Source organism: Anoplopoma fimbria, chromosome 19 (assembly GCF_027596085.1).
Source record: "Anoplopoma fimbria isolate UVic2021 breed Golden Eagle Sablefish chromosome 19, Afim_UVic_2022, whole genome shotgun sequence".
NCBI classification, from domain to species: Eukaryota; Metazoa; Chordata; class Actinopteri; order Perciformes; family Anoplopomatidae; genus Anoplopoma; species Anoplopoma fimbria.
The window spans coordinates 11,245,661-11,314,180 of record NC_072467.1 but is presented as its reverse complement, the minus strand read 5'-3'; the positions used below and the strand labels follow the sequence as shown (position 1 = coordinate 11,314,180).

At 40.3% G+C, this 68,520-nt stretch overlaps 2 protein-coding genes across 3 annotated transcripts in view; one reads left to right on the top strand and one right to left on the bottom strand.

The window, feature by feature from the left end:
• Window positions 1-9,072: 9,072 nt before the first annotated feature.
• On the bottom strand, window positions 9,073-33,937 carry sf3b3 (splicing factor 3b, subunit 3). 2 transcript variants are annotated; one of them, XM_054620294.1, is made up of 27 exons: window positions 33,779-33,937; window positions 32,965-33,105; window positions 31,984-32,139; window positions 31,539-31,709; window positions 31,114-31,286; window positions 29,868-30,009; window positions 29,201-29,313; window positions 28,465-28,602; window positions 28,228-28,331; window positions 27,846-28,011; window positions 27,623-27,718; window positions 26,926-26,998; window positions 25,936-26,087; window positions 25,392-25,547; window positions 24,661-24,816; window positions 23,878-24,021; window positions 23,049-23,171; window positions 22,713-22,867; window positions 21,976-22,150; window positions 20,884-21,089; window positions 19,639-19,795; window positions 17,390-17,515; window positions 14,348-14,560; window positions 14,110-14,208; window positions 11,178-11,321; window positions 10,634-10,738; window positions 9,073-10,497 (listed from the first exon to the last, which is right to left on the bottom strand). In XM_054620294.1, the coding sequence occupies exons 2-27, from the start codon at window positions 33,032-33,034 to the stop codon at window positions 10,357-10,359; spliced, it is 3,654 nt and encodes a 1,217-aa protein (XP_054476269.1). In that variant the 5' UTR covers window positions 33,035-33,105; window positions 33,779-33,937; the 3' UTR covers window positions 9,073-10,356. The 2 variants fall into 2 exon arrangements, with proteins under 2 accessions (XP_054476269.1, XP_054476270.1); XM_054620295.1 differs by lacking the exon at window positions 33,779-33,937 and adding an exon at window positions 33,551-33,693.
• Window positions 33,938-64,679: 30,742 nt separating this feature from the next.
• The window catches only part of st3gal2 (ST3 beta-galactoside alpha-2,3-sialyltransferase 2), a 10,685-nt gene continuing 6,844 nt past the window's right edge, over window positions 64,680-68,520 (top strand). The window contains exon 1 of the mRNA XM_054619538.1: window positions 64,680-65,228. Coding sequence (XP_054475513.1) covers window positions 64,680-65,228 — 549 coding nt within the window. The remainder of the gene's footprint in view (window positions 65,229-68,520) is intronic.

Genomic DNA, 68,520 nt, shown 5'->3' with positions numbered 1-68,520 from the left:
CTATTTGAAGCGGTCACTTAGCAGCTCTGCAAAGCTTCTGGAAACAGATCTGATTCAGGTCTAGTCATTAATGACTGCACTTACTACTAGTGTTGTATATAGTTTTGAGTGTGGCTGGGCATTCTCTCTTATTTTTGCACTATCCCCTTTGCTGCTATAGTGCTGCAAATCTTCCTGCTGTGGGACGAATAAAGAAGGACCTCTCTCATCTTAATGTGTGACCGCTGGAGGTCTCAACTTTGCTGTCTTCAAACAGAAGGAGACAGAAAGAGTTCAGACAATTCATGACATTCACTGTCATACTGAGAGAGGTCTTGTTCACCACTTGCATGACACAAAATCTAATCTTTTCATTGCCATCTAAGCAGGGCAACATTTCACACTAAGCTGCTTTCAGTGTGTATGTGACTATATCTGCTTACATAACCTGAAGAAGATCCTGTAGATGTACTTTTAGTTTAATTCTGGCTAGATTCATCAGAATTGATAAGGGTAAATGGACTTGCATATATATAGCGCCTTTCTAGTCTTCCGACCACCCAAAGCTGTATATTCACACCCACACACACACACACACACACACACACACACACACACACACACACACACACACACACACACACACACACACACACACACACACACACACACACACACACACACACACACACACACACACGTTCATATACTGATGGCAGGGGCTGCCATTAAAGGTGCCAACATGCCCATCAGGATCTAATCAGGACACTGAACTTGCCCAGAGTTGGGCAAGTTCAGTGTCTTGCCTAACTCTGACTAAGGGAACCGGGGATTGAACCGGCAATCTTCTTAGTAGGGGAGGACCCGTTATATCTCCTGAACTACTGGATGTTTATTTAAATGTGCTGATGTTAGATGTCAGCTTTTTTTTTTTTTCACTTGGTGGATAGTTCAAAATGTAGTTAAGATAAATTCAAATTGCTTTTACCAAAATAGGTGTTAAATAGTTAGTTTACCAAATTACACAAATATACTTCCTAATAAAGGCAGCAGTAGACCAGTAACTTCCGTGTTCTGTGAGGTAAAATTGACCGTTTTTGTCAAAGTATCTGTTACAGGTACCGGCTGGTACCAAATAAAAAGTTTCTGCAAACAGGACAAAGAAATGAGACAGGGAAACTTCACTCCTGTTCGTTTAGCCTTGCTCAGCAGAATGAGGAAAACAACGGCATTGCGACGTTAAGGCCGTAAATCAATTTTTCTGTCGTAAAGCCTTCTGCTGGCTACAGGTGTAAATGTACATAACATACATAGTGAAGGCTTGTGAGTCATTTATAAAACTATTGCTAGAATGTACAAGTGTGCTCACTGTAAAAACATGTTGGTTGCACATAGAACAAAAAACATTAACACACATGTGACAAGACATTGGTGGGTGTCACAGAGTCTTGCAGCTTTGAAAGGAGCATAGATGGATGTAACGGCTTTAGTTTGCTGACGAAGCCATAGTAAAGTGGTAAAAATATTCAAAACATAGCGTACACTTAAACCGATACAGATTTTTTTTTGCTGCTGCCTCCATCCACAGCAGTACATTGCTTTGCCTCTGTGCTGGTTCTAATGTCTGTTTCTCCACCGTCATCTACTGTTGGTAATAAACTGACTTATGGAACCCCACCTCAAAAAATATGAGCTGGTCCTTGGTTATCTAACACAACTCAATCTCAAACATAAATCACAGAATACACAGCTGCAAATTCCCAGTGAAAACTTAATGAATATGATTTATTTATGGTCCGTAGGCTGAAATTAAAGAGTTTAAATAAATAAAATGAAGATTTTGGAGAACCTGTGACAGTAACATGCTCACAGGTTAATCCTCTCACTGACAGGTATTATATATCTTCAATTAAATAAATCCCTACAGGACATAAATTAAGTTTTATATGAGCTGAAGCACTCTTGGCTTCCTGGATCTGCTGTAATTCAATGAATGTTCAGTTTAATGAGGAGAAAATCCCCTCCGACTTGAACCTTCCTCTACCTCGTTCTCTGCTTACTGGACGGGCAGAGCCATATCTTTGATTATCCTATGGAACTATTCTTCACTCGAATTTATGAAAAAGCTATGAGGTGAGCACTCTGGTGGCTCAGTTGGTATGCATTCATGGTATGTATCTTTGATGTCCTGAGTTCGAATGCATTCTTGGTTCTCTGTAAAACATTTAATGTCTCTTCAGTATATCTTTCTACTCTGGAAAGCTGTCAAAAAATAACAAAGATATGACATTTAGCTTGAATCAGGACAGGGTTTCTTTTCTTGGAGAGAATCCATCTTACAGTATTTATTTTCTGTACACATTGGTTGGTGCTGACATACACATTGTAGGGAGCAAAGCAACATTGTGGTCAGTTTACTCGTCCATCCCACAATGGTTAAACCAGTTGAACTATGATTTATTAAAAGATTGTACTGGATCTCCTGCCTTTGCTCATCTGTCTTAACAGACAAGCCATAGAGCCGTTAACAGTCCTGGAACCAGACTACCCTAAGGCGACATCAGTATTCACACCAAATGATCTTTATGGTCCCTTGAGCCGGATGAGACAAGTTCAATGGACAGGGCACAACCATAAAGATAACAACAAGCACATTCTCAAGCCACCCAAGCATCTGGCAGAATATCAGATGCCATTCATAAGTGCCTCAATAAACTATTCCCACCATCCCTTAACCCTCAGGATCTCCTGATGAAGCCAACAAGGCCTTTCGCTGGGAAGAGCTTAGCTAAAAGAGAGCAACTTGCCACATCTCTCAAACATTTCACAATAGTAAAGGAAGCACCTAGCACTCTTTGCTCCCTTCCACCTCCTCCTGTCTCTCTAATGCCTAACCCACAGTCCGTATGGTCCTAGTCAACGCATCAAAATGGATGTCTGTTTGGATCCATGTTCAGGAACCTCATCAGACACTTTTCCTTTTGGATTTCTCAAACAGGCTCTGTGACTAGTGAAAAATCAACCTAATCTGCCCTTTCCTGTTCACAGAAGTTTGAACCTTCCCAGGGGACGCGGTGTTCAGCTTTCATGTATTGATATCTGCTCCACATTTGCTCAAAGCTTTTATGTTCCCTAAAAACTGCCAGGAATCACCACAAGCCTCCTTCCATGCAGCCTCACGCTCCTTTGAACAGTCACCAGCTGTCTTCATTTGCTGCAGAGCATCCTCCTTTCTCTGAGGTTTAGGAAAAGAGCGCGGTTGACAATAACTTGACTACATACGTGACTGCGGCACATGGGTCACTTGACTAATGACACTAAAAACTCACGTGACTTATGACTGAAGGGACAAAATGTCAAAGTTTACTTTGAGTTTAGCACGGGAAACAAACTGCAATGACTGTCCTGTTTTGTTGTTTTTCTGCTTTGGCCTACTACGCCCATCATCAACTGCCTTACACCAGAGCTTACCAAAGATATGGCCAGCCACAGCAGCCAGTATTGAGGGAAATAACAGTCATCCAGAATCTTCCTTTTATTTGTCCTGGTCATTCCAGAAGATTCAGTGACTTTGCCATTCAAGTAAGAGCTCTTGTAGTCTTTGGAAAATGGTAAGGAAGACACCTTGAAACATATGTGGTATTGCATGATATACACACGTGGACAAAATTGTTGGTACCCTTCCGTTAAAGAAAGAAAAACCCACAATGGTCACTGAAATAACTTGAAACTGACAAAAGTAATAATAAATAAAAAATTTAGTGAAAATTAACTAATGAAAATCAGACATTGCTTTTGAATTGTGGTTCAACAGAATCATTTTAAAAAACAAACTAATGAAAATGGCCTGGACAAAAATGATGGTACCCCTAACTTAATATTTTGTTGCACAACCTTTTGAGGCAATCACTGCAATCAAGCGATTTCTGTAACTCTCAATGAGACTTCTGCACCTGTCAGCAGGTATTTTGGCCCACTCCTCGTGAGCAAACTGCTCCAGCTGTCTCAGGTTTGAAGGGTTCCTTCTCCAGACTGCATGTTTCAGCTCCTTCCACAGATGTTCAATAGGATTTAGATCAGGGCTCATAGAAGGCCACTTCAGAATAGTCCAATGTTTTGCTCTTAGCCATTCTTGGGTGTTTTTAGCTGTGTGTTTTGGGTCATTATCCTGTTGGAGGACCCATGACCTGCGACTGAGACCAAGCTTTCTGACACTGGGCAGCACATTTCGCTCCAGAATGCCTTGATAGTCTTGAGATTTCATTGTACCCTGCACAGATTCAAGACACCCTGTGCCAGATGTAGCAAAGCAGCCCCAGAACATAACCGAGCCTCCTCCATGTTTCACAGTAGGTACAGTGTTCTTTTCTTTGTATGCTTCATTTTTGCATCTGTGAACATAGAGCTGATGTGACTTGCCAAAAAGCTCCAGTTTTGTCTCATCTGTCCAAAGGACATTGTCCCAGAAGCTTTGTGGCTTGTCAATATGCAAGAACAAAGACCTTTTGCTTAAAAGCTGAATCAGGATGGGGGTTCATTTTATTTGGGGGGGGGGGGGGTCCACTTTTAAGTATTTATCTTCCTTACACAGGGGTTGGTGCCTACCCAGCATTCACATGGCAGCGATCAGGCAACCTCCTGGTCAGTTTACCCACGCATCCTACAATGACTTGCTTTGACATGAGCTTCTAAGAGTCAATGATTTACCCAACTTCATTTCCTTTGTGCTATTTGAGGAAGACCCAGCAGGCAAACACAGGAAGAACATGCAAATAGCACACAGAAATGACCAAGGCAAACAGATGACCAGGTTTCTTCTGTGTGGCAGCAACTCTGTTTTCTAAAATATTAAAATCTCTTATGATCTCTCAAAAGTAGATTCTAACAGTGCAAACCATTTATAGGATAAATGATGGGGCCCCAAGTGTTAATAATTATATAGATTATAACAAGACCTTATGAAATAGATAGTACATTTTGTCAAATTCCAGTCTCGCTTTTTTATGATTTGCTTTCAACAGTGGTGTCCTCCTCGGTCGTCTTCCATGAAGTCCACTTTGGCTCAAACAGCGACGGATGGTGCGATCTGACACTGATGGACCTTGACCTTGGAGTTCACCTCTAATCTCTTTGGAAGTTGTTCTGGGCTCTTTGGTTACCATTCGTATTATCCGTCTCTTCATTTTGTCATCAATTTTCCTCTTGCGGCCACGTCCAGGGAGGTTGGCTACAGTCCCGTGGACCTTAAACTTCTGAATAATATGTGAAACTGTAGTCACAGGAACATCAAGCTGCTTGGAGATGGTCTTATAGCCTTTACCTTTAACATGCTTGTCTATAATTTTCTTTCTAATCTCCTGAGACAACTCTCTCCTTAGCTTTCTGTGGTCCATGTTCAGTGTGGTACAAACCATGATACCAAACAGCACAGTGACTACTTTTCACCCTTTAAACAGGCAGACTGACTGATTACAAGTTTGAAGACACCTGTGATGCTAATTAGAGGACACACCTTAGTTTAACATGTACCTATGGTCTAATTATTTTCAATCTTTTCTAGGGGTACCATCATTTTTGTCCAGGCCATTTTCATTAGTTTGTTTTTTAAAATGATTCTGTTGAACCACAATTCAAAAGCAATGTCTGATTTTTATTAGTTAATTTTCAATATTTTTTTATTTATTATTACTTTAGTCAGTTTCAAGTTATTTCAGTGACCATTGTGGGTTTTTCTTTCTTTAACGGAAGGGTACCAACAATTTTGTCCACGTGTGTATATGCTGTTGACAACTGCAGCCAGCTGTCTTGGTCTTGATGGGGCAGTTAAGTATCTTATGGTGAAAACTGCCCGCCAAGGGACTGAGATTAAAGCTGTTACTACTGTCATGTTCAACATTTCCCCAGCATCAAAAGCAGCCAAGAAGTTCATTAAACGGCACTGTTTTTATATGTGTTTTATTTTATTTTATCTTAGTTTGTCTTGCTTTTGTTTGGGCTTTCTCTAGTTTTTATATTGCCCTGTATTTGCTTTGTCTGTCGAAGCCCTTTGTAAACTCTGTTTTTAAAGGTGCTACCAATAAAGTTATTATCATAAGAGATCCTTTCACTGCTGAAAAATTGGGCCTTGCATCACAGTTGCATCCGGTTCAGGTTCTCAGAAGATTCAATCATCTCCACTCCAGGCTTTTCAGAAGGTTCAACCCTGACTTCTTATTGGATCGGATCACCCTCACTTTGTATGTCCTTTGGAACTATTTTGTTTGGATTACCATCGGCTGTTCATAGGTTCAATCTTCACTAGCATATATGAAAAAGATAAGAGGTGAGCACCATGGTGGCTCAATTGGTATGCATGCATGGTATGTGTCTTTGATGTCCTGAGTGTTGATGCATTCTTGGTTCTTTGTAACACGTTGACTGTCTCTTCACTGGATCTTTCTACTGTGGAAAGCTGTCAAAAAGAACAAAGACCTTTTGCTTAAAAGCTGAATCAGGATGGGGATTCATTTTTTTTTTTTGGGGGGGGGGGTCCACTTTTAAGTATTTATCTTCCTTACACAGGGGTTGGTGCCTACCCAGCATTCACATGGCAGCGATCAGGCAACCTCCTGGTCAGTTTACCCACGCATCCTACAATGACTTGCTTTGACATGAGCTTCTAAGAGTCAATGATTTACCCAACTTCATTTCCTTTGTGCTATTTGAGGAAGACCCAGCAGGCAAACACAGGAAGAACATGCAAATAGCACACAGAAATGACCAAGGCAAACAGATGACCAGGTTTCTTCTGTGTGGCAGCAACTCTGTTTTCTAAAATATTAAAATCTCTTATGATCTCTCAAAAGTAGATTCTAACAGTGCAAACCATTTATAGGATAAATGATGGGGCCCCAAGTGTTAATAATTATATAGATTATAACAAGACCTTATGAAATAGATAGTACAATTCATAAATTGTGTGAAATATAATAAGACATTTTTGAAAACAGTTTTAATATGAATAAGTTAAAAAACATCTTGTCTCCGTTGTTTTCAGGTAACGTTCACTACAATTGTAAGTTGCAAAACCAGTAACACAATAGCTCGTCATAACTTACAACCAGAGGGCCAACTATTATAATGACTGTGTCACTTTGTCAACTTTAAAGCCACAGTCAAATTTCGAGGTGGCAGAGGAATGCAGTGTTGCTTTAAAACAACCAATGTTTTGACAAGGAATTGCTTACCAACTTCATCTATTCGTGAGACTTCTACATCTCTGACAAATCAGCTTGTCAGATCAACAAGCAGAGTTTGTTATTCTACTGTGTGACAAAAATAAACGAGTTAAGTGTGTTGTATCTGTTTAGTCAGAACAGAGGCAGCACACAGCTGCTAGCCCTTAATTGGATGACTACTGTTAAATGATTATTGATGGTCAGATAGGCAATAAAGTATAAACTGCTCTTTATACTGTGAAAGTTTTATAGGCTGTCTTTTTTAGGTATGTTGTATTTGTGTTTTTCTATTATTTCAAATGTACTTTTACTGTCATTCTAATGGTTCCAGGTATGCTATTCTGTCTAACCACCCCAGCCACAGGTCTGTTTCCCTCACGGTTTTAGACACATGTGAAAGACCCATTACATTAACATTGTGGCTTTGTAAAAGCGATATACACTCTAAGATATGTTATCTGCAGACGAGCGAAACGCACAGTACATCATGCGTCAGAACTACAACTTCCTGCTTTCCGTTATATTCAAACGGCATTCAATCAGATGGTCATGCTTTGAGTAGCCTGATGAAGAAAAACAGAAGAAGTAGAAACCAACTCGATGTGTCAACTACAGATGGTGTTCCTCTGGTAGAAGTGAAGAAGTGAACACACCTGTATTTAATAGGCTATGGTGAAACATCATAGCATATTCTCCCAATTAGACTGAATATGATATGAGACGTGTTCAGAGAGACAAGGGACTGATTTGTCCACTACTCTAATTGCATTGTCTTCATGTGATGGGAACTTTTTGACATAACAAACATGGGGGACGGTAGGATGGATGGACACTCTCATAGATCCAGATGTTGCTTTCCTGTGACCTGCAAACTTAAATGAGGGGCAGATCCTCTGGATTAAAGTCACTGCTGGGTGCTGTTCTGTTGGCCATATTTAAAAAAAGCTGCTCATGTGATTATAGTTCTATAAAAGTCTACAATGCTATTTTTCTAAGTGGGAAGGTTTAGTCTGGCCAAGTTCTTAGCTATTTTCACAGCGGTGAAACTCCTCTCATGAGATGGGAGGACTTTGTGTTTGAAGAGTATTTCATTATCCTGGGACAAATCATTACTTTCTTTTCAATTCCCACTCTGAAATGGACATAAATAGTTGTCTTTTCCACGCCACCAAATGTGGGAAATTCCTTGCTCTGAGTTAGATCAGCCACTCTCATGGTTAGTTTAGCTTAGCATAAGGTAATGTTTGTCTGAAGGTGAATTAATAGCATAGTCATATCCATTGTACACTTCTAATATAAAATATTTGGCGAGAAAGTGATGAGGCACATTTCCCAAATTATTCAACTATTCTTTCAATAAAAAAGTGGTGAAAAGTTGGGGGCAAAGAATCAGTAAAGTTCTCGGTTCTCATCGAACGACACTTGAGATCCCATCGTCTGCGATCTACTTGAAACCCAACCCTTTTATTTTTCATTATAACCTATTACTCAAAAGTACACATCCCAACTTGACCTGATTGGCGAAACTCCCTGAAGCGCCTGTCCACTTCAGCACATTTAAACTGTTGAGCCTGTATTTAACAGATTTACCACCTGAATTTGAGGTGGAGTTTGGTGTTTTCAGCCAGTTAGTGCACAAATGACATGGTCATTCTGCCTATAAAGACAACAATCAAGTCCATCAAATTTAAGCAATTTAACCTGTAACCCAAAGAAGATAAAAACTGTCCCAATGCTGACACCATGCCAAATCCCAAAACTTAATATTGAACCTCTAATGTGTTCATTTGATTTAGACAAATGCAGTCATGGATCCTTTGGCTAAGTGGTGGTTCTCCTCACACACAGTGGCAGGAAATGACACAAACACATGGTATTATAACGCACAAAGAAACAACTTTATTTACAAAAACAGACCACTGCCCCCATCCCACAAACCCCTAAATTCAGTGACTACTCAGGAATGCTATGTCTGTGCCTGTGGCTGAGGTTGGGAATTTACAGGACAGAGAAGAACAACACCCAGTGCAAACCTTCAGTGTTCTTCCACCCACTTATTTAGTCTGAGTTCAGCAGTCGTCTAATGCCACAGTATGGCAACACTTGTTGAACTGGGCCGCCTGTTTTAGAAGTGGGACAGACGTTGGCTCCTGTTTGGTTCCCAGTTGCAAGTAAGCAATATGCTTTAAAGAGCCTGGAGCCAACATTTTAGACAGGTCGGACAACAGCCAAGAACGATTTAATAATACCATCTCCGTCTGTGGTATATGCATCATAACATAATTCTAATCAATACAGAATGAAAAAAAAAAAAATTATACCATACAAAAACACATTTGTTTAATTTAGCCAAGATCAAAGATGGAGGACACAAACTGAAATACCACCTTCTTGCTAAATAACAGACACTAAAAATATTCTCAGCATTCAATGGTCTCCTGTCAAGTCAGTGTGACATCAATCGCTACAGATTGTGTCAATAACCACGTTTTGCTGCTTGGCATGAGCTAAAAAGCTTTAAAATAAAAAGTATTCACACAGATGCGCCTTTAGGGTATGTACTCTTGAGGGTGCAGATGAAAGTGCGACAGTTGCTCATCGCGCAATCGGGAGCGTGTGAATGCAGATCATGACGGCTGTGTCTGAGAACACTGTTCACGCAGCTGTTCTTGTGAGTGGACGCAATTGTGGTAACACAATTTAGCAACATTAAGAGAATTAAGTTGGACGTCACTTTCTGCCTTGTTTCCATGTTGTCGCTGCATGTGTGTGTTTCTTACAACAGCGCAGGGGAGTTGTGAAAGAACTCTAAGGATCTCTGTAATCAAGTCAGCAAGTATGCAATTGGAGGGATGGTGTTACAGCTATGTGGGTTTATGTTTGCGCCCTTTCTGGCTTGATTGCAAGTATTTCGCGGCAAAGAAGAAGAGGTGAATGTGACTTGCATCGTTACTGAGCGATGTGCGGTAATTACAAGCATGTGACATCATGTTGTACGTTTCCATGTAATTGAGTGTACACAGTCAACAATCTATAAATGTCCGTCAATATGTGTCCTGAACAGAGGGCACGCTGTGGCATAGAAGGATTTGTGTGTTTGTGTTTGCAATGGTCCTAATGAGTGCATCTCGGTCCACACCTGCTGCACGAAGGTGTACTATTAGAAGGCGTAACGAGTGCGAATGTCCTCCAGTTTCTTAGAGACCTCGGGCGGCGTTCTGTCCAGCTCTTCTGCCACACTTTTCTGCTTGTGAGGGTCCATACTGTTGAACTGCTCACATAGATCTCCGTCAATCACATTCTGGAGAGAAATACCAAGACGACAAAAAAATGACTCAGGGCATATTGGTTTCTCGTAGTCCATGATGCCGAAATGCACATCTGAAGGAGACATGACATCTTTAAAAAAACAAAAAACATGTAAAAACGATACCAACCTTGACTGGGAAGTAGTAGGATCTAAAGCTGAGATGGTCTCTGCCACACAGAGGAGGAAACTCAGAGCGCATATGCATCTCTAAATGCTGGAAGAAGTCATGGTCCTGGACAAAAAGACAAAGAAGAACGGGAAACATGAGAAAAGGAAAAATAGGGTGGCCAGAAAAAAATGGCTAAAAAACTTGCATGAGGAAAAAAAAGTATGAGTATTTATTTGCAACTCAACTTTGCAACTGCCTATTTCCTTTCAAATGATAAGTTATCTAGGATCTTTCTTTGGACTGAATCCTGTTATATGTGCACAAAAGGCTTTTATTCCGATCTATTTGCTGGACAGTGCTGTGGAAAATACAGTAAATCACAAGCTCCTTAAATTAAGAGAACCAGTTTTAATTGTCAATTGTTATCATTTCCAAATTTGGACACGCTTAACTTTTTTCTCTCTCTAAATTATGATAAATTACATTTATAATGTAATAAATCAGGAAGTGTGGCACGGATGTTAGCCTCTTATGACACGATGTGCGTCTGTCAGAGTTATACCTCATGTGATGTGAATGGGACCAGTATGCCGATGCCTCCAGACAGAGTGGTGTAGACCATGGACTCCGAACCTCCAGGGATCAGAGTGGTTTTCTGGAGGGATAACACTGTCTCACCAACATGGTAGTTCACTATCACCTCAGCCTGGAGAGAAAATGAGGGGGAAAGAATTTCAGCCATGTGTTTTTGCCGTCTGGTAGAACTCAACCATATGATCACTTTAGCCAGAGACACAAACAGATCAGAAAGAAGTACCTTATCGCAGACATGTCGGTATCGGCTAATATAATGTCTGATTTGTACAGATATGTACATATATTTTGACGGAATCTAATATAGGAAGGGCTGCTTGAGTAATTCAGTTTCATCACATAGTTTCTAAAGCAGAGTGCGAGTGAAGAGTGTAACAATCACTTTTTTTAATGGATAAAACTATTTACCAGCACAAAACATGACATTGCAAAGATGCAAGACACCTAGCTCTGAACAGACATATTACAAACAACTATTTCATGTACTTCTGTGCTAGATTTAAATCATGTTTAGACATAGATGCTCATTTTTTGTTTTTATTCATATGAAGCACACTGAATTGTCTCTTTGTATGAAATGTGCTATTTAAATAAATTACATAAATACATCTGTATTTGTTTATCACATTGTGCTTTTGCGTCTAAAGGCTGCTTGAAAGCAGCTGGGATAAGGAGTTGGGCTCTGGTTTGATTTTCCCAGAGCATACTTATCCCCCTCCCGTCTCCTGACATCTGGGTGATGCCCCTCAATTGGAATGCGCATTAACGTGTTTTCTTATCTATGCCATGTTTTTGCTCTTCTCCCAACTTCCCTTGGTAAGAGTTTGATTGACAATTCATCAAATGCCACATGTTTTTTGGAAAGTGCGTTCCCATTTCCAATTCGTTTTCAAGGACGGCTTCTCAGATGGTTCTGTGCAACAAAACATGTGGCAGGTCAGGTTAGAGAAAGCCTCTGGACTTCCTGTCAGTGACTACAACTGGTAGATTCTATCTGTCCACATTCTTATTAAGACATAAGAAATTAGGTCATATTAAATCACGTCAGCTATGTCATTGAAGCAATTTCATGTCCCAAGATCATCCGTCCTGACAGGCTGTATGTGCAAATAAGGTACACGAACTCGGTGCCAAGCTCACAAAGAAGACATACGTTGTCATCTTCTGCTTAGAGGAAATTGGTCCAGATGGTCAGATCTAATCCAATAACCATCAAAAACCTGCTTTGTCAATAATTAGAGATAATGATCAGGATGTACCCAGGATACATAGGCAGCATTCGGGAGCAATAAAACCTCAATTCTAGTCAGAATAAACCGCATACAGCACATATATATATATATATATATATATATAACGCTGATGCCATGAGACCAAAAAAGCACACCACTCAAGAAAGACACAACTGGGGCAGAAGTGAGCAGAACTCTGCCTGCCTTTGGTGGGAAAACAACTAGAGCATGACTGACTTTTGGGGCCGATGCCCATATTGGGGAGTAAAATTTTTTTGATATATCGATACGAGCCAACACATACACCCCCTGATGATGAAACTTACATCACATGAACCTAGGCAGATGAGGAAAACAATACTTTTGCTTAAAGTCAACAGCCATGCACTTTGAGGTTGTAGTTAGGCACAGTGTCTCAGCTAGTGCTGGTCACAATCTGCAGCTTCAAGCCACTCTCCATCATGTTGACAGTAAATGGAGGCCCATCTTTGCCGCTGTGGGGGGATTCTAACTCAGTGGAGATGTCTCCACTGACGAATAAAGGCTTAGCATGGACTCAAAAGATCTTTTTGTTTCTAAAGCGTTGAGGAGCGGAGGGAAAGTAAGTTAGCAAAGGCCTCGGGGGAAGAGAAGGCCTCCCTAGGAGACAGTTTTTAACTACATGACCAAAATCACCCTCACACACTAAATTACTTTTAGGGTTAAAACAGTCCGTACTTTCATCTTGCTCAAAGGACCGCTTTGTCTCCCTAACTTTGATCTTTTGAAATACATTAATCAAATAAAAGTGGAATGCATATAATCTAATGCAAGACAGCATTTAGCCAATCCATGTATGGATAATTAAGTTCCTCCAGGCTCACCCACATTTAAATGTAGACATGGTACATTTCCAAACTTAAATTAAATTCTCAATCAATGTGCACAGAGGCAAAAATAGCTGCCAAACACTGTGTCACAAAGACAACTGGAACCAACTCATAATGTCTAAATTTGAGGGACTTTCCCAGTCAATCTGCTACCTAAACAGTTTTGACCAGCATTTAAATGTGGGATGAGTTATTCTGTGTGTGTGTTTCTACAATCTATGAGAGGGTGTGTGTGTGCATGTTTACACGCTTGCAGTTGTGAGTAGGTTAAACTTGTGGTTGACAATGTTATGCAGTTTGTGTATGTGCATGTGTGCTGTGTCTCTGTGTATTGGTGGTCGGAGGTCAAAACAGCAGAGGAGGCAGATTGGTAGACAGGCCTGACATTTTGGCAGTAGCAGGAGCCGACCTGAATTGTTCAAACTTGTGCGGCTTGGGCTCAACAAAAAACACAAAACTCAAAGCCTGAAGTGAGCGTTTCAACATCAAAACTAACTCTCTACATTCCTGTCCAACACTAAAATGCTGAGGAATAGTCTGGTCAGACTAAAAAATGCACACATAAAAGTTCAACTGTGCTATAAAGACTGGCCTAGTTTCATGCTTTATTGGCTTTTCTGTGAAGCATTGTGCTTGTTTGTCATAAATGCAAACTAACAGAAAGATTACAAAAAATGTATGGTAATTTATCTTTTTCAGGCACTAACCCTAAGTGCTGGCCTACAAACAGGCCTGAACCTGGGCAAAGCTTGTGAAGTCTGCCTTACTGGGAGGATGGTTTAGAGAATAATTGTTTTACCTTCTGTGATGCTCCATTAAGGAGGCCTCTGTCCCATAGAGCTTTGTTTCCTGTGGGGTCTTCATCCACATCATCGCTGGTGTTGGGGGGTAGACGCACCTGAGAAAATGAAATCGAAAATGAAGACATGCATGTGTGTCATATACTATATAGTAAATTCCAGTGTGCTCTTTCTCTGCAATTCAATAGAAGTCAGAAGAATTTACACGCCTACGAGTCTCCCCGTCCCCAAACTTACAATGCTGATGTTCCCAAACTTGTCAGCAGAAGCCATGGTGTCGTAATCAAGCAGACAGGCTGTGGTCACCCAGCGGGGATACGTGTCGTCAGCAAAGATGATGAGCTGGTTCTCGTTGCGTCTGTAACGGACCCAGAACAGGCTCTCCTGAACGTCAGTCACGATCACACGCTGGCCGATGGTGTGGATGCTAGTCACCAGGTTGGGAACGTGCTAAACAGGAGAGCAATAAAGCACACCCAATAAAGCACACTCAAACGGAACAACACACGTACTTTTTAAACATATATAATCACAAAAATAAATTCAAGGACTTTCAAGCCATTTTTCAAGCATGTTTTTTCATTTTCAAGGACTTCACTCAAAGCAAATATTTCATTTCATAATTTCTTATCTTTTGGGAGGACATATCCAATAAGGGAGAAACCAACCAGGTAAGAAAAACAAGAATTTACAAGTACAATCCATGTACATCTCCCAACAATCTGGGTCCACATTGGTCCAACTGCAGCAAAGCCTGTTCTTTTCCCCAAATAGGCTATGAAACGTCTATTAAACAGCACATTTTCACCATCGGCTGTTAATTTGCATTACCACACTCTGCAATTGGCCAAATTGTGTACACACTAGGGGTGGGTGGTATGACCTCAAATTTATATCACAGTATTAGTGTATTGCTGAGCCCCCCCATCTCTAAGCAATAAAGAATATTACGGAAAAACCTCCACATATTCACTGTTCTTTTCCTTTCTTTGCTACCACCAAACTGGGAATTAATTTACACAAAAATAAAGTACATATATGAAGAAACCGAAAGCGGATATATCCTTTCACATCTTAACCCACATGAAGAGCTTGAAACTATAAATAAAAAACGGAAAATCTGTTGAGGGCTGGCAGTAGCTGTGCTGGAGCAGCAATGTTTTCTGCGTTGACACCACATGCGTGCGAGCTGCAGCGGTTTAGCGTCGGTTTAGCGTTCTATCCTTAATTTTGTATTTTAGACAGACAACACCATAGTAAAGACAGAAACATGGGAGCAGATAAACACTGAATGTTGCTGGTCAGTGTTGTGCTTTTATTAATGGACGCTTCGTCTCGCCATGGTCTAATGTTACGGTTGTCAGAGTGGAGACGAGCTCATCCACACAAAGAATAAAGCAGACATCCTCTGTTTGGCGCTCATGGTCAAAAAAAATAATAATGTAAAAAAAACATTGTTAATATAAAAATGAGCAATGCTAGTCAATCAAACAACAGTGGTAGAGTTGTAATAAAGTTGTCATAGAGATATTAAAGAAAGCGCTGGGAGCACTTTTTCTATGAAACGCTCCCCAGCACACTTTGTCCTGCCAGACAGAGAGGCTTTGTGAGCAGGTTGAGAACAGTGAGTTGTCACACTGTTACTTGGAAAGATACTCTGGCTGAAGGTTGTTATTTATTAGTAGAAAAGGAAACACTTTCACAGACGGATCCTAATCTTATAATTTCTGTCCTTATAAAGACAGTGCGCCTTTACTGTTTTTAATTTTAAATTGACATGCTTTAGAATTATATCTAATCCACAAAAGGAAGAGCAGGAGACTCATTATTAAATTAAACAAACTCATTTAAATCAGTGCCGTCATGCACGGTCCGATAGAAATTACTTTGCAAGAGGGAAAAGCCAGCATTCCTCTCTATTGAAATCCATCAACAAATGAATGTAATTTACCCACAGGCTGTGGATCAATGGCTTATTTTGTTTCTAAAAAGGAAAACATAATACAGCTTTAATCCTATATACTTATTTTTTTAATCAAATTAGCCATTAATGTCCCAGTGAAATGGAAGTTAAGAGTATCTTTGGCTTCTGTACTGTGATGTGTGCTACAGTGAAACTGAATATTTGGATTCATTTAAACCAAATTATTTCCATTTTATTGGACCGCTTAAATTGGAGAGATACAGAGGACACACACATCTCCCTTGTCACTGAAAGTTGCAGATTGATGGCTGTATGTTATATAATAATAATTGGTAGGTACTAGCTTGTGCAAGCACAGTTCATTTTTTGTTTTTCAAGAAAAGATGATGGTATAAAAATAAGGAGACATTGATTTTTTTGCATATATAGTTATATACATCAAACGCTCTTAATCATCATAATATGCATTTACTTGGATGTGCTGAACTATGAACCCCACTTGATCATAAATCGCAGGTGTGTGGCCGATTGTTTATGATTAGCATAGGTAATGTCCCCTCACACTTTATAAGGGCAGGTATGGGGCCGTGTGCAAATACTCTAGAATACGCCCAAGTACTGGACGGATAAGAAAAAAAGGCTGTAAAAAAGAACAACTTCACGGAACATTTTTCAGAGCCTCAGTACTGGTGTTAGAAATCAAAAAGAATTTAAGAGCAGTATGTTGGTCATTAAGAAGTTGATTGCACTCATTACCGTACAAGGGTTTTATCCTCTTAATTGGGTTCAGTGTATTTCATTAGCCCACAAATGTAATAATCCAATTATTATACTTACTCTAAAACATATAATCATCTAAATTGGTCATATGATATTCTAGGGTTTTATCACTTCCTGCACAAGGCCAAATGTGACTGTCTAACATATTCATATTACATTACATTACAGTCATTTAGCAGACGCTTTTATCCAAAGCGACTTACAGGAAGTGTATTCAACATAGGTATTCAAGAGAACTACTAGTCACCAGAAGTCATAAGTGCATCTCCTTTCTTAAACAAGCATCTTAAAGCATAAACCAGAGCAAAAGTATAGTGCAGAGGCAAATTACTACGAAAACAATAATTGCAACAGACTAATACGAATACAATAAGTGCTACAAACTACTACGAATAGGATAAGTGCAGTAAACGAATACGAATTCAATAAGTGCAGCGAACTGATACGAATACAATAAGTGCTACGAGGAAGGCTCAGGGTAGTACTATATGTATAGTACTCATATCAACAGTCAACAGAACACAAATAGCTCCATTAGGTGCATAGATAAATGCGTTGTTGGGGCTGTGTCTTACCTTGTTTTCACACTTGCGGAGCAGCTTCTTTTTGCCTAGGTCGTAGATTCTCAGCAGTTTTCCAACTCCAACCAGGACTCGTCCCTGGAACGGCGCAATGGCCAAAGGCACGTCCTCTACTGGGGTCTGCCAATCAAAACACAAAGAATCAATAACCTGCGTTTAATAAGAATATTTAAGGCATTTTGGTTGAGATGCATCTGGTTTGTTTAAACAGAAACATATTACTTAAGGAGTAGAAGAGCATCTTTTTGAAGAAGGATCCTACTTCTCACTAAACACCATAGAAGATAATTCCTCCTTCGGTCATAACTGTTCTTCTAGAAGGGGTGAAGAGTGGCCAGGGGTCGTTGCAGTAGTTGTTAAAAGAACAAACAGTATGTATAAATTTGAATAACAGAGAAACGGCTGTACCACCCTTCACTGGTATTGCTGTACCTTTAAGAATCACCATGAATTTCAGCAAATCCAGCTGTTTATGTTTAATGGCATGATTTATGGGTATCAAAAAAATTATTACTTTCCGCATTTTGTTTTTTATTTTGTATTTCTCAAACAAGATTACAGTGGTCACAAGTTTGAATTGATCTGGAAAATCACTAAGAGTGTTTTGTTACTAGCCTGCTCCTAAAATGTTTCTAATGATCAGTGGGGATGTGGTCTAATTGAGCAGAGAAGCCCATTAAAGTAGGTTCTGTCTTTCACTGCCCCTTACAAAAAGACACCTCAGTTTGATGCTGGGATCATCTTTCATCCCCAGGAGATCAATTTAGCCGTCAACATGCTTTTTCAAATATCACAACAATTAGAGAATCTTGCATTCTTTTCAATGTTATTACAAACAATTGTCTTGTTGTTCAAATGAAATAAATAGCATTACAACAATTGAAGTAAACCTTATCACTGAGATCAGGGCTTTCTTTTTTTACCGTATGGGCCAATCACAATGCATTATCAAACTATAGATCAGTTTCCCCCAAAAAATTCTGGGGACCCATTTCACATTAGGCCATGAGAAGAGCGAATTTGTGCGTAAATGAACATCCCTGACCATTTTTACTTCCAATTCCGCATCACCTCATATGTTAAATAGGTAAACCAGCCATGTTATAAAAGAGTCTGCAATATTTGGCAAACCCAAACAAATTTCAGATATTGGTCTGTAATCATAAATGTGTTTTCATATAGTGTGTGCCAAGTATGTCAACTTGGGTAGGAATAATCTGTCTTCTATTTGGGCCTGCATATGCATTTTTATGTGGATCAGCTCAAAAAAGTGTGTTTAGACCAGACGGACTCATCTAAATGATCTGATCTGGTTAAGTGGTTGGGAAATTCCTCTAGGTGAAAGAAGTGGCAGACACCACTGCAATACAACACTCATGACTCACTTCCCCTGTTAATCCACATCAGGTAACAAAGGCTGCTGGGCTGAATTACCCTGATGGCCTCCATCCTGTGGAGTATATTGGAAGTTGCCCGGAGAGAACATCTGTTTCAAACTTTAGTTGAGGCTGTCTTGCCCGTTGCACTTTGACAACCCTTCTCTCTTGTCAGACCTACATCTTATTTTTAAACTTGCATAAAAATTAAAAAAAAGAGCAGTATTTCACCAGACAGAAACACACCCTGCCCCCACTTCTCCAAAAGAATAATTTATATACAGGTGTCTGACCCCAGTAACATGTCAGTCACATTGGATACATTTCATTTTCACTCCCTCGTACTGTACATTTTTTATCTAAATCACATAACTGTCACTTAAACTTAAAACAGGCTTCGCAATCACAACCCTGCAGATTTATAGGTTCTGGATCTGCAGTTCCAGTGCCACCTGCACCATCTATCAGCAAGCTAAATAATAGTAGCAGTGGGTTGGCCCGGTAAAATGTGTAAGCATGCTGATGTTACCACCTACAGGCAAAGCTGTCACAGAAGCGCAACAGCCATTGGCTCACTATTTGTGTGCTTACAACCGCACAAATAATATTTTTTTCAAGATATGGACGGAAAAGGATTTATGGCACGTATCGCTTGACTGGAGAAGTTTTGTTACGACTTGGTACTGGGCTGTTTTGGTCAATACAGATACCCAGACCTAGTTCAGTAGTAGCTTTGTGAGTAAGTTGCAATCTAGTTCCTCCAGGTGCTTTGCATGTTAAAATAAATATACAAGAAAAAACCTGCAAACAAGCAATCAGCAACATCATTTATAATTTCCTTTAGATTCAGTTAAGTGTCAAACCCACTTTGTGCACAAACTCCAGTTTCTCGCCTCCACTGACGAGCCGATAGGTGTAGATAAAGCCGCCGCTCACTGATCTGGGGTTGAGAATCATGTCTCTGGCAACGCCCACCAGAACATACCAATCATCTCCTGTGTTGGGGAAACGACACACAGCAACGCTGAAAAATATCAAACATGGGAAAAGGGAAAGACGTATATGTGAGTTATATGCTTTTGGAAGAATTTAGAAGTTTGGAAATTAAGAATTAATGATAAAAAATGTCCTACACAGAAATGAAACCATTGAAACAGTTCCTCAGAACATGGACACCACTTAAAATGATGCATTTGAGGCCGCTACAGGGTATGAAAAAATACATACTACAGTGATATCTATGCAAGTTACTTGCCAACAACAAAAGAATTGACCACAAAGAGACTACAATATGTCTTGCGTAAAAAGAAGGGTCTAATGAAATATACACAGCAGTTGTGATTTGTGAGCATGTTGAGAAAATATATACTAAAAATGTAATCTATGCTACATAAAATATTAACATATACACATAAGTGTATATGTTATACATATTAATTCAATATATACATATATTGCATTGAGCTAAAAAGCGGCAAATGCACATTTATGTTGCTGGCATGAGACAATGTAAAAAAATTCATGTCATGATTATCCTGGCCACTATAATGTAATCAAAGATATTACCCCGATAATCAAAAGATGCTCAAAACTCCTAAAATAGCACCAAATATCAGCTATCACTTTATCTTACATTTTGTTAAAAAACAAGTATTTTTGTTGTATGGGACACACTTCTTTTTGTAGAGTACATCAGGTTTTTTTAAACTAACAAAAACAATCTAAAATAAGGTAATTTGTTTTTTCTTAAAAAAACTGAAAACTCCAGCCAATAACAGCGGGCAGACGGGTCAGGGCTGTATCATAATGTAGCGACTAAGTTAAATTACTGTCTGTTTTTCAGTGCAGGCAAAGCATTTAAAATATAGCTTTCCTGTAGACGCATGCTGGATTGACAGCAGCTTTATCACGCTGCAATCTTTCCACAACAGATAATAACTCATGTCTCTAGGTCCTGTGGGTGCACATGTGTCTATGTCAGGTTTACGTAAACCCTATACTCTACATTATGTCACTGAGCCTTGTATTTCTCCTTTTTGCTATCCATCTGTCTGTTCATCATTTTCTCATCTGAATGCAATAATTCATGTACAGGAAATTGAACCTGCTCACCTGAAAGCAGCTTCGTTCTGTTCCAGCTGCACCTGGTCCAGTGTTGTACCCTGTATGGGGTTGACGAGACGCACCAGTGAGGCCCACTGGCCGGCTCCGGCTTTGGGTGCACCAAAAATGGCTTCTGGGAGATTCTCATTGAGGAAGGCAGCGGCCATCTCAGCAGCCAGTTCTCTTTCATCTTCACCAGCAGCCTCCACCATCTCCTACCGAAGGCAACAGCAATAAAGAACCAAGCAGGTCAGCTGAAAGGTAGCACAGCATTTTGACCAGCTTGGGCCATCATCTCCCTCATACCAGGTGACTGACACGTTCAGTGGGACATATCGAACAAAATCCCACCGCCCAACTTTTACTTTGAGAGGTTATTAACTTTGTGAATTTCTGTTTAGGGTTTTTAATCAACATAAAATATCAGACTTTTCACCTGGTTCCACCTCAGTGTAGGGAACATCCATGGAAAAATAATAAAACTTGTAATAAATTCAACTATGACAATATCTTAACTGATAAACCACTTTCAGTAACTGCTCTCACGACCCATAGGGCACTAAATGTTCAGACTCTGTTCACAACTCAAGATAGGACTACGGGTGACCCTTGACACTCAAAACCTTTCAGAATCCTATTTCCTGAGGATCAAAGAGACTTTGACTTGATATTCTTGTCCTAGTCATAGTAATCCTTGTATTCATATATATTTTTTTTAAATTTACTTCAGCGTAACTAATTTACTTCAGTTTATTCACAATTTGATTCTTAACCGTTTTGTGTTTAGTTGTTTGTCACACAAAACTCATCTTACCTACTAACTCACTATAAATATTTAATGTCCTTTTACATTATTTATGGATGTTAACCAAATCTCAAAATTTAAACTGAGTTTATTAAAGTTATGTCAACTCAGCCTGCTGATTATAGTGGACCATTCTTTAAAAAAGGACAAGAAAGGTAGAGCAAAGTGTCGGTTTCAAATTGTTTCTTTTTAAGCTTTTTACTTGAAAAATAATAATAGGTCTAACCAACAGACAAACTCTCTGGTCAACTAATAGGATCATTACATCATCATTTCATTGAGATGGCCCTTCATACCTCAGCCATTTGTTGCTTTCTCTGGGCTTTGGTTGCCTCAGTGTAGGCATTGTGGTCAGTCTCGATCAAAATGAGGTTGTTGGTCTCCGGGTGGATTACAAACTTCCTGGGAGTGTACTGCAGAGGAAAGGCCACCTGGTTGAAGACGGCTCCTAATTTCTCCAAAGCCAAAATTCTGCCGACAGATAAAGAAAAAACGATGAGAATGATGTTAACTTGAGGGGAACAGCCGAGCTCCGAAGTAGGATCTATGCCTCTCTTGTCAACGCAACTTTTTCTAAATGGCACCTTTAATACAATCATGCAGCCCAAAGCGCTTCATCGAGCAAGATTAAAACAGCATAGACAAACAAGAGTGTTGCAATAGTCGAGCCTAAAGGTTATAAAAACATGCATTAGAATTTCTGTGTCAGCCTGAGAGGGAAATGAAATGTTTCTGACATGATAAAATGACATTTTGGTTACATTGTGTATTCATCTGCCATGTCCTACCACACATTTAATTCACAAGGTAATCTAGGGTTTTTGTTGACTGTTAGATCACCATCCCAACACTTGATTGGGGTGTAGTACATTATCAGGAAATGTGGCGTGTTCTTTATATACCTGAAGTTCTTATCATTTACTTTGGTGTGATACATGGCGAAGGGTGGAAGACTTTTTGTGCCATTCTCAAACATTTCAGAAATTTCGAATTGAATTAGTTTATGCAAACATGTTGCAGTGTGCATCCATACCTCAGTGTGTTGGTGGAAATGGCCACTATGCCTTCAGGGCACTGCTCCGAGGCAAAGCCAGAGGCGTACTCCAGAGTCTCATATGACAGAGGGGTCAGGTGGAAGCGAGACTGGTACGAGTAGCTGAGCCAGGAGCGACTTGACATTGCCAGCACCTGTCAGCGAGAGGGGACAGACAGTTTCTGATTCAATACATGATCAACTGAAGATTCCTTCCTTAGTCTGATCGGCAGCCAAAAGAGTTTTCATTTAATTCTCGTAAGAGAGCAAACTGAGTAATAATTTTGATATCATGTTGGATGTGTATTGATGCAAATAAATGTGTGAGTAACATACAGCTTCCTGTCCCTGCATCCGGACTCTGAAGAGTTTGACAGGTCGTGATCCCAGATAGCGTGTTCTGGTGTCTGACAGGTCACCAGTTACTGGGTCCAGCACAGTCCTCAGCAGCACACCATTCTGAGAGAGGGGATCAAACACACACATTTTACTGGATGACATGATCTAGAATCTTTATCCAAGTAGATTATCACATTAGCCCTCTAGAATGATAATGATGTTTTTTCTACATTTCTAACAGTCTGAGATTAATCCCAAAACTCAAGACTTCTGCTCTGGTTTGTTGGTAATTGTTTGGTAGAAGTTGAGGATAGATATCATACGTTGTTGCAGATATCTTAAATACAATAATATGTGATTCAGATCAATTACTTACTCAAATTGTGATATAATCGAAATATTATGTATAGAATATAATTGATAAGTGTACATTGTTAAAATACTTTTCAACCATGCATTCATTACATTTAGCTACTTAAACTGCTCAAACAAACTTGCACCCTTTTCACTTATTTTAACCATTTAGCTGCAAAGTTTCAGACACTTGCACATGGTGTTCAGGTTTTTTTTTAGCTGAATATGTCTGTGGATTTTTTTTTTGCATACATATATATTTCAAATTAGCGTCTACATCTATGTGACCAAGCGTGGTTGTGTTATGTACAGCTTTACTATTACTTCATGAAATGTGCAAAACATGTAATATTTTTCCCCCCACCAAAACAGCCAATTTAGTGCAGATATGATATGTATTACTTGTACTTTTACAGGGTTGTTCTTTAAAAATTACATTTCTGGAATCAGTTGGGTGAAGGAGAATGAATACCTGAAGCCCTATGTTGAGGTAGAGGAAGCCAATGGTTCCCTTTTCTCCAAGTTCATCCTGTTTCTCAACCCCTCCCATCTCAACAATACACAGACTCTCTGGCTGGGCTGGCAGGGCCTGCATACTCAACGGCTGTAGGCAGTCCTGTACATGATAAAGAATCAGAGGGTTAATGCTATTTCAACATACAGAAGGCTGGAAACGTAAAGAACAGTCTAATCAAAGTGTATACACATGAATATGTAGATACAAGATGTTCTCCTTTATTACAATAAGTGGTATAGACATTTGAATTTAACCATTTACTTTTTTGTTCATCAAAGGCAGATTGAAGCTTTTGGGAACAATTAATTTGCAAATGTTGGCACTGATTTCACCTGATTAACTAGAAAAGTTGTATCGAAGCACCAACAGAAACTTCCGTTGAAGATTTGCATGCACCACTTTTTCATTTAATGTTAAGTTGCATCTCACAAGGCAGTTTGCAAAATAATTGCATCATACAGTTCTAAAATAATGACACCCAAAGCCATGGTATCGGGACATAGGTAGTCCAATCAGTTCATTCCTATTAACCACCACCTCACTAGCAAGACTGGCTAACTAAATCTAGGGCAATTATACAAATACAACAGTGCTTCTCTCGAGTCACAATCATAGTCCAACATTTTGGATTTGTTAAGTCTAACACGGAACATGTTGTGGTAATGTGTCAAGGTGCTGAATGTTTGTAAATTAAATAGACCCATCAGCACATAAACAAAGTAGTATTTCTGGTCATACCAAAGGGTCCAGGGAGATGATTCGGACAGTGTTGTCAACCAGTCCCACGGCCAGGAATCGTGAGCGCTGCTCACCAGGTGGAACGTTAGCGAGGCTCATACAAACCACGTCTGCAGACATCTCTTTCCGCTCTGTGTACTCATTGAGCTGACCGGACTAGAGAGGAAGGAAACAAAGAGAGAAACAGTGTTAATACACAGAGTCAGCTCAGTTCTTTCCTGTGTTTATTATGGTAGCAGAGAACAATTTAGTTTGTCTTTAACTTTTGTAAAGCTGGGAAGTATGGCCAAAATCTTATATCCTGATAAGGTCATCTTATAACTCCGTTACAATATACATCACAATACAGCATGTTTTCTGGTAATTCAATAAATACAGAGTTAATATGAAATAACTACAGGGTTAAGCCTGTTTTTGTTTATTCCTGTGTGAATGACATACTTGTCAAATGAAAAGTAAAGAGCATTTCCTGTGACATGTCTGTCACTAAATGCTGTCAATTACATTGTCGATAACATTTTGTTCACTGGTATCAAAAAAGACAACTGTATCTGTTAGAAAAATAAATAATAAAATGATTGAAAATTGGGTTTTTTGCATCAGTTGTTGCGCTACAAAGTTGCTGTTGCAGATCGACCCTAAAATCCCTTTGAGATTCCATAAAGATCTGCGACGTGTTAGGAACCTGCAGTAGCGTGAAATGAAATGTGTAAAAAAAACTACTCTCTTACCGGGTCCATCTCAAAGTACACCAGCTCCCCTCCAGTGAGTGCGATAACAACCTGCCGCTGGTTCACAGCGCATCGTACAATGGTCTTTTTGCCAGGAGTCTTCCACTCATTCACACGCTTGTCCGCTCGGATGTGGCGAATTCCGTCTGGGTACACCTGTATAGAGAATCGGGGAGGGAAATCGAAGAAATAAGATGGGAAGACAATAAGTAATAGGATGGTATGATTGTTGATATTACTTGTTTATTTACTATTTTCTTATTCAACACAGACATGAATATTTATGGGTTGAAATCATTTTTTTACAGGATATTACAAATGACTATACATCATAAAACTATGCATAGAGATACGCTTGATTTAAAACAAACTGTTTGAAACGGACCGACGGACAGACAAGCGGAAGGATACTTTATTAAACCACTCGGGAAATTTCCTAATTTGTGACATAATAATAAAATCAAATGGTCAAGGCTGTTTGTATGCAACTGTTGTCCAGTATCATCACAAGTGTGAATGAAGATGATGTTTAAGGCACACCCACCTGCACCAGCGCGTCTTCACCGAGCAGTGAGCAGGAGAGAGTAGGCGTCGTTCCCAGAAATCCAGAATCTGTCACTTCCTCTACAGTCTCTCCAATGGACAGAACCAGAGTTGCGTTCACGAAAGATACGATGATGTAGGCATCAAACTCATCTAATGGAAAAAAGAATAGAGGCGAACACAGAAAAAAAAGTACTGATGAGAAAATAGTGCAGATGGAGCTAAATATGATGAACAATTGACAGAAAAAGATCTGGGTGAGCAGAGATATGCCTCTTTTCCACTGCATGGTTCGGCTGAAAATCATAGCAATGCCACATGTAACGGGTGTGACAGTTTTTAACGCCTATGTGTTGTATTGCAGAGATATCTAGAGAAATGAGCAGTCACTGATGAGTTGCTGTAGAATCCAGTCGGCTCTCTAGCCAACATGAAAAGTAGAGCTGCCCTGAGGGTTTGTAAATCACGTTGAAAGTACAGCATCCTAGTTTGATAGTTTGTTGGATTCAGATCAAAAGGGCAGAAATTATTCATTTTCATTTCGTCCTGCCTGCCACCTGCCAGCTTTCTGAGATGGACCCTACGTAAGCAGTTGTAGAATCTCAACCAGTGCAAACCGAGGGGGCCCAATCCCGGGGAACTGCCCCAACTGCCTGCCTGATCAGCAAGCTTTTCGTAGCTGCTGTTACACAGGTTGGACCCAGAGCTGCTGCAGACAATAGCTCGCTGTGACTTCCGGCACTGGCTGAATTAAATTTGCTATAGAAAACACATTTTCTGTGCCACTATTAGCTATTCAGCAAAGCGCATCTTTAGTGCAGCTAATGACAAAGAAAAACTGCACCGAAAACATTAAAAATGGCATCGATGTATGGTTTTGATGTGGATGTTTTCTTGCAAATATAATCTGGATAAAACTGAGCAAAGCAAGCTGTAAATTTGGTTTTATAGACATTGGAAAAAAAGGTGTATGAAACAGGAAACTTGTTACCTTCCACATGTCTGCGTACTGTCCACACAGCGTTAGGGTTACCGGGAAGCTCAGACACAGCCATCTCTGATACCTGATAGAGACGGATAGGGAAGGAAGTAGAGAAGGAGGAGACAAAAAAGGCAGCAAAAATAATTTAATGTTAATCATCTATTCAAGGAGTGCAGTTAATGGCAGTGTGTGCTCCATGGTGGCTCTGTCAGCTTGATGGAATAGCAGCTGGGGGCGGGGCTTAGCGAAGAGTGCATTAAGCATTGTTGTTTTGATAGGCTCACAACATTTATAGTGTGTTTATGTGTAAATGTGTTGCGCACAGAACATTCAACTGGAGAAACACACCCCTGCTGCAGGGCTTTGCGTTTACCCGCAGGTTGGATCGGCACTCATCAAATCAACATGTAAACAAATACAGAACCAGTAATGCCGACCAACCAGCAAACAAACATTGATTGTTTGTTGCTATGTTTGTAAACAGCGAGTAATGAGCGTATACGATGCGTGATATAAAAAACCCACATTCTGTTTTTGCTGAAATCAGTACGATTGACATAATCTTCAGCTTTTATTCAGAGAAGAGACATGAACAAACTCATCACTTTTCAGCAAACAGTGTGTTGTGTGTTTGTGTGTGTCCTGGCCTGGCCTGGCCTGGCCTGCCTGCATACATGTTACATGTTGTGATGGCAAATGTGTGTACCTCCAGTCCATGTCTAAGGACCCTCAGAGTAGACCGGGGTCCTCGACCACAGGCAACGTACAACTGTGGTGTATCTTCATTGGCCAAATCCGCAATCTGTTAAAAACAGGAAGAGAGTACAAAATGAGCCAGCAAGAAAACTTAAATACACCTCATTACTGCTCCCAGATATTTGGGAGGCCCAACTGTATGGGCACAAGTGCGTGCAAACAAACACACTGACCTGACAGGACATGATGGGCGATAAGTTCTCCTGTTCGTCCACCAGCACAAGGTTCTTGAGGGGGCGGGGCTGGAAAAAGAAGGTGTCTCCCTCTTCCAACGGCATTGCAGAGGAAAACTCAGGCTCCTCATCATCGTCACCCAAGTGAGCGATCTGGTAAAGGTAACTAAAGACCAAAAAACAACAACAGATAGAACATGAGAGAAGAAAAGGGATACAGAAAACAAGAAAAAGACAAATGCACAGGAATTCTGAGAATATTTTTACACCTATCTGAAGGTTTTCAAGTCCAACAAAATGGTTGAAAGCTGTATTCTTTCAAAAGTAATACTACTTAACAAGAAGAGGGAAGAAGGAGGATTTTTGCTGACAAAAGACTTACTGGTTTCCAAATTCTGAACACACAAACAAGAAGCCAGTCTTCAGGACACACATGGCTGTTGCTACAGGGATCGTGTCAAAGTATTTCAGCCTGATTTCTGTGACCTGAGAAACAACACAGACACATTTTAAATATACATTTTTGTGCCAAAACATTAAGAAAATAAATAAATCCAAAAGTGGAAAACGTTAACAGTAAACAAGAGGGCCATCCATAACATCCCTCATCTTTGCTCACCATTTCTTCATCGGTCTCCAGGGTAACCTTAAAGATGTCTCCCTGCTCCGTTTGGGCCAGGAAGAAGAACATGGACTTGGTCTTGTGGGTGGCTGAGCAGACAAATATCATTCCACGCTCTGGGTCATCCAGGTCATTCTGCAGAATGGAATAGATGAGGAAGAGGACGGGAGAATGGTTTGATAAAAATAAATGTGCATACGGAGACAAAAAGTGACCTGACACAGACGCACATAAAAATAGTTGAATTGTAACAGAGCTTCTAGAGCAGTACCGAAGTCTTTTTTTTTTTTTTTTACAGGCCTGGCCTCCTACATTGTCTTTCAATTATAGGGGAAACAATGCTCTGGCTTGTTCTCATTACTTTAAATCAAGTACAGGATGCAGCAACAGTGCCTTTGCAAGATATTCTTGTGAGATATGAGGCCACTGGCAGACTTGTACCAGCGGTCCATTTTTAACTAGTCTGACTAGTACAGTCTCAAAAGCTTCCAAATAAACAGTAAGAAACATCCTTCCATTTGAAATAATAGTACTGGATTACAACATTACTACTTTTTAAATTATAGTTTAAATCTACAGTCAAGAGAAGGTTCTTATTTTGTTGCCATTGTCGTAGCAAGCTATAGCAAAAGACACTTAGAAAGCAAGTGCAGGAAGTGTTTGTTAAAGCTGACTGAGTGTAACAAGTATAGGGCTTTGTTTTTCATGATGTATTTCTGTATTGAAAACTCACCCTGCGTCGCGGGATGGGACAGCGAATGTCAGGCTGGTCTCCAAAATTCTTGTAAGTGATGTAGTTTTCGGAGCAGATCAGTACTCCACTGGGCCCATCCGAACCACCAGGAACTACACAGAGAGGAGCAATTATTGGGATGCGTTTCTTTGTAATCAAAATCAAAATACATGCAATCCAAAAGCAGTATGGACTTTAGATTTCTAATAAAAGGTTTCCACTTACTACTTGAACCTGGATTTCAAAATGTGTTTCACTGTGTTGGTAAACTTGTGCCAAGATCAGAGGTGCTTAATCTTTCTCCATTGTTAATCAGAGAAGAGACATGACAATCTCATCATATCATCAACACTTTGATACCAGTAAGAACTTTTGTAATTTAAGAGGCCTGCCTGTCTGTGTCTCTCTCTCTGTGTGTGTGTGTGTGTGTGTGTGTGTGTGTGTGTGTGTGTGTGTGTGTGTGTGTGTGTGTGTGTGTTTGTGTGTTTGTTCCTAAAGCCATGCCTGTACAACAGGCTCTTCTTGGCTCCACTCCTGACAATCTCCAACCATGAGATAGCTATGTGCATGCCAGTTTTCACTACTGACAACTCCCAAAGCGACCGATAACTGATGAAACCTTTTTTTCATCCTTGTAGCGTACAACCACATGTGCCCAGATGCTTACCAGTGATGAGGAAATTTCCGTGCTCTTCCAGAGCCTCGCTGTACTTGCGGACCACGTGATTTAAGCCGAGGTCCAGCTCGTAAAAGGTGAGCGTCTGTTGCGTGTTGGCGGCGGCTTCTCCCGTCGGGTCATTGTCAGCTTCCTGGAAAGAACAAATATCAACATACAGGATCAGAGGTTTTCAAAATGAGTCCAATATTATGCACAGTCAGGGTTAATCACTCTTTTCTAGAGATCATTTGAGGAATTTCGCAGGACATTCTAAGTGACATACACTAATATACCTGTATTAACCATTGCTGCCACAAATATTAGCCTACAGTTTTCCCTACTGACAACTCTAGACTGAAGGTAATATCAAGTGGAGTCTTTAACAAGGCCAATCATACCCACTGCGAGCCAATGTTAGCCAGATAAAAGTTCAACATTTCATGTCATGCTCCATTTTACCTACACAATGCAGCATTGTGTTTAAAGAGTAAAAAGAGTTCCATTGGGCAGTATTAAGGGCTCCCATTCACTGTTGTTCAACTCTCAACAATGCTCAGCATACATTTGAAAACATTGCTCCTAGCCAGAGTTGAATCACAAACCAGACATTAGCTAGCAATCACTTAAACTCCAGCAACTGAACCACACATGCTTAGCAATTTAACATCATTCAAACGTTTAAACAAAAAGTTGTGAGGAAAGCAACCCTGAGTGTGCTGCTATGTGACCTGACATGGGATTGTGTTCACAACATTTCCCCAATATTACCGGAGCAGCCTTTTCAAAATACTTGTCTAAAAACGACCATTTGAACGTAAATATGATCCTGAACATAAGTCAGAGCTTTCAACCGGCAATGTCATCTGTTTCCGCGGAGTTCATTCTCAACTAAAGGCAAACAGGACAATGTTGAAATCATTTTCCAAGACATTTTACTTTTACTCTCGGTTTCTATGCGTTTTCAATGATTGGAAAAACTGTTTTTCAGGACAAGCTGGAACCTTGCCCACAGTATAACGTAGACAGTATCGGAATGGTGGCACCTTTGAGTTCATTGAACAATAACCAAAGGGTTAAAAAATGCTTATATCATCAGCGATAATTGTTACCAATGGTGTGCTGTGCTGAGATCAGAGGTTAAATCTTTCTCCAGTACAGTCAGAGAAGAGACATGACATCTCATCACATCTACAACACAAGCCGGTGTGCTTCATCTTAAAAGGCATAATAACCTTGACTTTCTTCATGTCCTTACCTCATAATCCATCTCGAGGCAGGCAAACATGGGATTTTCAAAGCCGACATCGACTCCTACCACATGGTAGACCAGTGTGTTTGCTTTATGTGCTTCCAGTGGAGAGGAGATGGTCAGCCTTGCAGCTGCATCTCTGTTCAGAATATAAACCAGCTTCTGCTTCTCTATGGCTCCTAGACAGGGCAAGGAAAAAAGGCTTAATTTCATTTAATTTAAGGTAATGCAGTATAAATATGGATTGTACTGCACTACATATAATTGACTAATGTATGTGTGCACCAGATGTCGCAGTAAAAAATACTGACACATTTTACATTTTACTGTGTTCTAGAGGTATACTAACCTCATCTGTGTGATATGAAAATGATATTTTCTTTTTTGGGGTAAACTGTTGGATTCATGCAAACATTGATATTACTTCATACCGATCATAACAGCTCTGCCTTTTGGGTCAACAGCGAGGAACTGTCCGGGGACGATGCGCCGGCAGCCACTCTTTCCAAAAGTTTCCTGGTGGATCTTCTCAAACATGTTTTTTGATGGATGATATTCCAGGATGACAATCCGACCACTGTCGCTTCCAACAACAATGTAGTCTACAAACAAAAAAATTGTACATGAGTGAGAGAACTATGTTTTTTTTTGTCTTGCACTTTATCAAACTATCAATCATTTCTACGAGGTTATTGAAATACAGTTGAACCTAGGATCTCAGGGAAGAGGGAAATCTCTCCCAATCAGTAGTGGAACGAAAAACCAGTGGCCAGCTCTGCACATACAAACTATTTCATAAAAATCTATCTAAGTGAAAGAATGATGTCTTTACCTACATAATCTGCGTCTGTATTACATGCATCCTTGGCTACATACCTTTGGTTCCTCCAGTGAGTCTGAAGGCCATCAGGGACCGAACGATGCCAAACACCTCCACTGTGAGCAGAGTGTGCACCTTTCCCGTGTTGGCATCTGGCCGCAATAATTCCAAGATCTTTCCCCTGGAAACAACGATCTCCTGCATTTTGGTACCTACCAATACACAAACATCTGTTTTTAGCATTCAGCATGGGTCACGTGTTAGCCATCAACAGAAAATAAACCACGCATAGCTTTTCTCTCACATAAGTGGTTCAAACACAGGAATTTAAATTTCACACAATTCCTCACAAAAATCTGATCACCTTTCACAGAAATAAAATTGCAGCCAGTACGTATTTCTAAGAGATATACATTGTTATACCTAATAGTACACTTATCAGCATTTAATCTAGCAAATATTAATAGGGTGACAACAAAAAGTGAGTAAACCATTTTCTATATGACTTTCTGCAGTTCTGTACTAATCAAATTCCAGAGGTGTTGCTTACTCTTTACTGACCACTAAAAATGTAAGGCATGTGCACCTGATAAACAAACAACACAAAAGCGTGCAGTCGAAAAAAATAAAATAATAATAATTGCGACCTAAAATGATGGGCATAGAGAATAAATACAGAATACTGCTTAGGCCAATTATTATTATGGACAGAAGGAGAATTAACCAAGAACCCTTTCATAAAATGCAAACAGACTGGTTAGAAGAAAGGTCAACTTTACATTGCTTATTATAACACAACAAGCAACTTTTTCCACAGGCTATGTGTGCTCAAGGACCCACTTATGGGGAAAAGAAAAGCCAGGTAAAATTATTGTGCCAGCAACCCTATCCTGAGTTACAGTCGTCCCCACAAAGCACTCTGTGGTCCAAACCCACACTGTAGCTCTTAAAAAAAAAAAATGACAAAAGAGGTGTATAAATGGTAAGAAAGACTAATGATAACCCAACCAGACAGGAAAAGAAGGCAGCTATCTCACCTGAGAAGTTTCCATGGATGGCATGAGTGATGCCCGTGGCACGCTGAAGGGTGATGTTGTACAGAAACATGGCTCCCTTTCTGTGGCTTCCCCACAAGGTTCTTCAGGGGCTGCAAACAGAGCAATAAGCCCAGCTCAAAACTGTAGAGAAATAAGTACATGGGGAAAAGATAAAGAGTTTTCTGATTGAATAGTATTATCTCATGCTTTGAACTGTTTATTTCCCATGACCAGTCTTTTAAATGTTTTCGTACTTAGCAGTGTGTTGAATTTTTTTAGAGGGATATTCAAACTGAACTAAGCTGCACTGTTGAGGAAGTAACGCAGGCGTTGTGGTAGAAACAGTAAATGTTACCTTCCAACAACAAATTAACTCAAGAAATATAGCTCTCATGCATAAGAAGAGGGTCAGCATGCTTGCTGGACACACCGACTGAACTTGTGGTAGTTTACATGCCAATACCGGACGAGCGGTGCTAATGTTAGCTTAGCAGACAAAAGACGAACTTGACGCTTAGCCAGTCTGAATAACAAGTTAGTTTGCAAACGTGGCTCCTTTGTTGCAAAGCCAATGCATCAACGTTACCCATCTTTAGCCCTGAGAGTTCACGTTGGTCCAAACTGTGCAGAGTTAGCCTACACACTTCACTTATTGTATTTAACGGAGTGAGAGCCCATTCATAGAAAGCGCCACTTTTGCCTGACGCGGTCCCCCATCTTCGTGCTATAATGCTTAACACCGTGAACACTTCACATGCATATACCGTCTATTTGATTACTAACAAGCTGCAGAGTTGCACAATACAATATTTACCGGCGTGTAAGATAAGATGCTTCTGATTTCAGATGGATATGGTTTCATTTACACAAACAATCTCCATGAAACTCTTGAGACCGACGATGAGCCGCCGTTTGTGGGTCCTTCGTCAGCCAAAACGCCGTCATGCGAGGTGGCCCACGCGGTGCCTGACAGAAATGTGAGAGTTGCTGTAGTATTGCCAAATCTCCAGCAGATGTCGACAAAGACCTCAATAACTGATCTAAAGTCAGAGAACCGGTTATGTCATGTGTTTGAAAGCGTTTTCTTACTACATTTGTTTGGATATATATTTTTTCTTTTTTATACACTTCATCTATTGGAAATATAGTGTAACAAATGTGTGTACAATTCTACTAATTAGTAATTACAATGTGCACAATACTAAATATTGCCATCTCATGGAATGATTCAGTACAAACAATCATAATACCATATTTCAGTCAGTGTAAGCATCACCAGCTTCATGCAAATGCCAAAACAAAAATTACATGATACGTGACTGTGAGGGGCTAAGAGGACAAACAGGCCACCTCATATTTGTCAATACATCAGTCACAAATGGTGAACACAGTGACCTGCTAACACCTACAGGTATACAGCAGAATCTTATGGACACTGGCCTGGAAAATGGACATGTCTTCCATTTGCTGATCACGCTCTCAATAAGTGCATTCACAGTAAAAGTCAGACTACTAGTCCTTCCCACCAGACTCAACCTTTCTATTTGGTTTCCTACCACCCAGGATCCTCATTGTGTGCATTTAACCATTATCCCCCTTCAGTGAGAATGTGCAAACACACCAGTCAAACCCTCCATGTTTTATCTCTGCAATAGTAAACCAAGTCGTTTTTTATTTTGCCAATACACCAGATGTTGTAGTGGTCAATGAAGAATCCAAATATTGTGAAGGAACTGTTTTGTGTAGGAATTTTAGTGCCAGTATATAACAGAATGACTCTCACTATCTGGTTATTTGATTTCTTCTCAGTTTGATACTTGGAGGAGAAATGTTGCACTCATCACTTTTTTCCAGTATAGGTTGTGAGATCTTTTATTTATCATTCTTATTTATTTATTTTTTACCTTTCAACCAGTCCCTGATATTGCAATAACCCACAGCATGTGCAAAAAACTACAAATTCCCAAATGCTTTGTATGCATCAGGAATGCAAAGAGAGGAGGGACATCCCACCTCTTGGCTCAGAGATGGCTGAACTCTGTCCTGAAAACACAATGAGGATGAAGTGAGTTCAAGTGGTTTCATATCCTCATGATTGGTGTGGATCAGAGAGGCTGTGGTTAGTTTTCTCAGCTAAATTGGTGCAACCCATAATTAGTGCACCTGTTAGGTGGATTGGACAACAATAAATGTAAATGATCTTTAGTCAATATTCAATGTTTTCAGGTGAGTTTACAGCCTCTATGTGCTACAGTGGAGTGATAACTCCGTAACTGTAGTGGTTTTGTTCTGAATTTCTTCTTTGAGGAATTCATTCAATTGTTATGAAGCTATAGACAGTCCACTTGATTAGGAGGCTACTTCTGAGGTTGTTTTCAAAGTAAAAGCGGCAGAGTCGTGCAGACAAGCAAATGGGTATTGGTTACATTTTATGAACATGAATATACTTACTAAATGTGAACCAATCTTTTTAATACCCCTCTAATAACTGTGGTCTGTGTGCTTTTAAAATTCCATGTTTCCTCTTAAACATGTATTCATATTATTCATGACTGGTTTCAATAAAGGCAAACAAATAATTTGTATTGAACCCTATTCAACTAGTTTAGACTGATGATTTGAGATAACATGGACAATAATTTATTTGTAATTTTTAATATAAACATTATTATAGTTAGTTATAACTTTGATTTCAATACTAAACTTTATGGGTGACCCACTTATTTTATCACTGTAGAGCTTCAGATAGGCTATGATCCAGTCTGGCATGTCTGCATGTCTACTATATGTGTGTGTATTTGTTCAGTCACAATATTTATGCAGGTACGTAAATAGTACATATACACAAATATGCTTGAATGGTTTCTATATATGTATTTACTGAATCTATATATATATTTTTTTATGATTTGCATTTGGGTTTGTGTTTAATAAAATATAAAGAGAAAACAATAAGGTCAAAGAGAGAAAAAAAGGAAGAATAAAAACATATATATATATATATATATATATATATATATATATATATATATATATATAGAATAGGGACATCAATTTCTTAGAGATATTTCAGTCTATGGTACCAACAGCATTTTAATTGTGAAAAGATACAGCAGGAAGTTGTAGATTTGTGCTAGTTAGCATGACAGAGGAGACCCCCAGGGTTTACGAGGACCGTCCCTCCCAGGAAGACGCCGACCGACGCCGCCTCCTGCTCCTCCCGCCTCATCGCAGAGGGCCGTCCTGGAGAACAGACCGCGGTCCTCTTCTCTCACCGGACGCTGCCCGGTCACTCATTACTATTCAGCGAGGGGGTTTAGCCTCTCCAACACCTGCTAGCCCATCGTTACCCGATGCCTTTGCATGGCTAGGTTGGATCCGCTAGCGTCATTTTCTGGGGGGGGGGGGGGGGACACACTGTTATCCCAGGTCCATTTAAATTCCGTTGCTCGTTCTGCTTTGCATCCAGCGAGATAACTACACGTCAAGATTCAGACAACGTGACTGCACGCCGTGGACGAGGAGAGCCGCTAGATGCCTGAAAGGGACCGGTGGTTGAAACCAACGCTGGTTTTTGGATTTCAGAAATACACAACAAGGTGAGTCCTTGTCAACATAGTTTGTGTGCAGCCGAATTGTCTCAACACAGAGTGTTTTTTGGAGGAAAAGCAAACACTGCCCGGTCGGTTAAACAGTGCTTTGTGGTGAAGTGATGAAGGGGAGCATCCTCCTCCTCCTCCTCCTCCTCCTCCTCCTCCAGTGTCTGCTGCTGGTGTCGAAGGCCATCAGCTCTTTCCATCTCGGCTGGAGATGCATTATAGTCGATGACCTGCCTGACAATGATAAAGGTCTATGGACCATCTTAACAATCTTAAATAACCCAGGCCTTATTTTAGTCTCACGTGTAGTCGTCCAGTTAATCATTTTGGAATAAGGGGATAAAGTTACAGTAAAAATGTCCTACATCTACTTAGTTTGAAGTGAGATCTTATTCAGGGAGTACTCGGGTCCAGTGAGCCCTCTGTATATTTTATAACTCTTATTGAGGAATTATACTAGAAATGTAGTGAGTGTACAGAAAACATGCACTATCCCTCAGAATGTAGTCGACTTTATCGTTTTGACATTTTGGTCCCAAATGACATTAAATGCAGTGACTTGGTAAAAGCTTGACATTTATGCATCCCTCCCTAGTTTATGTCCTACTGTTCCTCCTCCTCTGTCTCCCTCCCCTCTTCCCCATCATCCCTTTCTTCTTCCTCCTATCTTCATCCAGTCATCTCTGTGTTTTCTTTTTAAACCACCCCCCCTTACATCTCCACTTCACTCCCCCTCTCTCCTCTTTTTCTTTGTACACTTGACACCCATTTGCCCTTCTCCCCACTTCTGCCCACTTCTTCTTCGCCTTTTGTCCTCACACCCCCCCTTCATTCATCTCTCTGTCGCTCTCTCTTTTCCCCTCCATCGATTTGCCTGCCGGCGTTGCTAAGAGACAACAGCAGCCTGGGTGCCGTGAAGGATAGAGTAGATGGAGGGGCAGCCTCGCCTGCTCAGTAGAAGAGGTGAAGATTGCAGGGGGAGATTCCCTTCTCTTCTCCCAAATTGATGCAGTTAAGGCTGTTTGATGAGCCGTCACCTTCCCATCTGATTTGGTGGAGGAGTCGAAGCTGTCCGTGGAGGGATTGTGCTGAAACATGCTTTTGCAAATTACATTTAGATGCCTTTAGGGAAAGGTATGCAGAGAGGGGGCCTCTGTGTAGCTGCAGCTCACAAAGAAGTTGTTGTACACGCCCCCCAGAATCACATGTTGTGCCCACGCCTGGTTCTGTATGTCGAACAATGTTGGTTGTGCAGGGAATGTGGATCAACAAAACAAAACACAGTGACAACAGACACTCTTTTATTGTTAAATATGGCTGCAACTAATGAGTAGTTTCATTGACGTCTATGCTTTAAATGATTAAAGATACTAATAAGTGATAAAGCCATTATCAAAATTGCTGTTGTGCTATTACATTAGTTATGCTCGTGTGTCACAGCACTTCACTCTATCAGTGGTCCTACTTTGTAAACATAAATGAGAAATGACGATATCCAGTGTTAATAGTGTAGTACAGTGATGTGCACACACAGTCACCAAACCAATAGAAAACAAACCTGAATCAGAGCTCCCTTAAAGTCCCTGACAACTCAGCTTCACATCTCAAGCATTTCTCTAAAACATATTAATGACTAAATAATGAGCACAGAAAAATACAGAAACCTGTCATGTGAAATATACCATGAATGTTTTAACTTTTGCAGAACATTGTCCTTGCAACTGATTTGAGAAAATATGTTTTCAAGTGATGTTAAGGGAAAACATTTCTGTTGTATTCTCGATAACCAGTGAACTCACTGTATTACTGTGTCTATGATGTGGCTGGAGAAACATGACACAGCAGTCCTCCACATGTGTCCCTAACCTTTACCTGCCTGTTTTTAAAAATAGACACCTCAAATTAAATGTCCATTAGCTAACGCCTTGCTCATCTCCTCCCCTTTCTCATCCCATGTGAACATACTTTGAAAAGATCACAACAAGACTTCATCCTCTGAGAAAAACCCAGGGGCTTAAATGTAAGCTGGGGCGCTCTAGCTTTAGCTTAGCAATAAGTGTCATAACCTTCAACCTGGCATCCTAGCTTTAATCATCTAACTGTTAAATATAAACCTCAGCCTGTCACAAGGGGGGGAGTCAAATCACAGGCGTCAACAACCCTCAATATTTCAACAGTGTGTTGTAGTTGTATTTACATGCGCAAGTTGCCAACACACCATGTGTATCCAATGCATTGAGCATAATGCTTGAATTTCTATTCTGGATTTTTCCTGGCTTTAAAAAGAAGCTTAGATGCTGCAGCAACGAAGCAGGCCTGGTTTTGTAATCATGGTCAAAATCCTTCTATTCTAATCTACTGCTCGTATAGACACTATGTGTATTTGGCGCAGGCTAACATACCACTGCAGACCCATCAATTTGTCAGAATTCATAGCTTTAAATATGAAACCTAAAATCTTCCCTTTAATCAGAGGGAACGTTGTCCTGTGGTTGCCTTGGAGCTTTTCATCAACCTCCAATGGTCTCAACAGTGAAGCCATGCTAAACTTGTTAAGTCACACTACTGACACTTATTTAGTAACGCTTGTAGCTAAGTGACCAGTAACAAAGAAATCTTCCGTCTGTCTGCTCCTCCCAAGCTTACAGTGATTTATGATGCTGCCTTTTGTTCTGCAGTTAAGATATACCTCATCTTAGAGAGTTGTATAAATCAGCAAAAAATATCTGCCCGCAGATTTAAGAATATATATGTAAACAGCTGTTTTGCAGAGTACACTCATTAATAATTCCTTATCTTTTAAGATTTTTTTTTAATACACACATAGGCACAACACAAACACAGTAAGAGTCTGTGCCCATTTATATAATGTATGTGGGAAGTTTGAACATAGCAGTGCAAAAAAAAAGAAAGATATGAGAACATAAGTAATAAAAGATAATTTTCTCTGAAGTTTAATACATGAAATACATACTTTAAAGTGACTGATGAAACACACCAGATTTATCTTCAGTTATAATGATCTGTGACAAGCTAACATCCAGGCAGGAAGAACAGCCTCTGTCACAAGGCAACTATGCTTCTAATGTACCAATGGCAGTACAATTTAAAGGGCTCCGTATATAAATCTGTCACAGCATAAAACACTTTGAAGCGACAATGACCTTGGAGCAGTTTGAGGCGAAACACACTTTATGTGCTTAAGACAGGGTATCTGTTATGGATCTTTTTCCCACAACGTTGTCAGAATAACGCTGTTCAGAGCAATGTAGTGAGTTGCCACACGATACAAATGAGTATTGTCTAAACCACTAAAATTAGGATGATGTGACAAAATAATCTCAACTCAAGGTCCCTTACTAGCTTTCTCTGAGTTTTCAGGTGAACTTCTTCATCAGTCTTCATCAGCAAATGACAGTGAAATGAGTAATGTTGGCCCCAACATGAGGTGAGGTTTTAGGCTCAACAACTATTGGATGTAAAACTTTGGCAATCACTTCATGTCTCATTGAGCACCATCATCAGGTCAAAATCAAATTTTTACCATTATTTTGTGTTATGAACAAATATCTGGAAAGCTAGCAACCACTTTGTGTTTTGTGCTAATTAGCATGCTAACACGCTAAACAAAGAAGCAGCTTTAAAGTTGCTAGGGCAGCATGTATTAACCACTGCCTATATGTAGACCATCTAATCACAAACAACACTTTTTGACAAATTAAGAATGAAATAGATCTTGGAGATCTGATGCATCTACATGCAGAGGCTCAGGGCTCAAGCCTAGCATCAACCACAGAGCATCAGACGTCAGCGGACAGACTAAGCACTGAGCCAAGAGGCTGCTAATAGGATTCTTACCTTTTAAACCATGTGTAGTGTACACACACACACACACACACACACACACACACACACACACATTATACGGCTGCTTCTTTCTGAGAATGCTGAGAACAGATTTGAAATGTAAATCCCTTCTGTCGAATGCCACGAGTCTTCAGGGTCTGTGGTCCGACCAACCACAGTAGTCAGTACACAGCGAACTAGTTATTAATGTGTTAACTACAATTAATAAAAGTGTTTCACATATGAACACAAATCCACGTACTTTGGAACATATGTAATTTGTAGTAGCGTTAGTTTGGATTAGTCCAAGCGCAGAGTTATTCAAACTTAAAGAGTAGGTGCTGCTCTTCAGTGCTGTATATGTAAGATATTTTCTTATGGTGACTTTTATATGATGGTCTGCAGATTGAACACTGGTGAGACATGATAAGGCTATTAGAAAAAATAAAGTTACCAGCTGCTAGTAAAAATATACCAGTGTTCATCAGGCAGCTTCTGTTAATTTCCTCTCATTACTGTGTGTGTGTGTGTGTGTGTGTGTGTGTGTGTGTGTGTGTGTGTGTGTGTGTGTGTGTGTGTGTGTGTGTGTGTGTTTAACCTCATCAACAAGACAGCCTAAAATAATTAATAAATAGCTACAAGTCCAAATGCAAGAACTCCAAAGTCCAAAATCTTTGGCTGCAGTGAAATTTGTTTCTGTGTGGGAAAATTCTGTGGGTGGAGATCTAAAAGAAAAGGATGAAGATTTTAAACTTTCAAACTTCTTTATGAAAGCTTTCTCGGGGCACTGTGTGTGTGTGTGTGTGTGTGTGTGTGTGTGTGTGTGTGTGTGTGTGTGTGTGTGTGTGTGTGTGTGTGTGTGTGTGTGTGTGTGTGTGTGTGTGTGTGTGTGTGTGTGTGTGTGTGTGTGTGTGTGTGTGTGTGTGTGTGTGTGTGTGGTGCAAAATTTGACTGTGGCAGCAAATTGAGTGCTTAATGAGCTGAATAAATTGTGTGATGTGCATCCAGTTTAAACAGTGCCTTGAGGTAAAAGCCAAGGCCTCCACTGAAGTTATTTTATGGGCTCTCATGAAAGACTTTTGATACCATAAGGCACCAGACTGATTTCACATTATGATGGGTATTATGGGAAACCCCCCCCGGGCTTGTGAAACCACATGCAGTAGCCCCAGGGGAAGAAAAAAACCCCGAATAGGACATGATGCGGAGCACATGGTGAAAATAAATTAAAGTCTTTTTTTTTCTCCACACATTCACAGGCGAACACGCACATGGACAAGCACACACGTAATCCTGTCATTTGAAACTACTTACAGTGACTGTGTTTAATTCTCTCTCTCTCACACACATCCGTGCACACACTCTATCCAATCACTGTAAACTACTTAACTTTCTCACACACATTGAACTCCTTTATCCACACGGCAATTTGAATCAACGCTAAGAACCACTCAGTGTAAAACCAAAAGAGAGCCTGCGGTATACTGTACTGTTATTTATATGAATTATCGGCAGTCGATGTGTCCTTGGGCAAGACACTTAACCCCAAAGTTGCTCCCGAAGGCTTGCCATCGGTGTGGACTGGATGTTGCATGAATGTTAGTTAGAGTCTGATGGTGGCACCTTGCATGGTAGCCCTGTCATCAGTGTGTGAATGGGTGAATGATATGTAATATACTACTGATTGTAAGTCGCTTTGGATAAAAGCATCTGCTAAATGACTGTAATGTAATGTAATGTTGTTTATCTCTAATTGCTTCTCCAATGGAAATCCCATAGATAGTCAAACCATTAGATGAGATAACACAGGCAATGTCAGCCCATTTATCTCCACTCTGTTTGACTTGTTACTAATCAATGGCTTCTGTTACGGGTGATTAAAGCACACACGAACACATGATAAAAAAAAATCAAACCAATGTCAAAGTTAAACTGAAGAGGCAGGTTGACTGAATGGAAAACGTTTTGTTTTAATTCAAACTAACTCATTGTGTCATACAGTTACTGTTTTAAGTGTCCTCTTCAACGCAGTACTCGAATGGAATTAACTATGTCAATCAACATCTCTAAAGCTCCTTAATTTACATGCTATATGCCATTTGTCATCTAACTCTTGACAACAACGCAGAAGCATATTTCCCCAAAATGTTAAAGTATTCCTTTAATCCAAAAGAGTGTAATCTTTAGTTTTTACAGTATGTTTTAAGCTGCATGTCGCTACATGCCACGTATTTAAAGAGAAATGGCTTGAATATATAAATAGTAAATAAAGCACAATTACTAATTATTACGATTGGGGGCAACTTTGGCCCTGGAAGTAGAGCGGGTCGTCTTTCGTTCAAAAGATTGGCCTTGGACTTTAAATCTTTTTCTTCTAAGTTTGGCAGTTTTGATATCTTTGATCATATTATTTATCCTGCTGTTATATTATTTCCACAGAAGTTTCAGCTTTGTTAGCTGTTTATTCTAAACATTATCATGAACATACATGTTAAAAGAAGGTGGGCAGCCCAAGTTACCAGTTATAAATTTGTTTTCTATGCGTGTAAATGCAGGACAACCGCCGCTCCACCCAGCTTTTGTGTTCTCTGCATAGCTTTAAGTGAGAAGATATCTTTTCTATCAGTTCCCCTGCATGTTTAAAAGTTCACAGCCCAGTAACTGAACTGCGGAGGTGACGTAGTTCTTTTTGGACTGTCTGCTCTTGTGCTCTGTCTCTCTCTGCGCTTTTTAAAAGCAGTCTGGAGGCAAGTGAAAAAGGTTACCCTTTGATGTATTTCATGAATGGGTCAATGAAAGCAAGTGGACAAAAAGCGCCAGTAAATAATATTAAAATTCAGTCAGTTCACAGCTGCCCCTCAAGACCAAACAACATCAAAACACAGTCGGCCAAACACAGTGAGCATTCCAGCATTTTCCAACTTGAGGAAATCAATGCCTAAATACCAGATTAGACTTCCGGGCAGTCACATGCTTTTCTTTTTTTTTACTGCAGAGGGCACTTTGTAATATGAACACGGCCGAATAATATAATTATAGATTGCGGTCCCGCTCATTCACCAGAGCCAGAGCTGTTGATGTTCATCACATGATTAGAAAATCTGCATTGGTGGGACTCAGAAGCCCTTTCCAATCTTGTCTAATTAACTCAGCAGTAGAAGCTTCAACTAGGTTAATCTGATACCTAGGGAGCAGAGGTTTGATAGAGCCTTTCTTTCTTCTTCTCGCCTCTTTGCTTTCCTCTTTTCGTCTCCTCTCCTCTGCATCCTCCCTTTCTGAAATCTTAGGTGACACAGTCCTTGTCACTTTTGGTCCAGAGGGGTTTTCAAACTGGGTTAATACACAGGTCATCATATTGTGCCTCAAAAAAGGTTACTCTTTCTCTCTCTCTTTCTCTTTCTCTCTCTCTCTGCTCTCCACATGCATTATAATGCATGAATGCATAAATAGATAAGTAGACACACGGCATCAAGGTGTCAGACTGATGTTACCGTCACTGAAAGGTGAGCTCTGGTGACAGACACAGTAGTTGTACGACGTGTAAGATGTGCTTGGTGATAGATGCAGAGGGTGTTCATAGATGGAAAGGCAAACCAAACATTATGTTGATTCACAAACAGGTGTTGTCTAATAGGTGCAACGCTTGGACTGATGGATCCAGAAAATACCGGCTTTTCTCTGTCCTTGTTCTTTTTTTTAACTTAATCTGACAAAATCTATTTTGTAATTATCGCTATGTTATTGTCATTTTACAGATCTTTGTCAGTACAAATGCAACTGGTCAGTAGTGGCAAAAACGACATCACAAGAAAGTGCTGGTTTTTGGATTTCCAGTTTAGGAATATGGTCTTTTTTTAGCAATCATTAACAGTGAGGTGAGGACAGTTTTGGTATTGAATGGTGATAAGCCATCTGGTGTACAGAGTTTTGGGGTAGGAGTGATGCAACAGTCCAGTATGTGCGTACGTTGATCGGTGACTTGGTGCCACAAGTGATTAGTAGTTTAAATAGCCTGTGTAGTTTTTTGAATATTTTTATAGTTATTTTTATAGTTATTCTTTGTGAGACAATAAGTTCGTAACTTACTACTATATGTGGTGTTTCTGAGCGTCATTGAACTTAAGGCTTCAATATTCCTGTCGGCTTGATTTTTTGTGTTTTCATTTTCCGATAAGATGTAACGCAAAATTGTTTAAATGTTTTCATTGGTTTTTCAAGGAATTCATTTCTCATAAGGAACAATACTTTCTGTCTTTGCTTTCGTCCTGTATTGCGTTACATACTGACAGGTGGTCCTATTATAATGTCCACCACATTTATATCAATGAGGAAATATAGAAACACCACCTGTCTGTATGATGCAATACAATGGAGCAGCACCTTAAACTACGCCTCCAAAATGGTCTTGAGTTGAATAAACACAACTCTAAAACAATATTTTCAAAACAGAGGTAGGAATTATTGCATAACTGTTGTATTCGACATCATTAGTTTTTAGTGTAACCTAGGTGTACCTAATAAAGTTGCAACTGAGTTTGTGTAGGCATATTTTAAGTGCTCAATAGCAGTCAATCTAACTTAAGCCATTTGAAACCAGGGCGGGAAAGTTGGACTTTGCCATTAACAAGGAAAACTACTTCACAGAGAGATAATTACAGAATGTAAATAAACTGAATGGCTCTTTCATAAAAAAAAAAAGTAAATCATAAATAGTATCGAAATGGAGTTTAGATTTACAAAAATCGTAGACTTATAACTTAAATTTATTTATGACAGTTACATCGACTTAAATTAAACTTGTTGCGTGGCCACATCTATATGATATCAGGCAATCCATTACAGCAGCTTTCAGATATTTTGCCTCTCTGATACATCTGTGTGTAGTTTTATCCGCTGGTGCGTCATCAAGAGACGAGTAAAACGCCCCTTGACGGGATGATGAGGACTGTCTCCGTGTAGCTGTTTGAGTCTCATGCGCTGACAGTGTCACATCCCCCTCAATTACCCCTGAGCAAGAGCAACCCACCAGTTGCGTACCAACCTGCTGCAAAGAATCCGGTTATTTCATAATGCAGGCAGGTGTTTGCAATATGTCACTGTGTGTGTATAAGGAAGCTGCTCTGGCATCAGTTTGGGAGGCTAAGTGTGACACTGAAGAATGAATAAGTCAGTCAATTGTTTTTTATTTGCACATCAATTCATCAGTCCTGCATAACACACACTATTTATGTGTGTGTGTACCTCTCTACAGGTCAGTCCATGTGCACCTATCACCTATTCGTTTTGTTCCAGATAAGGGGTGGAAAGGTAGACTGCCATCCATCATCATCAGTTTACTGCTGATCTGAGGGCTTTTTTTCTGGTACCATCTTTAAAAGTCCTGTGGTCAGCTGGGAACAGTTCAGACAGCCATTGTAACACTTTCCCCTCACTGATGATCAGATTTAGAGCTTAGAAAAGCGCCCCATCCTGGAGCTCCAGCTAGCGAGCACTGGACGTGTCTGTTGCTATTTTGGTAACAGCTCTACAGTTTCAATCATTACTGACACCATGGCACTGATCTTAACACTTCTGAACTCATTGTCACCAGAAATGCTCATGGCACTGATTTCTATGCCATCCTCTCTGGTATTTTTCAGTTAATCCCACTCCTAAAGAATAAGCTGCTGGCTCTGTTCTTCGAGTTTAGAAAAAAGTAAGTTTCTCTTCTTTCTCTCTGCTCTCTGTTGTACAGCAACGCAGACAGGAGCGGTTTCCAGAGCTGCTGTCTGTCAAGTGTTCACTTCATCTCTTCCGTCTCCAAGAAACCGTCTCATCTCTTTGTCTCTTCCTGCCCTCACATCCCTCTGTGGAGCGAGAAAGAGCACCCAAGGGAGGGGGAGAGACAAAGAGCAAAGGGATCCCTCCTGCTCTCTTTTCAAGAAATGTGTAGAGCAGAGGCCTAGTTAATCCACCTCCCCTCCAACACCCTGAACCACCACCTGACTTGAATTTAAGATGTTCTCATTAGTTTGCTGTGATTGGGGGAAAACGCTTAACCTGAAAGCTGTAGCGATTTAAACTTGAACCATGTTCATGAATGGAGACAGGTCGGTTAGACACCGTCTAGCTCACATACACTAGATGTGTTCCTGCAGAAACAAATGGCAACCACTCTGTGACCAGTGTAACTGTTTATTGTCCAATGCTTCAACCAGGTTACTCCATCTTCAAAAGAATGACAAGTGATCTAAGGATTACTTATTGTCATGGCAACACTGGTTTCTGTTTGGAGACTTTTAGTCTGAATGTTACACATACAGTATCTGAAATGCAGCTTGTTGCTGTTCACAAATTATTTGAGGCATGCGCTCTATTATACAGTAATAGCCAATGCTGATTTTATTATAGCAATTAGGGCATATTGGTTTCGCATATTAAACCTCGATTTTACACTTAATGTGAGTTGCTTTTTATATTCCTAAATGTTCAGGTAAACATTATTGTTAATAGGAACGATATGTCTGTCTTTGATTATAGTATATATAACTAAATTATATCAGGCATGCCCAAGTGAATTACTGCAATTTGCCAGAATTGCATGAGATGCTTCCTCTCCTCCATTGAGACTGCCCTTTAAAAGCTGTCCATTGATCCGTCTGTGCATCCACACCACAACATGTTGACTGTACTTCCTCAACTTATGCTCTGTAGGAATATATTTCCTCACTTGCTGCGACTGCTCCTGGCTCCCAGAGCTCAATTCTTGGTAATTACAGCTGTTAATCTAAAGCTGCTTTTCTCTCCCCTCATCTATTTATGTTAGATTGAACTGATACAGCAGTTATTTGTTAACAAGATTACATTTATGTTGTAGATGGCTGATGGGAAAGCTGATTAATGATACTACTACTAACGGAAGTTCATACATCGTCTGTTTGAAACCAAAGACACAGATTGTTTGATTGGTTCTTCTTAATAGACACATTTGTGCAAACGGTTTTGCTTATGTGAGTGGTGGACGTGCATTGTGATGAATGTGACACAAACAACAGATGTGCTGCTGACTCAAGGCAAGATGACAAGAATTTCTGAGCTGGGTGGACAGAGTTGTCCATGCATACGTACATTTATCAGTTCGACTGTACATATAAATGTGGATGTATGGAGGAAAGATGAAAAGACTTCTTGCCATCTGTTGTGATGCTAACATTGTTTATAGAATGCAGACTGGGGCAACTTCTGTCATCACTATTAGGGCAGAGCGTCACATAGGCACCCAGAGTTTGCGCCCAAAGCAGTGTCATCCCTGCCTGCCTGTGTTTGGATAGATCGTCTCTGCAGCAGCAGCAGCTGGCACTGGGCCTCAGGACCGAGGACTCTCCTCCTCGTCTTCCCTTTTGTATTCCTCTCGCCTCTCTCTGTAGGACTGAAGACCAATGGAGAGCAAAGGAAGGGAGGGGAGTGAAGGAGAAGCCCAGAGACAGTAGCAGGGCTGGCAGGGAGACAAGAGGGAAGAGAGACAAGTGGTTGGTTCATGCTTTCTGTGCAGCTAAAAATGAAGGAGCACCATACGAATGCACACGTGCCATCTGTTTACTCTGGCAGTCTTCTTTCTTGCACCTCCCATGATGGTCGAGTACCTGAAAACTTGAGTATGAAAGTTCTGCTGTAAGGAAATCCAGCTCCATTTCCCAGACCTGACCTTGGCTTTTCCTGACCCCCTTTAATCACTGTTACTATGACCGTCAAGCTCTCCATTCTCACAGGGAACATATTCTGTTTGCTATGATATTGGTGGCAGATTTACCAAACAAAATTGGTAATCATTTTTGAACGTTAAGTCAAACAAAAGCAGGCTTCACATTTCGAGCAGATGACTGTCAATTTCCCCTACTGAAATGACAACTGTAGCTAGATTTTAGAAGCTATAGCAATCAAATTAAGCTAGCGGTAACTCCATGAATTGGTTGAAAACGCTGTCGGCAGCTTTATAATTAGTCCAGCTGGCACCTTTGAAATAAGAATCCTTCAGAAGGGGTCTTAAATACGCATCTGATGTCTATACATGGCACAAAAACACTTGAGGCTAAAGCGGCATTTCCCAGGCAAACAATACAAAACACCAGGCAATGGTCCGTTTACAAATGCGGCTAAAGAGACAGCATTATTCTTGTATTGCAAGGAAGAGCTAGCTTGGGTTTAAATTATGATAAGGAAAAATGTAACCAGTAAGATCTAACGGCTGTTTGTTGTAAGCTAGTTAGCTAAACATGCTAATGATCGTAGCATACAGTTAAAGCAGATAAGTGCTATGCATTTAAAGGATAAAAAAAGACACCACCATTTAAACTCTTTAAATGCTGTGTATAACTACTACTACATCCCCAGTGCTCTTAACTTCAACATGCCTAGCTAGGGATGCTAAGATTGGACACATTTTTGTTTGGAGCAGGGGTTTAGCGAACAGCTGTTTCTTTTTGTTAAGCCAGTCCTAGTAAGTGGAAACTTTTTTAAAGGTTTAGATGGTACTAAATTTCACATGCAACAGAGCAAGTGTGAGTGCTGCTTCCTTTTTCTAAATAGCAAAAAACGATTTTTCAGCTCAATTTTGTCAACAGAAATTTATATTGAACATCTGGGATGTTAAGCACTAAATGTCCCATCACTCTTCAGACATATAATATCACCAACTGGGATTTCACACTCACAGTAAAATACAGTTTCTGCCAATGTAGCCGAACTCGTCCATGACAGTTTGGAAGCCGTGATCAGGTCTGTTTGAAAGAATCTGGAAATGATCGGTCTTGTTGTAAGTTGCATATAGGTCACGCAGCACTCACCCAAATGCAAATTACAGAGGGAAATTACAGCATAGAGCAAAGATTAAAAAGCAAGAGGGGAGGGAGTGTGAGAGAAGTCTGCCTGTGACAGCAGGGGTTTGAATGATAAGAGGCCCGAAGAAAAAGTGAGGGAGAGAGAGAGAGAAGAGACCGATGTATTGAGATAAAAGTAAGACATTATGTATGGCAGATATGACAAAGGAGCGTTTGACTGTTGATTTTTTAAGGAGTTTATTCATAAAGTCAGTAGAACGAAAGACAATAGAAGGAAAGGATAAGGGAAGATGGAAAGGGCTGTAAGTGCGTGAAGTAGGAGAAGATGATTTAAGGTAGATGAGGAAAAAAAAAAGTTGGGAGACAAAAGCGGGAGAAAGAGGTGATTGTTTTTGGTGATAGGCCTCTTCACCGCTACCTTTTACTCAGCTGTCGCAGAAGAAATATTGTAAGTGCTCTTAAAGTGCACCCATTTTTTCTAGTGATTGGACAAATGCGATGCTATCTGATTCAGATACAGGGCATAACGACTCATAAATCCAGAAAAAGAAAGGAAAGTGAACATCTGAAGAGAGAAAGCCATGTCCTTTTACTTCAAAGTAACGACTCGGTGGTCAAGTATATATATCTCTGCTGTCAGATTTAAGACAGTAAAGAAGCACTGAGAGAGAGGAGTGAAGGATGGAAATGAATCACAGGACAAATACTGAGGGGAGGACCAGAATAAGAGGGAGGAGGAGAGGCAGTCACATAAATTTAGAGTGAGATAGAAGGATAATTATTGATCCTTCGTGGCGAGAGAAGGCAGATTGTGCAATGAAAACTGAACAGGAGGATGCAAGTTTTGTATTAGTTAGTATTATAGGAAGACAAGAAAACACAATGTACATCTAATTTAGTAGTTCCATTGGCTAACACAGTGCTGAAACCACATGGTATTTGCTTTATTCAGTCTGAAGGACTTTGCACATCAATCTTGTTTAATGAACTAATGCAATATATAGCTGTTATTCCATGAAAAGTAATTAACAAGTAACAGGATTATTATTCATCTGGCTGTAGCTGAACTTCTTCTCTTCCTTGTTTCTCATTACCAGCTCTGCCTCACACTCCTACAATCCAGGGGGTTGAGATTGCTTTACAATGAGAGCACACAGGCTGGCATTACCTAGTTAGCAGGTGAGCCCACGTAATACCAACAGTTGAAGAAGGGTTGCAGAGCAGAACGCTGGTGTCAGAAAATGAACAACAGCCTTTCAGAATTCTGTATGCACAGAATGCTGCCAAAAACAGGGTGTTATTTTTAATCTATCCCTGACAAGGCATCACTGCTTGTTTATGAACAACAAAGTGTCTACAAATGGAAACCTCACATAGGTAAAATAAATAATAATAATAATAATAATAATACCAGTACACATCATAACCAGTACTAGACAAAGATGTTGATCTTGCCAAGAAGCTTTTTGGCTTTGATTTTGAATCTAGGCGAACTAATTTGGTTGCTAGTCCAGTTCCCATTTTTTTATTTATCATCTTCCTGTCTTCCTGTCTTCATGCTTCAATCATGTTATTTGTTTAGGGGTTCTTGGTGGTTTGTGAAGTAATTATACGTTAGTTGCATTGTCTTTTGTTAGTTGGCCCCTGTTTTGTTTGTATTGTTCATGTGCTTAAGCATTCGGGTGAGCCGATACACATTCCTGCCATCGGTTTCAAGCTAATCCACTGACAATTGGTTTCAGTAATGAACAGAGTATAGCATGTTGCAACAAAGAAGACTTTTAGCTTGTAAATATGTATGTAGATGTAAAAATACCTTTTGTTTGTTTACAGTAAAACTGCAGGTTACCATTAAATGTGCCGATTAATGCATTTCCAGCTCCTGCTAGGCTAGTTGTCTTAAGCTAGCTTTGTGTGAAACAGTAGTTCAGCTATACACCTGTGGCAATGCCCTTTTTTATTGTTTCCGCCAGGTGTAACCTTGGAGGGGATTATGCATTCAGTTGTGTGCGTCTGTGTATGTCCTTCTGTCTGCAGCTAATCTCAAATACTACTGACATACGTCAATGACTTGGAGATCTGCACTCTACGAAATGTGCACTTTCCCAGTTTAAAATCATAGTTTTCCTGCCTGCATGCCTTAATCCTGTGGTTTGTTTAGGTCTTAGTGAAGTGTTTTGTTTTAGGTTCTTTGTTTTCTTTCAGTTAGATAATTACCTTACTGTTTCCTTTGTCATTTCCCTGTGTTGTTTGTGGTAAGCGCAAAAGTCTGAATTTGACTCCTGCTAGGACAAAAAACAGATAGAAACATTTTTCAAAGAAGGTCCTGCTTTTAGCCTAAATGTTTAAATCAATTTTCACCAGCAAATCATCAGAAAAATGCTCACTGGGTTTTGGCAAAATGACAGTTTAAACCAGGGGCTTATAGAATATATAGGCACGGTTAAGCCTGTTTATGCTTGGCAATCCTCCCAGTGCCAGTAGCCTTTACTTATACAGTCAAATAAATATGTCAAGCATCAAATAAATAAATGAGTAATTTTTTTCTTTCATGGAATTTCTCAGTGGTCCAAAAAACCACATCTACTGCTGCATATGGCCGACTGGTCATACTGGTATGTGTTTATATGCCTGTAAGTACTCCATCAAATGTGTTTGTTAGACTTACTTTTATTAGTGTGAAGAACACAATACCCAATTATTTTGGTAATAAAAATATAATAGACAAACAGAAAAAGAGACGTGATGAAAGAAATTAGTTTACCTTATTTCCTGTCTATGCCCCATTAGCTTTGTTGCTTTAGACCCTCATGAATATTATTTTAATAAAAGTGTAACTCCACTGTTAAGTAGAGTAACAGAAACTGAAATATATGAAAGCCCATTAGTGGCTGGTTGGGTTCTCATTTAGCTGATTTGTTGTTCATTGTGTTTCCTTACTTTTGATGAGGCAAACATAATGAGTCACGATGCAACCATTAAAACTCTCCATCAACAAATAGTTTGAATGCAATACTTCACCTTTTGCTTGAAGCTTGGATATTTAACCAAATAAGAGTTGATAATTAAACCTAATTCAATTAAATAAAGGTGGAAAGAGGCATGCAGGTGTGGAACACAGTGCCACCTACAGCATAGGTCAGGAGTATGATGCCAAAGCTGTAGTTATATAGATCAGCAGGATAGACTGAATGACCACATTATGAGTCAGGAAATGTCCCTTTAATGGCCATAACTTTATTAATACTGGTGCAGTATTTTGGGTATGTGTAGGTGGAAGTACTGTAAAATGAGGACAGGGCCTGATGCAAAACATTCATGTTGTTCTAATGAACATCTGTACCGGCAAATAAAGTGCATCCTGTGCTATCCGGTAATAAATACTAATCTTACAGAGTGCCCACTGTTCTGGCGTCAAGGTGTAAATTCTGTTCAGTAAATGGGACATGGCCTCAGACCAAATATCTCCTCGTCAGCATGAGGCATTACTGTGGCCTAAATTGAAGCTTAGTGAGTTAGTGGCTTCTGTTTTTCAGAACTTTTTGTGTTTTGAAAGTGGGTGTCTGTCTCTGTGTGAATTAGCTTCAGGCAGGCAACCACAAGCTAGTCTGTGCAACAACTTTCCTGGCTGATAACATTGTTGCAAGCCAATAAAAGCACACAAGTTTGGTAATTTGGTTCATGGCTCTACTTTCGACATGTGAGGAAAAAGGTGCCTTAAAGCAGTATTAGTTTTTTTTGGGCCATTACGGGGAAGCGGAGCAAGCTTTAAACAAAACATTGTCTGTGGCTGAAAATAGTCTCTATTGACTATAGTGCACTACATGAATCATCTGCTGGTTGATTTGAGTGTCCAAATGCTGACTCTGCACCTGTCTGTAATGAAGTAAACTTACAATGTTAAATAAGTATCCAAAACCACAGTTTACTTGTTATGATAGAACACTGTGTTGTAACGTGTCAGTGGCATATTAGCAATTAATAAAGTTTATGTGTCAAATGCAGATGCCTCTCTACAGATCCAACAAGTGTGCTAGCATCCCTAACCTTTCAACTTTCCTGCCATTTGACATGTGTATATAAATCCAATACTTGCTTTCCTTTTAGCTCTGTTTTGTTCTCCACCAAGACCTGCAAAATGCTCCACAATGTTCACCAGGTGCCAAACACAATTGTCACATTAAAGCTGCATGGAACAATTCAGGAATTAAAGAAAAGCCATATCTGTTCCCTCTTTAGTACCTCCTAGCAGTACAGTATGCTACTCTCAATAGATGGAGGACACATTTATTCTTACCATGTCTGTCTCTCTCTGGCAAAATTACAGATAAAGCACACTTACACGACCAATAAAACAAACTCAGATGTGTTGAGTTGGCCACTGTGGAGCTAAAGTACAGACCCATAGAAATAAAATAGGAATAGAATGGACATTGAGCTAGTTTCCGTGGTCATTTGACTTGTTCAAAAGAAAATGGGAATTGTTGTTAGTTGCTATGGTGGCGCCACATATTAGTGGGGCCATAAAGTATGTCACACATTGTTTCTCCGTTACTAAGCCGGCGGAGGAGGCAATCACATAGCCGACTTGGCCCGCTTAATGAATACAAAGATAATAGCTGAGTAAAAGGGACAACAGACACAAATGCACACATACTAGACGCTAACGCTGTTGTGGTATCGGCACGCCGGCATGAGTAAGACCTGTTGAGGCAAGTTGGTTTATGCAGAATGAGTAGATGGTACATATAAAAATGGCCGCCACGTCTTGCTACGTTGATTGGGATGGCAATGTCTGGCAATGTCTATGGGGAAATTTCTCACTCACTCTCGCTCTCTCTTTTTTGAATACAATGCATTTCAATTGCTAAAATTCGAAGTAGATTGACATCCAAAATTAATTTCCTTGTGGAATTTGTCTTTGAGTTTCCCATTTAAAGATGTTGATTGCAATATTGAACTATTGGGAATATATTATCTGAAAAATTATTTTTGCAGTCCCCAACCTGACATCCAATTACACATACAAAGATGAAACTGTTATTGTTTCATGTTAAATGAGGTAAATTGCATTTGTATATTCAAAATACAAGCAAATGTATCTTTCAATAGAGGTCAGGCATGCTCTTTACATACAAAACTAACTACTTGCAAATAATACCTCTTTGCCAAATAATGACCGTCAACAGTACAAAGGGCAGCACTATTTTCACTGTTGACTTTAATCTTTTAAATAACTTAATTTTACTTAATGAACCTTAGAGCTTGTTCCCTTGACCCTGGATAGAAACTGTCACTGACAATGTCATTAATGTATGACCTCAATATTTTTTAATTTCCTCTGCCGGGAACATGCTGCTCCTGGGAAACTTTTTTGTTGTTCCTCAATATGCAAATTCCCATCTGGCCTGATTATCTCTGTGACTCTCTGTCAGTTTTCTGAGACCTCTGGGAAAACAAAATCATTGGTGCTTTCATCTCCATCTCCAATCACAAAAAGTAACTTTGTTAACCTCTAACAACCTCAGTTAAGCAACCCTACCATACTGTATAATAAATTCTAATTATAAAGTATCCACAAAAGGATTCAGAATGTGTCTGGATGAACAACAGGGAATGTGCTAAAAGTGATGCAAAGGACACCCAGAATATTTATCTAAACCATTAAACTTAATGTAACGGTGTAGCCATAAAAGCAGTATTTAGTGTTTCAATATTTCACTTGGGGTATGCATCATATAGAGCAGCGCAGTAAAGTGCATACAGAAATAAATGTGATATTGTTTTAGAATTTTTGAAACAAGTCTAAAAGGTACTATCAAGGGGACAGTTTTCTGCACAATTTAGCTTTACATTAAGTTGAATCAACACCTCTCTGAAACTGTTTCTACATAACCTGAATATTATAACCTTATAACACATACGACTGTTGACTTAGACTGCATTAGCTTGAGCTAGGTGTCTATAATAAACTGGCAACTGAGTGTATATGACAAATATAACATATGACATTTACAAAGCTGTAATTGTTGTCGAAGGATCCAGACTTAGATTAGTACAGGGTTAATGTTTTCAAACTTTATTCTAATGTGATCGTTTGCCATAGGAACCAGGCTTTTCTAATTATAGTCATGCTGACGGCACTAATCTAAGATATTGCACTGCAAATGCAGAACTCCAAATTATTCAATATGCTGCTCCCAAAAAAGACAAAATGAGAGACCACATAACACCCATCCTATGTGATTTATAGTGGCTTCTTGTGTCAACTTTGAATTTATTTGAAAGCTCTTTGAATGATCAGATTTTAAATTATTATCTGTATATTGTAAAGATTTTTAAAGTTCATTTTGATTTGCAATTTTATTTATAGGTGCCATTTGAGAAATTGTGTTGGAAAGCACATTATGTTATTAGAATGTTAAATACCAACATCTTTAAATATGGTTTGGTTAAAGAGCTTGTTCGGTTTTTCCTTACCACAAGTATGTTTAACAACTCAAATAAAAGCCTTAGTTCTTATATTTTATGCAGAAACATGTTTTTGCAATAAAGAAATGATTGGCATTTTCTACTATTTTGTGATGTTTTACAGATCAAACTAGTATTCGAAAAAGAAATTGGCATATTATATTTACAATTTTGGATTCCATTGGTGGATTTCATACGTAAAATCAATAATATGATATTGAACCCCAAACCTACTTTATTGATCATTATGTGATATTTCGCTGTTCCATACAGTCTGTCTATTTATCAAAAAGTTGTTAAATGTCATGACAAAAAATCCAGGAACTCCACTTTGGACTTAAGTAAATTAGGAGTAGTTACAGTCAACTGAGCAACCACATGTGATAACATGTAGAATATGCTTCATCAGTGTTTCTCAATTTTTTCTGTCAAGCCCCCCTTTAGAAGCCCAGTAAAAGATTAATTCCCCACAACCAATAAATTATTGTGCAAATAAAATGATGTGAAACAAACTTGCATTTACAATCAAAAACAACATGTAATCTTTCCTTTATTTTAAAACTCAACTGTTTCCTTGCAGCAGGATAATATTAGCAATAGTAGCCAGTCCCTGTCCCTGTGTGAATTTATTAGTAAATATACTGAAGAATGTTACCATGCTGGCTTGGAAACATTATGATTAAGTGAGAATAAATCAACACTCTTTAATTATATATATTTGTTTATACTCACACTTCACTAGGAATTAAGAAGTAGGAGAAACATTCCAACAATTCTGGAATTGTACAATGAAGCTGTTTTGGCCAATTACATTTTATGGACCAGATTTTTTACAGTAACTTTGTGTAATCAGAGTGGCGGTATGACAATTAACTGAAGGCAGGAATGAAAGAATTATCACTTTCCAGAGGATACAGATAGCCGGTTCCCATGGCTACAGCCCAGTTGCAGAGCGAGTCTTTCTGCTTGCAGTTTATAAAAACAGAGACTCTTGAATTCAGTGATAAATAACCCACTATCATTTTTCAAATTGGCTGCTCTTTGACTGTGTCTGGTATTATTTTATCTTGCTGTACTTCATTCCATAGTTTTAATTTTCTCTCTTTTTAATGTGTTGCTCGAGGCTGGTCATGACTTTCTCTCTGTTTCCAGATGGCGAGTACCTTCAAAGTCAGGGGCATTTGTCTCAGATTCATCAAAGCAGAGACATTAGCTCCATTTTGTTGCTGAAGGTCTTTCTTTAAGTGTTTTTTCTGTGAGAAAAATCCAGAAAGGTCTTTACCAACTTCTTGGGTATTAAATGGGGTGATTGTGACTTTGAGTAACGCTCAGAGGTTGAAACACCCCCCCAACCTGTAGACAATATATGCATTTTTAACAGAGGTGGTTCATTACATTCTACTTTGACTCGCAAACTTATCCATGAATGACTCGTTTGGAACTGTATTCTTTTAAGATTCCCTAGCTGTATAGTTTAGATCTAAGACGAAACGGATGGTAGAACAAAAGTCACAAATACAAATCTGGTTGCAACTTCAGCACCATGGATAGCGGCATGAATTTATCGATACACAGCACAGTGGGTTTGCTGATATTTCAGGGCCATGTTAGAGGTTGATAGATTCTGACTTGCACAAATCTCAGTCACATAAAGGATTAATGAGTCAGGCAGACAAGACTGACATATCTGCGGAGCACAACAATATTTTTCTGGTATGTTTGCGGGATATTTTATAATGCATTTCACTTCTTTTTCTACCTTATATAAACTGAACTTCGATTAGGCTGGCTAGAGTGTTCTTGGTTAGCTCACCAGGCACAGTAGGTCACAACCTAGCCCAAGGAATAGTCCCTTCATCCCCAAGTTTTTAGAACCAAATATTTTGAAAAGAAAACCTGTGGCATTTTTGCTGTCTTTCAGCACTGCAATGACTTTAAATAAATAGATGAAATAACTGCAGTCTCTTAAACAGGCATACATGCAGAAGACCAAATTTACCCCCCCAAAAATGATGTATTAGATACCATCCATACTGTGTTTGTGTGTCTTCCAGGCTCGGTGTATTAAAGCTGCAGGGTGTCTTTGTGCACCGTAATAAGAAAAGAGAATAGAAGAGGTAATAACATCACAAAAGCGTCAAACAGCAGCAGCCGCTGTATCATCCTTACACTGTTACTGATCTTAACTGCAGTGAGGATGGACAGGGAGAGAGGACAGGTGAAGTCAGACAGACAAAATTAGTAGAAACTAATAGGCAACGTTTACAGTCTCAATATTCCACCAGCTCCTCTCTTGGTGCAGGCAGGTTGAAGAAGAGAGGATTGCATGACAAAAATATAGATCAGGTTTTACTACAATCTTCCATTTAAACCTACTTCTATAATTTATGTTTGGTTTGTGAAATTGCAGTGAAGTAATGTTATTGCCAAACTCCACACACAGCCAGTGCAGAGGTATATTGGGCACCTGCAACAACCAAAATGGCTCCATTTTATTGCTTCTGACTCGTGCCATCCGCAGCAGTGATCGAAATGGAAACAGAGAGAGAGAGGGGTGATGAAGGGGAACGGTGAAAAACAATGACAAATGAGACAGACAGGTTAAGGGTGAAAAAAAAATGGAAGAAAGCAAGTGATGCAGAATTATTAGAACCTGTTTGAACCCTTAAAGAAAATAAATGCGATCAACTGCTTGTGACAGAGAGGGAATGAGTTAGGAGGGATGAAGCCGTTGTGTGTGGTGAGGGATGTGTCACACTGGACGCCATGCACCTGCAATGTCGGCATCAATCTTTCTTCGTCATAAACACCCTGGAGTTATAGTCGTGACCGGAGGAGATGCGGATGAATGAGGGGACTAGGAAATAATCAGAAACAAATGATGGCTGTAGCAGACAGAGGGAACAGTGGGTGTAGGGGGAGTAGATTATGGGAGGGTGAATTGGAAAAGTAATTAAAAATGGTCTGTACCACGATAACAGCTGCTAATAACAGATGTTTCTACTGGATAATTTCACTGGCTCCTTATTTTTAAACTGTGATGATGAGAGGAAACGAGACAGGAGATGGAGAAAAAAACGACTCGGGTCGACTGAGAACAAGATTTGGCTCATTCATGCAGGTTAATGGCAGGCTGGCCAACAGCGTGCTCAGTGACTGCAACAGTTAAGGAGACTGATTAAAGGAATTAAAGATGCTAATTAATCCTGGAAGATGTATGCACCCAGACATACAGGCTGGCTAAAGAAGCTGATTGCTTTGTTGGTCACCGAGCTTCTCCAGACGAGTAAGAAAAGGAAGTTGGAGCTGTCTAAGTTGGACTTTTCTTATATTTGTGTGTTTTGTAACTATTCAGGTAATGTTATTTAGTTTCCGCAGATGTTACTACATGATACATTTGTTCGTTTTCTTCATGTTGTTATACGTAGTCAGAGACAGAGGGAACATATCTGCTGGTGCCCCCCTGCATTGGTGCCCTCCCAGTGGCCTCATTCAGATGAATGAGAGGGCTGAACGCGGCCTTTGTCCTGTTGGACAACAATGGAGCTCTGTGGCACAGAGACGTAATCTATGTCGTGCTTAGGCAACACAGGCGATACTTGTGAGATCAATTCATGTTGGTTTTGGTCTTTTCATGTGATTTGTTTACATTAACAGGTGGAGGACATGTTCTATATAAACACATTGCTACGCCCCTATCCGTTTTTTCTTTCTGTCAACAAAACCCTCCTCACACTTATTTATCATGTTTTCTTGGGCTGCAGACCTGGAGCAGAACTGTCAGTCTCCTCAGGTCAGGGTTGTCACCGTCAATAATGCTGGAACTCATTGTTTTGCAGCAGCCCACAGAAATGTGGAGCAAAACTGCGTCTGGAAGTGCTGGAACTGTTTGCCACATATTAAGTACACTGTGGAGCATGTGGCCTACGACTGCCTGAAAGCCGGATGCATGGGAATAGATTAAGACACCCTCACCTACAGAACGAAGACAGGAGGTGAGACTGAGCAGATTGGCGTGCGTCATAGACGGGAGCACTCAACAGGAGGCAGCGAGAAAAGATTGAAATTTCCCAGCACCTGTTAAGAGCCATTTCACAGGAAGGAGGCTGGCAGGAGGGGAATTGGATGATAATTACTAGCTGTACTAACGTGATTGTATCAAACTAACAGGAATACGATGGGACAATAGGTACGAGTAAAGCAGAAAATGGAGCAAGCGTTGGAGGGGAGCGTGGGCGAGATGATTGGCAGTTTAAAGTGGCGAGCTCCTGTTAAAGTTGGACTGAAATCAATGCAAGAGAAATGTTGCCATTCAGGAGGCAGAGCAGTTCACAAAAAACTGGGCAGAATACAAAACACAGAGGCCGAGTTCACTCACTGAGCGCTGCTCCCAAGGTGTATAAATGCGTTAACACAGAGACAGGTGATGTCTCTGGAAAACATTTGAGCTGCAGCATGTGCACGGCTCCGCTCACATGAATGCAACATAGATTAACTGTGTTTTTTGGAATAGCTATGAGGCGTGATCACTGTGTGGAAATTTTATTCAGGGATGAGATGAATCATTTAACAGAAGATTTAATTGACAGTTGTGTGGAATCTGAGGGACATGGTGGATAACAGTGGGAAATACAGTGGAAAATACCAACAGCTGTTTCCCAATTAACAGCTGATGTAGTTAACAATGATCTGCATTTGTCCTTTCGCTTTCTAAAAAAATGATAATGAATTCAATGGGGAGCATTTCTTATGAAAACCAAAGGGGCAGAAGCGAGCATCATGCTCAAATAATTTGTGTCCCTTGACTTCAGTGACGAATAGAAGGAATGCTAACAAGGCATTATACAGAATCTGCTAAATGAACAAGTGTCTAAGTGTAACTGGTAGAAAAAAACAGCTAAAGTTCATATTTTAAACGCCCCAGCTTGTTAAGACTCAGCTGTCGTAATGCCACACGCTCCGTCAGCCTTTGCATGTGTGTTCGTGTGCATCTGGCTGTTCTTTGTCCCTTTTACACCCAGATGACATCCAGTGACAACAGTAAAGTTATGAAAAACCACCAAGACAGCCAGGACTGTGGCTCCAGGTGTAACCTGTCATGGAAGGAGTGATATATACAGCAATTATAGGAATAGAACATAAAAAGGAAGAAATGTGTCAACTGGAGGGAAGCTAAGTCTGTCGCGATTCTCCAGCATGAATTAGAGGGGTCAAGGTTGAGGACTCTGTGGTTTGTGTTGCCATAACAACCCTGCATTGCGTGCTGGCTGCTATGGCGATGCCTCAAAAATAGAGTAGAAAAAGATCCTTGTCGATTTCTGGGTTTGTGGCAAGAAAGAGAGGCAGTTTGTCTTTGTAATGTAATTTGATCCCCATAGCTGGAGGGATAAAAACATTATTGTACACAACTAAGCATTGTTTGACTGAGAATGACTCAAAGATATTTACTAAGAAGTCAAATTGCTTTGGTCGTCACTTACTAAAGGACAACACAGAGGTTGTGTGCTGGTTAAATAATGCAAGCAAGGGCGGAGAATGTGAGACAAAGTCTTAATAGTACGGTGCATTCCAACAATTATTCTCATTATTGGCTATTCTGCTGATTATTTTCTCAATTAATCGACTAACAAGCTAAACTTTTATTATACCGATGTCAGCAAATAATGAAAAATTGTCCTTTCAGATTTCTCAAAGCCAAACTTGACTTCATCAAATAACTTGTTCTCTCCGCCCAATGCTCCAAACCCCCCAAAAATATATATTTTTGCATTTATAAAGGACCCAAGCAACAGTTGGTCATCACAAAAGTTGCTAATTATTGTTTCTGTTGATTGACTAATCACCACTTTCAGCTTTACTTAATAGTTCAGACAAAGTGAGTCATTTAATGACAGCAGTAAGGAATGCTGCAGCATCTGTATTTTCCCCTGACTTTAACCGATGTATAGCAGGACAAGTCCAGTGTGATTTAATGATGTAATCATCCAGTAATATTTATTTATTATGTCTGTTAATTATTTTGATCTGTTCTCGGCAACAATCTACTCAAAGGAGTCTAAAAGTTTCACCAAAAATCTCCACATTGATTTGTCTCATTCTATTCAATCTCTGATCTTTTTTATTGAGCTGATGACGTTTGGCTATTGGAGTCATATTTCCTCACACATAGCTTTCTTCTTGTGGGACGTATACACACACAAATGTTTTGTCCTCAACCAATAAAGTTCAGTAGCAAAAAACACAATAAGTCAGACATGAGATTAACTCTCAGATGAGCTCATTTTCATATGTCGTCACAATGAACACCTCGCTACATCAAAACACTGCGGTGACGCTACATTTTGCAACCTGATGGCATTTTTTAGTAGGTTTAAGCAAATATGCCCAACAGATGCATGATCATCTGGAACATCAGTGATAAACACAGCAGCATGTTTCTCTGCTTGTTTCTGCCCTGACTCTCTCAACTGTATCCTGTCAGTTTACCTCAACTTTCCCAATTCAGTCTCTCTAGAAATGTCTTCAGTACTAACCAGCAGGCACACAAACAGGATGGAGAAGAAAATTGTTCCATGTTTGCCCAGGTCAGCAGTGATCAATACAGTCAAAGACAAACTGAGCATGAGGAGTAAGGAGAAGAAGGAAAAGAAGATTCAGAAATGTGTAAATAGAACTGATGCAATTTAAACAGCAAAAAGAGAGCTGCTGAAAAAAAAACAATGTTTGAGGTGAGGCCGGCTAGACTGAGGGGAGAAAAGAGGAAATGGGAATAAAAGTGAGAGGAAGAAGATCAAAGTGGAGAATGGAAGGAGGATTAAAGATGTCAATATGGTCAATGAGGCTAATGGCAGTAAATTAAATGATGTCTTTTATCTCTTTCTCTGTGTCTACAGGTTCACCGCGGAACAAGAAGCCAGACTTCGGGCGAGAAACCCCTCAGAGACACACAAACATACTCATTTGACCATGACGTAAAAAAAAAATACTGGGAGCAGTGGTTTGTGCCTTAGGCGTGCGTCCACACAAACACACCCTGACATCAAAAGTAGTTATTGCAGCAGAAAGACAACAGTGTGTGTGTGCAGGTGATTTAAGCAGGTGTTTATTTGGCATCAGATGAATATGGGCAGACAGCTGGCATAAAGTGGGCACTGCAAGAGGTCTAACCCTCGGATTACAGTTCAGCAGATTAGAGCTAAGCACCACTCACCTCAAGCTCACCAGCCTCATGAAAGTTACACTGCAGCCAACAGGACAAACACACACACACACACACACACACACACACACACACACACACACACACACACACACACACACACACACACACACACACACACACACACACATACACACACACACACACACACACCGGCACAGCTGTAGAACACAATTAAATTAGTGCAACTGGCAGACAGTGTGCTAACCTGGCTCAACACCACACACACATTAAATCGTTGACACAAAGACGTGCTCACACACGTACACACACACACACACTCATTCTGGGATGCAGGACAAACGCTGCCCCCACCCTTCCTCCCGTCGCCCTCATAAATCCAGCTGGAGAGAGGATGAGATTTGGGGCTGATTGGTTTTGTCTTTTTTTTTTTTTTTTTCATCGCAGCCTTTGCACATCACTCCATCCACCACTTTCCCCTTTCCTTGGCGGAGCTTAGTCCCCCAAATGAACAATCGTCAAAATAATCTTTCCATCGGGAGGACGTTGGACAATCCGCTTGGGATGCTTTGATTACTTCTCCCAAAGTTATTTTTCGCCATTGTCTTTGTTTTGTTTTTCTATCCCTCTGGATACAGAGTGGAGCAGCAAAAGGACTTATTGATTCCTAGATACAATGTCAGCGAGGCTTGGCACAACGCCTCAACTACAGAACTGACATCTAGAGGGTGATGGTGGCAAATGCTGTACTCCAATTGGAGCTTTTCATCCTAACTTTTTTAAACTTTGTGTCTGAGGAAAGAGGTGCAGAGGAACGGCATCAGACGAGCGCTTTAAACTCCACAGTTTTCACCAAATAGCTCTCAGAGCCTCAGTGAAACAGGCAGACGCAGACAATGGACTGACAGAGGGGGTGAAAGGGGAGACCTTGAGACGGAGAGAGACCAGGGAGAGAGAAAAGCTGGAAGTAGGGTAAAAAAAAACAGAAGACAGAATACTGAGAGACCGGCAGATAACGGAGTAACGAAAGAGGAAAGAGAAGATGAAGTGATGCTTTTTTTCGGTCTAGGATGACTAGAGACGTGATGGAATACCCTTCAGGCCAGACCTCCTCCCTTCTACCGCTCCTCCTCCTCCCTCTCCTTCTCCTCCCATCTTCCCTCCCTCTCTCCGCTGCTCTCAACTAGTCTGCCAGCTTTCTTTGGCGGCGTCGCTTCAGTTGCAACAAGAGAGAGAGAGAGAGAGAGAGACAGAAAGAGGGAGAAAGCAGAGCGCAGGAGACCGGACTCATCGTTCACACAGATGGCAGAGAGAGCGAGAAGGACTTGCTGCATACGTCCAAAGCCATGCATGGGTTTCCCTGACGATGGACATCGCAGTTAATCCTTAAAAAAGGAAGCGGGGGGAGAAAGAGAGAGGTGCATGTAAAGGCAGTGGAAGCCAGGGAGGGGAAAGTTAGAAAGTGAGGAGGGAGGGAGTGTGTGCGTGTGGCAAGACAAGCTCAAAGCTGTGAAACAAGAGAGGGAGAGAATCCAGCGGGAGACGGAAAGCGTAGGAGCATCGCTGAGCACACAGCTTGACTGTGAGACAAATTCACTCTGACACCTTGTCCTCCGTCAGAGTGTGTGTGTGTGTGTGTGTGTGATTTTACGAGTCTGATATAGGGAGTGATCCTGTGGTCAAAAGTGTTAGTCAGGAGGTCGTCCCAATCACGCTGACCAGGCCTTGGTGGTTGTTGCGTGGAGGCGGCGGCGCAGGAGGTGGTGTTGGGCTGGGGACAGTGGCAGGCCCAGGGGTGGGAGCATGGCCATGGGGGGCCGCATCCCGTCCTCCACCCTGCACCGGGACAGGCGCTGGGGCTGGGGGACCTGGGGGTCCTGGGGCGGAGGGTCATCCAGGGGAGCCCCCAGACTCTCCGAGCTCAGGCCCTGGCTGAACGGAGGGACGGTCGTGGCGTCAGGAGGTGGAGGTAGTGCTGTGGCAGGAGGCGTGGCGGAGAAAGGAGGCAAGGCAAGATGTTCCCGCAGGGTGTGGGTTCTCCTCGGCTCACTGGTTCTCGTCTTCCTCACCTCGCTCTTCTTCTCCGTCTCGCTCCGCGGGGGCGTCGGCTTCAACTACCTGGAGCCGCCTGGATGGGAGGAGTCGAGGCGGGTGAAGCTAGTGCCCAGCTACGCGGGCGCTCATAGGCAGTTGCCGCCCGAGACCTCGCAGCAGAGGACGTGTGCCTGCCCGCACTGCGTCGGAGACCCTGGCGTTTCTGATTGGTTCGATGAGAACTACGACCCGGATATCTCACCTGTTTGGATCAGAGACAACATCCAGCTGCCCTCTGATGTCTACTACTGGTGGGTGGTAAGTAACAATTTAATTTAACTTTACATGATCGAGGTGTGACACAATTTAGTGAGGTGACAACTAGGGCTGCAGCGGCCAATCATTTTAGAAGTTCTACCGATTATTTCATTACATTTTTTGCATACAGCACCATCACACACTGTCCATTTGTGTATATGACACAGAGGGTGGAAGTCAGTTGCATCGAAGATATATGTATATAATATATATATTAGAGCACCAACATAATGGGAGTTATACATCATAATCACAGATCTCTCTTCATCCTCCTCATCCTTCCTCGTCACTGAGCCAACCAATCCCCTCTTACAAGTAGTACTACATGCTCCTCCTGTATCTGTGCCAGTTGTATGTTAATATCTTGGTGGAACACTACATGTTTTGCCACCAGGCTTAAACCAAAACTAAGTAATGTCTAAAAAAATCTAAAATGAACATATCTTCAGAGAGACGCAAAGCACCAAATGAAAGAAAAACTTGCCTTACCACCCCTTCTCAGTGTGTCTGTTTGTGTTTGTCTTTGTGTCTCTGTATGTCCGATTAAGAGTAAATGTGTTTATGTGTGTGTTTTTAGGGCTTTGTCCATAGTTGTACTGTGTCCTTAAGTGGCCGGTCTACAGTCCCGTTTCCCAGCTGTACCCTCAGTCCAGCTCTGACATGGCAGAAAACTGCAAACACAGGCGAACAGCTGCCAAGTCATTAGGTCACACTGCAACAGGGAGGTGATGAACTGGGGGGGAAGGAGACATAAATCAGAAGAAGGAAAGACGTAGAGAGAGGGGGATTTGATTGAAAAAAAAAAGGGGAGATCACATACAGAACAAAGCATAGAAAGGAGAACATGGAGGGAAGGAAAAATACATGTTACCAAAAACAATCAATGAAAGGAACCAGAGCATGAACAGAAGAAAGGTGCAGGGCCATACGAAGCAGGATATATTTACAAGCCTCTGCAGATATATTAGTGCAGTATTTCTCTGTCTGTCTGTACAAAGCCATCTGGTACATTCATGTTGCCCCGTAGCAAATATACTGTGCACAACTCTACTGAACTTTCTTTTCTTCTCCTCAAAACATGCTGGCCATGAATGCATTGTGTCACTCCAAAGCTTTTTGAGTTGTTTGGGGGTTTGACCAAAGTTATCTAACAAATGAAATATGTTTAACGTTGTTTTCAATTGGGAATTTGGTGGAAAAATTTTGGCATTTCCCAGAAAGGTCTTGGATGAATGGACAACATTGCTGGAAGATTGCAACAATTAGGAAGTTATTACCAGCTTTAGGGATGGTACCTGTCGACTTAATTTGCCTCAGAGCTAAGAGAACCAGGCCTTTGTTTGGCTTATATTCAAGCTCTTTCTGTTGGGATTTCGAAGACACGATAAGATGTCATTTCCTGGCAAAGAGTTTGAGAGGCAAACATCACTGATGCACACTGGGACGTAGCCGTGTAAGTGCTCCCCAGCCAATTATCTATTATCACTTCACTTGTTTTTAATCCCGACTCCAATCAACCAACGTTAGGAAGGAAGGAAAACAAACGATTATGCGCGTGCATGATTGGAGTATATACTGTATATGCTCTTCAAATCAAACCTAATGTGGTGCTCCTCCTATTGATTTGTTGTGCAGGACTCAAGTGATGTTCTAGTTTGGTGTATTTTAATACAAGTATTTTCACATTTAAGAGTATAAATATTCAACCACAAGTCTTCGTTGAATAAGTTAACTGTCACCTTGATTCACTTGGAAAATTCGATCTAGGTGATTTCTGCTTGTTTGCAGTTTGTTTTGTGATATTTAGAGCTGAAACTGAAAAAAAAGCTTAAAAAGAGGCTATGACATTGGCTTCCAAAGATGAAAACTTTGGAACAACCCTTTTTAATTTAGTGATGCATAAATCTCCACTAAGTTGATACTTATGTAAAAAACAAAGGAACAGCAGGTGCAATTGTTCCCTGAAGGAGCAATGTTCTGCCAATGTGAAATGTTAGTTTGTAGTAGGTGAAACAGTAAAGTGGTATTTTCTTGAAAGTAGGTGACAGAAAGCTTATACTTTAGGAGTCCGAGGACAGCTGAGAGGAACGAATCAAGACGGCATTTGGCATGGCTGCCTAAAAAAAAACGTGCCAAAAAATTAGAAGCCTCTGAACAACAGTGGTGCAGCGTGCCAAGCTGGCTCTGCCTTCATGCGGAGAGACAGAGGCAGAAGTAGGGAAAGAATGGAGGGATCAAGGAGGTTGGAAAAACAGAGAAGGGGAAGAGAAGAAGGAGAATAATGCAGAGGGGTAACGGCATTAGAAACAAAGTCATAGAGAGTGAGAGGGGAGTAAAATAAAGATTTAGTGGTCTCTGATCAGCTCTGATGAGCTGCGTGGTGCACAGGCGTCCCAGAGAGACAAAGAGATGAAGAAAGACAAGAGGACGGGAAGGAACAAGGAGGGAGCCAGGGAAATTAAAGAGAAGGAATTAGACATGAGGCCAAGGAGACTGTTGGAGAGGATGCGTGAATGAAAACGTCAGCGAGTGAGATCTGTGTAAGGAAAAGCGAATTAAGGCCGATGGTTGGTGAAAAAGGAAGTGGCGACAAAAGGAGTGGGATAATGAAGATGCTGTGTGGGAGAGAGGGAGAAAGGGAGAAAGGATATGATGCTTACGGAGCGGAGAGGAGCAGCCAATATCCTGATGGATCTTTTGTGTGTGTGAGTGTATGTGTGCATTTTTTGTTTAGGGGGATTTTATTTTCATATGTGTACAGGTGCTGGCTTTCTCTTTACACACAGGAATGCACCATTGCCTGTGTGGTTTGGCAGATGGAAAAAAAAAATTGGAGCAAGATGGGTTTTTTTTCTAAATCAGCCAACATCTCTATGTCAGCCGCAGCTGGTATCTACGTCATTCTCTTTACATCCCACAATGAGGTAGTTCAAATCTAAGATCTAATAAAGTAAAGTAATGACAGTTTTTGCATTTAAATGAACAGACAATGCAGAAATATATTTTTACGCTCAACTGTGAACATATAGCTTCACGATGTTTCATTCATCTAAGAACGAGAGCACTCTCAGTTCAGATTTTTTAAAGTCTCCCTTAACACAACAGGTGACCATATCAAACCCAAGAACGGTTTTGCTGCTGTAATCATTTCTCTTGTTCGGACGTGCCATTTAAAGATCCTGTCGTTCCAATGGAAGTAATTGGTGTCCAAAATCCACAGTAGGTTTTGTCAGCCTAACTATGTCAAAAAGTGAGTTTGTGAGTTGCCTATGCACACCAAGTCTGTATTTTT

Excerpts from the sequence above, each read along its gene's own strand:
- sf3b3 (XM_054620294.1), bottom strand. The coding sequence starts at position 33,034 with ATGTTTCTGTACAACATCACCCTTCAGCGTGCCACGGGCATCACTCAT. Across the intron at positions 31,710-31,983 it reads ACTCACTGGAGGAACCAAAG|ACTACATTGTTGTTGGAAGC; the intron begins GTATGTAGCCAA and ends TTTTGTTTGTAG. Across the intron at positions 26,999-27,622 it reads TCCTTAGACATGGACTGGAG|GTATCAGAGATGGCTGTGTC; the intron begins GTACACACATTT and ends CGTCTCTATCAG.